This window comes from Malus sylvestris, chromosome 6 (genome assembly GCF_916048215.2).
Source record: "Malus sylvestris chromosome 6, drMalSylv7.2, whole genome shotgun sequence".
Taxonomy (NCBI): Eukaryota; Viridiplantae; Streptophyta; class Magnoliopsida; order Rosales; family Rosaceae; genus Malus; species Malus sylvestris.
The window spans coordinates 25,517,908-25,589,996 of NC_062265.1; the positions used below are offsets into that span (position 1 = coordinate 25,517,908).

Sequence of the window (72,089 nt, forward strand, 5' to 3'; positions counted from 1 at the left end):
ACACACTGCATACACACACACACTGCACACACACTCACACTCACACACACTCACACTCACACTCACACACTGCATACACACACACACTGCACACACACTCACACTCACACACACTCACACTCACACTTACACTCACACTCACACACTGCACACACACACACACACTGCACACACACACACACACACTGTATACACACACACTGCACACTGCATACATACTGCATACATACACACACACACACACACTGCACACACACACACACACTGCATACATACATACACACACACTGCACACACACACACACTGCATACATACATACACACACACTGCACACACACACACTGCATACATACTCATACTCATACACACACTGCACACACTGCATACATACATACTCATACTCATACACACACTGCACACACACACACTGCATACATACACTGCACACACACACACTGCATACATACTCATACACACACTGCATACATACCGCATACATACACACACACACACATTGCATACACACACACACACACACTGCATACATACATACACACACACACACACACTGCATACATACATACACACACACACACACTGCATACATACACACACACACACACATTACTGCAAATTCAAAAGAACCAGAGTAAGAGTGAGAGACAGAGAGAGAGAGGGTTACTTTGACTGGGATCGAACAGGGGAGGAGGAGGGGCGATTTGGTTGGAGTGTTCCTGAGAGGTCGCCTGAGAAGAAGGTGGAGGAGCAGGGCGAGCAGGATCTGCAATTTGACCCTAAAAATCAAAACTCTAATTTGTTCAACTACAGAGGTATATTATTGAAAATTTCTCAAACCCAAAACAATTAAATCAAATAAAGCTTAGTAATATCACGATCTGCAAAACAAATTGAAGAAATAAATCGAAGATTCGAAGTTTACTAGGCAAGAGGAGCAGATAAGGGCGAGCAAGATGCAGATGAAGGCAAGCAAGACGCAGAGATGAGGGTGAAGAGGACGAGGATGAGGGAGCAAGGCAAGCAGGGAGCGATGGCGACAACTCTCTCTCTCGCAGGATGAGCGAGGTTTTCTCTCGCGGAAGGTCTTGCGAGTCCGGCCGAATTTGGGGTTCTTGGCTAAGAACTCCTAGCGAACCCATTAATCCGAGCGAGTCCCATTTAATCCCATTAAACCTAATCCTGGTGCAGAACAAACAAGGGACTACAATCTAGTCCAATCCAGTCCCCCCTAATCCGGTCAAACAAACGGGTCCTAATGATTCTATTCAGCCCAATTTTGATTAAGACAATGATGTAGAGCGTGAAGAAATTGAACCTGAAATTGGTGAAACTTTGGTGATTCATCGAGTGTTTTCCACTCTCAAGTCAGAATCAAATGAAGACTGGCTCTGATCAAGCATTTTCAAGACACGTTGCAAATCTCATGACAAGGTGTGTACTCTTGTAATTGATGGTGGCAGTTGTGAAAATATTGTTTCTCAAGACATGATAGATAAACTAAAGCTCCAAACGGAGCCACGTCCACGACCTTATCGAATCGCGTGGTTCAAGAAAGGAAATGAGGTAAAAGTTTCCAGGAGATGTCTTGTTTCATTTTCAATGGGGAAGAATTACAAGGACCAAGTTTGGTTTGATGTAGTTCCTATGGATATTTGTCACATACTCCTAGGAAGACCATGGCAATTTGATAGACGCACTACCCATGATGGTCACAAAAACAACTATACCTTTAGAATGGGAAAGAGTGAGATTGTTCTCTTACCTAGCAAGGAGGAAGAAGCTATTCCAAAAATCCAGCAAGAGAAAGGTAACCATTGCCTTACTTTATCCAAATTCTTAAAAGAGAGTGAAGACACATGTATTATGTAAATATTGGTTGCTAAGGAAGTAGGGAAATCTACAAATGTCCCTAGAAAAGTAGAGCTTGTCTTGGACGAATTCAAAGATGTTATCCCGGATGAGTTGCCTAGTGGTCTTCCCCCACTTAAAGACATCTAGCACCAAATAGATTTTATTCCTGGTTCAAACCTTCCAAATAAGGCTCACTGCCGCATGAGTCCTAAAGAGCATGAGGAGCTGAAACGACAAGTTTCAGAATTGCTTGAGAAAGGTTATATCAAATAAAGCATGAGTCCGTGTGCGGTACCAACTTTGCATACTCCAAAGACCGATAACACATGGCGTATGTGTACAGACAGCCATGCTATCAATCGAATCACTATCAAATACAGGTTCCCTATTTCGAGGATTGATGATATGTTCGACATGCTTGCTGGTGCCAAAGTATTCTCTAAGATTGATCTTCGAAATAGGTACCACCAAATCCGAATTAAACCTGGTGATGAATGGAAGACTACTTTCAAAACTCCTGAGGGCATCTTCGAGTGGCTTGTTATGCCATTGGGCTATCCAATGCCCCGAGCACCTTTATGAGGGTAATGAATCAAGCACTGCGTTCTTTCATTGGTAAATTTGTCATTGTCTACTTTGACGATATACTCATTTATAACGTTGATGAAAGAAACCATATGGAACATTTGAAGGCTATGTTAACTGTTTTGAGAAAGGAAAAGCTTTATGTGAACCTCAAGAAGTGTTCCTTCATGACCGAAAGCTTAGTTTTCCTAGGCTTTATCCTAACTTCTACAGGCCTGAAAGTGGATGAAGAGAAAATCAGAGCTATCCCATACCAAACAGCTTGCAGGATGTAAAGAGCTTGCATGAGTATTCCACTTATGATCTGGAATTCTATTCCATTGTTCAGTCACTTCGTCATTGGCGACCTTATCTTATTCAAAGGGAGTTTATCTTGAATTCTGATTACGAGGCTCTCAGACACATTAACAACCAAGGAAACTTGAATAGAAAACATGCCAATTGGGTTGCATTTCTACAAGAGTATACTTTTGTAATAAGGCATAAAAGTGGGAGATACAACCAAGTTGCGGATGCTCTTAGCAGACGAGTGTCACTTCTCAATACCTTCCATGTTCAACTGGAAGGTTTTGACAACATTAAAGCCATGTATGCTGGTGATACTGATTTTGGGGAGGTTTGGGAGTTTTGCAAGGACGGACATCATAAGGATTACCTTGTCCAAGATGGTTTTCTTTTTAAGAGAGCATGTAAGTGCATTCCTAAATGCTCACTTCGGGAATATATAATTAAGGAGCTGGATGTGAGAGGTTTAGGTGGGCATTTTGGGAGAGACAAGACAATATGTCTTGTAAAAGATAAGTATTATTGGCCAACAATCAATAGGGATGCGACTCACTACGTGAAAAGGTGCAGAATTTGTCAAACATGCAAAGGTCAATCATAGAATACTAGTGCTACACCCCCTTACCACCTCCCAATGCTCCATGAGAGGATATTAGCATGGATTTTATGGTTGGTTTGCCAAGGACTCAAAGAGGAAATGACTCCATCTTTGTTGTTGTTGATCGCTTCTCCAAGATGGCTCATTTTATTCCATGTAAGAAGACTATGGATGCCTCTTATGTTGCTGATCTATATTTTAAGGAAGTTGTTAAATATCACGGTATTCCAAAATCTATTGTTTCAAATAGGGATACCAAGTTCCTTAGTCATTTTTTGAAACACTTGTGGGGTAGGTTTGGCACTAATTTGTTGTATAGTAGTGCTTATCAACCTCAAACCGATGGCCAGACCGAAGTGGTTAACAGAACATTGGGCAATCTGCTCAGAGCATTGGCAGCCAAGAAACCAAAGCAGTGGGACAGGACTCTTTCTCAAGCTGAGTTTTCCTATAATTACGTTGCAAACCATTACACCGGAAAAAGTCCTTTTGAGATTGTTTATGGGTGGGCTCCAACACATTATCTTGACCTTGCTCCCATTCCAAACTCTTCATTACCAAAACTGAAAAAGGTTAAAGATTTTGCTGTATCCATGGCCAGAATACATGAAGAAGTGTGGAAGAAGCTTGAACACAGCAATATCAAGTACAAAAAAGCCGCAGATAAACATCGCCGCGTGAAGAAATTTGATGGAGATGATCTAGTGTGGGTATATTTGAAGAAAGAGCGTTTTCCTGGTGGCTACTATAATAAGCTCAAAGAAAAGAGGATTGGTCCATGCAAGATCTTGAAGAAAATCCGTGACAATGCTTATAGGGTCGAGCTTCCACCGGACATAAACATTCACCCAACTTTTAATGTTCGAGACTTGTCAGAATATCATGGAGAGTTGGGTTCAAACTCGTGGGTGAGCTCTCACTTGGCAGGGGAGGATGATGCAGTGCCATCAATGTAGTTTGGTGGCTGGTCCAAATTCGATTTAATACTTCCTAGTAACTTGATTTCCTGCAAGTGATGTTTTAATTAGGAATTGTGCTATCATTTAATAATGGTCATTTACCATGCTATAATGGGCTAGGAACTTGTGTTTGTAGTTATTATGGTTGCTGGCTAGGCTCTCTAAGTACTCAGAACATTAGAGACAGCAAGGGGGGATTTGAATTTGGAAGTTTATGTAAGCAAAGAGTATTCTCTAATTGTTCTTTTAAAGTTGTATTCCAGATTTCAGTAAAGTCCTTTCTCCATTACCAACCTTCCTTAATTGGCCATCCTTGATTTGTTTAAAAATTAATCAAGAATTCATAAAGATAATTCTTTAATTAATTTCCGCCAAATATCGAGATATGTCACTCTTGATGATTTGTCTAGTTTTGATGAGTCACACGTTATGTGTACAATTTGTGAGACACACAATGCATGCCACATAAGCCCTAGCACGTTGAGATTTTAATGTGCGGGTGCATATTTACTTCAATCAAAATTTTGATGCTTAGAGTTAGTGAATAGCATAAGGAAATTGTTGTCTTTTCTAGACTTGTTTTCGACAAAAATTGAATGTAAAATCTCTCACTTACAAGTAAAGAAAAATACTTCTAAACCGTAATATTAAGTGATAAAGAAAATCATGATGCACTCTTCTTTTTCTTCTTATTATTTTTTAATTATAGAAGAGTACTTAATAACATTTTAGCCCATGAGCGGTAGGTCTCGGGTTCGAGACTTGGGAGCAGCCTCTCCATAAATAGGGATAAGGCTAGCCGACATTTACCTCTCTCAGACCCTGCGTAAAGCGGGAGCCTTGTGCACCGGGTATGACATTTTTTACTTAATAACATTTTAGCACTGAAAGAAAAGAGGTTTAATGTTGAATCTTGATAAGTATAAAAGCTAAAACACCATAACCAAGTGTTGTCTTTTGCGTACCAAAATAAGTAGCTCTTAAGTTGAAAATGAGACTTTCTCTCCGCTTGGGAGATATTCTCACAGTCCATTTTCGTATTCGCCAACTCTAGCTATGACTGGGGTCGGTGGCAATTTTTTTTTCTTTTTTTGTTTTTTGTCTGCGAAATTTCTATCTCTATGTTGTTTTTTTCCCCTTCCTCTCAATCTCGATCTTTGTTCTTCACAATCCATCGGTGTCCCTCTTCCTGGACCATCTTCACTTCGATATGTAGCCACTACTAATCGTGATTCGTTGCGATTCTTTGATTTGGTGTGTAGAGTTCCAATGTTCTCATTGACTCAGGTGTTCACAACATCACTACCTTTTCTCTATCTGCCCTGGTTGGCAATGTTCCTTGTGGACTTTCACGGGCTTGATGGCTAGTTTTTTTTCCAGTTTGTGGATGCGATCGAAGAGTTGTTCTTGGATGGAGGTGCGATCGGCGAGGAGATGCTAGGTTGGGAGCGTGAGATCTAGCGGGTCAAGATGCGATGACATGGAGACGGTTGCAGCAGTAGCAGCTGTCTCGGGTTTCTTTTCGTTTCTGTCTAGTCTGGGCTCAACTCTTGTTTGGGCTTTTGTCTAGTCTGGGGCTCAAGTCATTTAATATTAAATTTTAATATGGGATGCATTCAACATTTTATGGGGTGTTAATATAAAAAGTCTTATCTTTTCTATTATTTTGAATGATTAAGTTTAGGGTTTGTATGTTTTTTTTTTTTAATATTTGTTTTATATGTTTTCTTTGTAAAGATTTAGACATAAAATGTAAAAAGGTGGTCATGTGCCAAGCACATGACACTTTCTAACAGAAAATTGGATGGAGTTAAAGATACTTAACGGTAGGGGGTTAATTGGCCACTTTAACATAGTTTAGGGGGTCAATTGGCTGAAAAAATAGTTCAGGGGGGAAATTGAAACTCACGTGATAGTTCAGGGGGTTAAATGACAGTTTACTCAATGGGATTCCTACGCGCGAGCAGCGGGCAATCATCCTTCAATCAAATTAAAAGTGCCCAAAATAGGTAACAAATTAAAAGTTATTTCATCGATCCTCATCCTATATTTTCCACAAGGTAATTATTTCATAACCTTCAAAACATCCCATATAAATTACATAACCCCCAAAATATTTATTCCAAAAATGTGTTGATTAACCAATTAATGGATTAATTGCCTAATTAATCCATTAAACCACACACACCCTATCCCTATAAATAGGCTCCCATTTTCAACAAAAGATCATTCCAACACACTTGCAAAATTCACAATACTCTCCAAACACTTTTCTCTCTAAATTCTAACTTTGTCATAGGAGGTTCTTCGGCCAAAGCCCCCAATTCATTGTGGACGCGTGAGGCTCTTGGCCCTGACCCTAAGGTGTTAATTGTTTTGTAGGTGCAATTTTGTCCAAGATCAAAGAGGAAGACATTTGCATCCACATGATACATATCATCTTTATTTGCAATTTGGAAAACTAATGAGGTACATATCATCTTTACCTTTGAATTTCAAAATTCAAAAAATATGTCCCCCAAAAAATTACCGAATAAAAAACCCTCTCCACAAATTAAATTTTGCAAATGATCATAGTTTAGTAGGCAAAGAACGTAGCTTTTCTGTATGAAGTAATAATTTAGAGCAATTATGTATTCACATAAACTACTACAAGACTAAGAAGATGGATCAACGTACCAGCCTCTTGATAAAACCTGAAGCAGTAAAGAATTTTGATGAAACATGCTCAACGTACCATTATTAAATCGCCAAAAATAGAGAGTAATAGCAGAACGTATCAGCATTAAGCAGCTGAAAACAAAGAGTAAATAGCAGATCACATATACGCATAATTATCTCAAATGATAACAAGATAAAATTGTGAAAACAACCATTAATTGAATTGGATAAACCCATTCAAGATTAAAAAATGGGAGATCACAAAATCACATGTAGACGAGAAATCCACGTTCTCATTAAATTCAACAAACCAAAAACTACTTCCTAAAATAAAGGTCACGTACAATGAAATATCAGTCTCAAAGGATATATTTGAAATTCAATAATTAGCATTTTAATTTAAAACATACAATAATGACATGTAATTTAAGTAAATATAAAAACGCTTACGTGGCTATTGTTTAAGGCGGCTTAATCAAATCTTAAAATGGAACCAACGTTTAATTTAAAAAGTATTAAAAAGATGCAGGAGATTCTAAAAGGGGTGCATATCTAAAAGGGTGCTGATTTGTATATGTAAACCTACAAGGATAAATGAGAATATAAGTACAAAATTTCTACACGAAGATCAAAGAAGTACGTCATTTGGATGAACATGTAAAGCAACTACTCCTCTCTCTGTTAATCAAGTATAGAGGCAGAGATAGTAGACTTGTAGTACTGTTTAAGCAAGAGTAAAGCATTTATGAGACATGCAGAGCAAGCAGAAGCATAAGGCTCAATGCAATTAAGCAAGCATAAGTTTATATTACGTACAGTTTAGAAAGGAAACAATATTAATTATGTCTGAATTTCAGTAACATAAATGGTACAGCAAGAAAGCTCGAAAATTGAGAGAAAATAGAAGATTGGAGATAGACTAGAGAGCGAGAAGGAGCCAGAGGCCCAAAAGCAAGGGACGAGAGGGTTGAGAGCCAGAAGCAGAGAGCGAGCGGCAGTGTGAAACGAGAGTCGATATAGAGTTTTTTGTTGTTGTTAAGGTTTTATTGAAATTGCTCAAACATTCTTAACTAACGGGTTGACCTAAAATAACCTGTTATTTAACGAGTTTACCGTTAACAATCCACCATGTTAAACATCCACTCAAATATTAATCTTAAGGGATTGAGTTAATGGTCGGGCCTAAAATGACAAGTCTAGTGTTGCTCCTTAATTCTGCCCGCTTTAGGAGAAATACATGGACACTATTGTATTGATTACATTATTATGCCTTCTTTGGTACTCTACGAAACTAGATTGGACTTAATCCCAATCCTACCCTAACCTCCAAACCAACCAAATTCAAGTCCAAGTCATATGAGATTTTGATTTGAGTGTTTTTTTAATAAGTTTTTTTTTATTGCAAATTCAACCTCTTTTCATAAAATTTTAATGGGTAAATTACATTTTACCACTTTAGGTTTGGGTGCAGTTGCAACCTTATACAACATTTTTAAAATATTTCAATCTCATACTTTTAGTTGTTATTTATTTCAATTTCATACAATCGTTAGTTAATACATTAATTTTTCTGTTAAGTGATGATGTGTCAAGCTTGGAGGCCCCATTTTGTTGATGTGGCTGTCTCAAATATATTACTTAGGAAAAAAAATAAAAATATAATTCTTTTAAAAATATTAATTTAAGAAAAAAAAGGATAAATTACACTGTACCACCTCATGTTTGGGGTCTTCTTCCCCGAGACCCTCCTTCACTGCAACCTAAACCCTCCATCCCACCTCGCCCGCAACCCCCCCCACCCCACCCCCACATGTCACATCCGAGTCTCGACTCCTCCGTAGCACGATATTGTCCACTTTGGGCTTATCATTCCCTCACGGTTTTGTTTTTGGGAACTCAGACGAGAACTTCCCGATGGGTCATCCATCCAAAGATTGCTCTCACCCGAGCTCGCTTAACTTCAGAGTTCCAATGGAATCTGAAGCCAATGAGTTCCCAAAAGGCCTCGTGTTATAGAGAGAGGAGCATGTACATATAAGGCACATCATCCCCTTTTCGTTGGTCGATGTGGGATGTTACAATCCACCCCCCTTAGGGGCCCAACATCTTTGTCAGCACACTCGCATCACATGGCAGAGTGGCTCTGATACCATTCTGTCACATCCTAGTCTCGACTCCGCCATAGCACGATATTGTTCGCTTTAGGCTTACCATTCCCTCAAAGTTTTGTTTCTGGGAACTCAAACGAGAACTTCCCAGTGGGTCACCCATCTTAGGATTGCTCTCGCTCGAACTCGCTTAACTTCGAAGTTCCGATAAAATCTGAAGTCAGTGAGTTCCCAAAAGGCCTCGTGCTATAGGGAGGGGATAATGTACATATAAGGCACATCACCCTTTCTCCGTTGGTCGATGTGGGATGTTACACCACTTCCCCCACAACCCCCTCTCCCCCACCCCACCCCACCCCACCCAAAACCCAAAAAAACCCAACAGTTCAACCCAAAATCAAAATGAGGAATTGATTCCCGAAACAAAATGAGGGGGTGGGGGTTTTGGGAAGGGCAAAGCAAAGGGAATTCTAGAGATGTGAGAAGTGGACTGAGAGAGAGAAGATAAGTGGACTAAGAAGGAGAAAGCAGCTACAAGACCCGACCCATCTTCTTCTCCTTGTCTCTGTGGAGGCACCTCTATGTGTCTTATGCAACTCTCGCTTCCAAAAAACTCAGCTAGGTTTTTTAGGGTTTTCGGTGGGGTGGGTTGCGGTGGAGGTGTGGGTGGGATGGGGTGGGGTGGGGTGGGATAGGGGGTTTAGGTTGCAGGGAAATAGGGGGTCTCAGGGAAGAAGATGGGTTTTGTTTTTTTTTTTAATGAATAAAAAATTATTTTTTTGCCACATGGCACAATTGTAGCAGTCATGTCAGTTTTTAACGGATCAATTGATGGAAAATGTAACGAATGTACTATATTGAAATAAAATAGTAGGTAAGGTATGAAAGTGAAATGTTTCGAAGATGTTGTATGTGATTGTAATAGACCCCAAACCTGAGGTGGTATAGTGTAATTTACCCAAAAAAAAAATTTAAATGCTAATTTTCTTTTTGAAAAACTTAATGGGGCCCATCCTACCACTAACCCATTCCATCGTTACCCTAATTTCCCTTCTGTCATCCCCCTTCACCATGCAGCCACAACCACACAACCATACCCCCTGCCAATCCACCCCAACCACCAACCGCCACCCATCTAGCCTCTACTAAACAGCCACAGCTGCAACGACAAGTCAACCCAGCAACCCAGTCACCGCATCTTCCCCTACCTCAGACGATCAAACCTATCGAACAATCAACCCCTTCCCACAACCTCGATTTGCTCACCTAGCCACACAAGACCAAAGTCTGATGCGGTTTAGGTGATTAATCTTTAGTCTTCAAATAAATAAATAAACAGAAACAAAACAACCCATTCATACCCAATTATCATCTTCGTCGCCCATTTGCCATCTGCAATACCCACATACTCAATAACAATGAGCAGCGCGGAGCTCTCAACGCCAGAGCCCAACAAGACCATGTAGGCTTCCAACCCCAACACCAACCTCAATCGCAGTCTCATCAAAACCTCATCTTCCAAATCGAATCATCAATTTATTCCTCATGCTTTCGAGCAAGCCACAAATCTCGTCTCGAAGATTGACCTCCATAAAGACTCCGAGCCTTTCGATCCTGGAGATGAAGGGCTAGTTGGGGTTGGGAAAGTACGGTAGGCCGAGAAGGAGCTTAGGGGGATATCCAAGGAGGAGGATTGACACCGGCATTGGTGGGTGGAAAGGAAGAAACGCATATCTTCTTTCTTTTTATTGTTTTTGTTTTATTTTTATATAAAATATTAAATAAATTGAAATAATCTTCTAATATTTAGATTATTAATTAATTAATTATCCACGTGTCATAAATTTGCTCTAAGTCAGCAAAATGGGGCCTCCAAGCTTGCCACATCATTACTTATCAAAAAATTTAACAGATTAACTAACGGTTGTATGAAATTGAAATAAATAACAACTAAAAGTATGAAATTGAAATGTTTTAAAGATGTTGTATGAGGTTGCAACTGTACTCAAACCTGAGGTGGTAAAATCTAATTTACCCAACTTTAATGGATTTTATTTTTCTCATTTCTAATAATATATTTAATTGTCCACCATAATTATTGCAATGACTTCCACCAACTACCACCACTTCCACTACCTTGTCTACACCACCACCCACCCACCACCACCATTGTTACCATCGTTGCCATCACCATCATTACCAGAAGCATCATCACCAGATTCACCACCCCACCATCTGGAACGCTACCACGTTGCTTTGACCATCACCATAGCCCCATGGAACCAATCTGACTCTTACTGTTATCGCTACCACCAAAGACACCACATGTACTTCCACCACCTGCCAACAATCATTATGTGACACTTCCACCATCATCGTTATTACTACCACCTTAAAAGACCACTTGTCATGGTCATAACTACCACCATTTCAAATAACAATGTTTATTAATAAATTGATCATTATAAAGTTCATGATAATTCATAAAATTCAATTAAAGTTCATGATAAAAGTCTCACAAACTCAATTAAAATCTATGTAAAACTCAATCAAAGTCCAAATGGATTTATGGAACATTAATCAACTAAACTCCCTTAAGGTTCATGTATTCATAATTCTATAAAAATTCATCAAGCTCTATGCATACAGTATGCTTCCACAATGAATGAATTTTTACTAAAGTTACCCAATGAAAGAAAAAAACTTGTAATCTTGTAAAAAAAATATAGATACCAAGAAAATTACTCCGCACAATCTGAGGCTTGCAGGCAAGAGTTCAAAAAAAAAATAGTCATCCCACAATGAATTATAACCTATTAAATCCCTCTATGTCATCCATGAACTTCCTCCGCCGCAGCTTGTTGTTTTGCTCTTGGCCAGAAACAATAAATCAGATCTACACAAAGGGCAGGTTACCTAGCCCTGATTGACCCAACCATCTAGACACTCATTGGGAAACACATGATAAACTTGATCAAACATTACTACCGGAAGCTGCCTCTGGACATATTCTATTAGAACATAGATTGGCACGTGGATTGCCGACTGGCAGAGACTATCCAGCATAATAAAATGATTGTTAGTTTGTCGACAACAATATTCTTCCAATTCAGTCATCTCTTAGGAAGGTTTGAGAAGTCCCAGATGGCTAAGTGCCACTATCACTAAGATCTTGACGCACTGTACAAGGACTAGCATTGTCTTTACGGTTTTGCATAACCATTGCTTCATCTTAATACCAATCCAGAATGTTAGGATATAAAGGGAGTGAGAGGGACTAAATCTGAATCTAAAGGTGTTGTGTTGCAGAAAGCACATGACAGATGGATGGCCATATAGGTTATAGAATCCAGGACAAATTTATTAATAAAAAAAAAGATTCTGGGACAAACGAATGGATTTGGATTTCATATGGATTCAAATTGTGAGGATTCTAGGGATCCTCATATTTTAGCCATTTATCATGCATCATACGGTTAGAAATTATTTGACTTTTTTTATTTAAAATTAAACACAAATAATATCTGATAAAAATTGGTTGTACGATGTACGATGAACGACTAGGATGTAGGGATCCCCACAAAGTGGATCCGAAGAGAATCTTTTTCCTAAATGAATGACAAACTCAATAATTTTAGGTTTATGTTAAATAAATATTTGAGTCAGACACAGGTGTTGGAGTAAAAGATAACTTCATTACTAACAAACCATAATTACAAAGGAAGAAGCTCAAATACAATAAACACAAAGCCAAAACAAGGACTTCCACAATGCACTAAAACAAGGCCCAAAAAATCAAAATTATGAGCCCAAAACAGAAAACACACCGAAGAAGAAACCCTAGCAGCATCCAACCACCGTCGCTACCTGAACGCCACATCCTAACTGTAAAAAACCAATGTCTCCAGCGTACATCTGAAATCACGTCAAACAAAGCCCCAAAAATTAAGATAGTGATGGCTCCACACTGCACCAAGCACGACAACGATCGCCACCACACCATAAAAGAAGTCAGTAGGAATAATCCCACCAACAACAGAGCCACCAAAGGTAAATCGAATGAAGGAAGTGGTGTGAACACCCGAGCTAGAGCTCTACAAACATTCCGAGATAATCATGAGAAATTGCGATGTAGAAAAGGGGGTGACAATCCAGGTTGCAGGATCAATGAAGAACATAGCCAATTGAGAAGGATATGAAGTAGATTGATGAAAAACAAGAAAGTGGAAGGAAATGGATAACATGAATTAGGGCTGAAAAGATTGAAATCAAATGCAAGGAAAAATGGACAATCAAGCCAAAGGGCAAGGTAAAACAGAGGCTGAGGGATAAGGAAGGAAACATACAAAAGACAAAATAGGAGAAAATGGCTGCTACCAACTCTAGCCATGATTAAAGCAGGTTGCTACGAGAAGTAATCAACGATGGCAAGCACTCACAGACCAGTGAGAAAACCTATCACAGAGAGAAAAACTCTCACCAAACGGGAGAGAACTTCTGGAAACAACTTAAAAAAGAAGATTATGCAATTAGAAAAGATTATACAATCAAATAAAGAAGAGATCACTCAATTAGAGAAGATCACGCATCTTCAATAGAGATGTGATTTGATTTTTGTGGAATTTTAAGTTAAGGTAATGTTAGAGAGACTAAATTTTTAATAGTAATGTTAGGGAGACTAAATTTGTAAATCAAATTATGTGTCACCAATAAGAGGCAAGTACGTTAATCGACACTTAGTTAATAATCTAATCATTTACAACCACATCATTTAGTTTGTAAATTTGGTTTAAAAAATTTGGTCTCCCTAGCATTACTCTTTAAGTTATTGCCTAATGCTAAGTAGACCAAAATTTTAAACCAAATAATGTGTCATTAATAGGAAATAAGTACTTTAATCAACGCTTAAGTAATAATCCAATCATAAACAATCACATCATTTGATTTGCAAATTTGGTTTTAAAAATTTAGTCTCCCTAGTATTATACTTCTCCTTATGTTGGGAGTTATAGTTACACGCAATCTCTCTTTAACTAAGTCCTAACTAATGACCCTTAACTTCTTACAACAATATTCCTTAATTTAAAGAAAGTTACATCAAATTAAATTAGTCACACATTAACCAATAAGAGCCACCTTAGTTTAAGGAATGCAGAAGGTATCGATGCTGATAACTAGAAGCCTCATTGACTATCAATACTCTTCCTCAAGCTGAATCGAGGAGATTAATCGAGCCGAGCTTGCCAAAGAGATGTTGAAACTGAACAAAGGCCAAGCCTTTGATAAACAAAATAGCCAGTTGATTGTGGTTACAAGTGAAGACTGTCTGAATAACCTTGGACTAAACTTGTGCCCTAATGTAATGACAATCCCCTTCAATGTGTTTTGTTCGTTCATGGAACACATGATTACCTGCAATATGCATGGCAGCTTGGTTATCACACACGAGGGACAATGGTTCACTACTAGAAAATCCCAAATTTGTAAGAGACTTTTGGGCTAATTGAGTTCATAAGCAGTAGAAGTCATTGCTTGGTATTCTGCTTCGGCACTTGATCAAGCAATAACCTGTTGTTTTTTACTCTTCTAAGTGACAATATTTCCCCCAACAAAGGTACAATACCCTGTGGTGGATTTCCAATCAAGAGCATTGCGCATGAGGATACGACGATCAATGAAACCCTTGAGATAACGCAAGATCCCTTTAACAACAAGGGGATGTTTTACAATGGGAGCATCCATGAATTAACTAACAAGACTCACTGCCTAAGTGATATTGGGTTGGGTAATAGTAAAGCAAATGAGTTTGCCTACAAGCCTTTGATAATATAACACAACTTAAGTAACTCTCCATCCATGTGAAGTTTTAACTTGTAATCAAGGGGCGTCGTGGCTAGTTTGCAGTCGAGCATGTCAGCCTCTTAGAGTAAATCGACATATATTTTCTTAGGTTCAAGAACAAACCTTTGTGAGACGTTGCCATTTCGATACCAAGAAGGTATTCAACCTTGCCTTATTGGTATGTTGATGCAGGTTACTTATTTGACCCGCACAAGGCATATATTCAAACGGGTTATGTCTTTACTATTAGAAATACATCAATATCTTGGAGGTCAACCAAATAGACCTTAGTTGCGACTTCTTCGAACCATGCTGAAATTCTTGCCCTCATGAAGCTACTCGTGAAATGCTTCTGGTTGAAAGCCATCATAGAGCATATTCAAAGCACTTGCAGACTTTCTTCTATCGTTGATGTTCCTACAATGATTTAAAGATAACGCTGCCTATATCGACTAGATAAAAAGGGATACATCAAATAAGACAACACCAATCATATTGTGCATAAATTCTTCTTTTCAAATCAGCAACAAAAGCATCAGAAAATTAAAGTCAAGCAAATTTGTTCCCAGGGCAACCTAGCCAACTTCTTTACAAAGTCATTGTCGAAGTATACTTTCCAAAAACTTGTTCAAATAATTGATATGCGTAAGTTATCTGATTTGAATTGTTTGTAGTTCTCATTTGGAAGTTTTGTAAAACTTAGGAGGAGTATCCAAAAGTGTACTCACCTAGTCTTAATGTACTATTTTCCCTATGATTAGGAGTATTTTTCCCTTTAGGTTTTTGCTAGCTGACAAGGTTTTAACGAGGCACTCGTTCAAGGCTGGTCATACCTTTGTGTGCATTCTACATGCGTCCTAAAGGTGTTTAGTTTTAACTTCATGCAAATTTTTATTTTTTCTCTTTAGATTATGAGTTTTTATCCTACACTGGTTTCACCATAGCGAGGTTTTGTGAGTTCTACTACTTATACATTCCTGTTTGTGAGTTCTACTACTTATACATTCCTGTTTTGTGAGTTCATCAACTGTTCTAACTTTCATCACTAAAGACCTGGTGAGACATTTTGTTTAAGCATTTACACACTCAGGGGGAGTGGGTTGCTCTCCTAATTTAATTAAAAATGTGATTGTGTAAATCCTTATGGAATTATATAGTATCTTTTAGATAGTGTCCTAACTAAGATGTATTACATAAAAGGTAAGGATTCTCCATTTCTTACTACTATAATTAAAGACACAATGAAGTGAGATGATACACACCTAAAATCTCTCTTCTCTCTCTTCCCATCGCACCCTTTCTGTAGATGCAAATTTCCGCCTTCTTCTTCTTAGACAAAATTGCACCTACAAAACAATCAACACTTTAAGTCAAGGCCAAGAGCCTTATGCGCCCACGATGAATGGGGGGACTTTGGCCGAAGAACCTCCGATGTCAAAGTTAGAATTTAGAGAGAAAAATGTTTGGAGAGTTTTTGGGAGTTTTGCAAGAGTGTGGAACTAGTCTTTCAAAGAAAATGGAGTCCTATTTATAGATCATGGCCGGCCCTCTTTGGAAGAGAGAGTGGCCGGCCCTTGAATGTTTTTTTGGGGTGTAATGGTGATTAATTTGGTGACTAACGGATTAATTTGGAATTAATCCATTAATTAGCCTAATTAATTTAATTTATATGGAAGGTTTTGAAGGTTATGAAATGATTTCCTTGTAGAGGATATGGAGTAAAGATGGATGAGATAAATTTAAACTTGTTACCTATTTTGGGCACTCTTGACTCGATTGATGGATGATTCTCCACTGCTCGCGTGTAGGAAACCCGGTGTGTCTCGAGGGTAATTTTGTCCTCTTCACCTAAAAATCCACGTGTCTCTTCTTGATTATTTTTGGCTCCACACTTTTTTTCTCCCTCCATATTCTTCAGTTAAGTAGGCCTACAACACTACCTTAATGAATTATGTCCCTTTTAAGAGCAATTCATGGACACTCTTGTATTGATTACATTATTGTACCTTGTTTGGCCAACTGGTCAGAACATGACAAATACTATTAACATGGAAACTTGATTCATTAAAATGGACAAGTGGTCAACTTATACGGAATGGGACTTAATTCCAATCTTGTCTTAACCTGCTCACCAAATTGAGATCTTGTTTTTTTTTTTTTTTTTTTGGAAGACTAATTGAGGTCTTGTTTGGTATAAAAAATCATATTGGAACGGAAAAGAATAGTAAAGATGTTATTTTCATTGTATGTTGAAGAAAAAAATAAAAAAATCATGATTAACTTGGAAGGAGGAGGAGATGGATTAGTAAAGAAGCAACTTTTCCATTGCAATTACAGTGGGCTAATTCGACCTCGTGACATAATTCATCCAACTACTTTAATCTTGTTATCACCAAACAATTGATTAGATTAGTGTTGTTCTCTCCAATCTAATGCACTTCACTACAATCCTAGTCACCAGGCATACCCTCTAGCATATCTCCAGGCTTAAACCAGCTTTTAAATGATTTACATCTCGACGATCAGATGGTAATTAATAGTTGAAGTTTCATTTAGGCGCATCATAAGGTGGCCCATTTAACTCAATTTGCTCACCTCATATAGGCTAATTTTGGGCCATGAACAGATTGCAATCGTAAATCCCAGCCCAAAACGTATTTAGCTGTTAAACTGCTACCCGCTAAAACCTGCAAGCAACTACTCTGCTCCCTACGACGTCGTTTGCTCCGCGTTGTAGCGATTGGGGTCGTCTCTTGGAAGATAGGAGGCCACTGGGTTTTATCCAAAACTTTGCCTCCCTTCCTGAGACTCTACTCAGTGAACTCAAACCTCTCCCATGGCGTCCTCCGTGTCTACCTACCACCACGTCCTCTCCTCTCTCTCTTCTCAGAAGACCAATAGCCGCCACAATGTGAAGACTCAGCTATCTTCCTCCCTCTGGGGCTCGCCGATGAGCATAAGCAGCATGTTCTCCTCCAACCCCACCACCTCCCTCCAATTCCAGACCCGGCGGCGCCTCAGCGTTACCGCCATGGCTCCGCCGAAAGCCAAGCCGGGCGGGAAAGCCAAAAAGGGTATTTCAAATTCCCTATTTTGTTTCGTCTCCGACGAATTTGAGTTCGTTTCGTTGATGGGTTTTCGGTTTTGCAGTGATTGGAATGATAAAGCTGGCGTTGGAGGCCGGGAAGGCGACTCCGGCTCCGCCGGTCGGGCCGGCGCTGGGTTCGAAGGGTGTAAATATCATGGCTTTTTGTAAGGATTACAATGCCAGGACGGCGGACAAGCCCGGCTATGTCATTCCAGTTGAAATCACCGTCTATGATGTTAGTCTGTGTTACGAATTTGGTATAATTGTTCAAAATATTTGGTTACTTTTTGCAAGATTACGACTTTGTTATCATATTTTTTTTATGGCAGGATAAGAGTTTTACTTTCATTTTGAAGACCCCACCTGCTTCGGTTTTGCTTCTTAAGGCTGCAGGTATGGTTGTTTTCTGTTCTATCATTGTGCCCTCTATCTGTTTGATGTGTTGCTCATGCATTGGCATTTCGTTGTACCAGAAGATATGTTACCGTGTTTATTTTCTAATTGCTGCTGCTCGGTCAGTGGAGAAATGCAGATGTTCTTGTGATAAGCTTTGTTTGTATTTCGTGCTCTCAAGTTGTTTCGAGAATGTTATATCTTATCAATAAACAAAAACATGAAAAATGAGGGAAAGTAGTAGAATGAAAATTGGTGTTGATGTTTTCATGGCCGGCTGGCCGTATTTATTGCCAAATAGGTATTCATGAATTTGTTTTCATGTGTTAAAAGTTGGAAGCATTTTGAATTACATGAAGAAAATGAAGAAAATTTGATAAATGTGAGGAATGTGGAGTTTGCCCTTATGATTTGGCCATTGAGTTTTCTTCTGCCAATTAGTTCGGAATAGTATCTCATTCGATTGAGCCATAAACTTGAGCAGCTACCATAATTTCCAGAGTGAAGATTAGATGAAGTTAACTTAATTGGTTTTGATTATATCTGTTAGCCACTGTTTTGAGCAATATCACTGTTCTCGACTGGTTGTAATAGTTCGGCTTGTTTATTATAGTACATAAGTTCTCTGTGTAGGACGTTCATTCTTTATTTAAGAACCCACAATATCAACATAGTATCAACAATGTCCCGATATCGTTGTCACCTCATCTATGTTCATAATAGGACCAGTCACATAACAATATTGCCCTCATTAAACGCTCTTCCTTGCCTGACTTTGGTTACCATAATAATGCAATACTTGTTTATCAATGCTGTGGATGATATATAGGAGTGGATAAAGGTTCAAAAGACCCGAAGATGGAGAAAGTGGGAAAGGTCACCATTGATCAGCTGCGAACAATTGCGCAAGAAAAGCTGCCGGACTTGAATTGCACGACAATAGAATCCGCAATGAGAATCATAGCAGGCACTGCAGCTAATATGGGGATCGATGTCGACCCTCCTGTTCTAGAACCCAAAAAGAAGGAAGCTCTGCTGTAATTCTGCTCCCAACATTTTGTATCCTCGATTAGGCTTTGTTTCTTAAATCATATATTGTAAGATTCTACAGGACTGATGGAAGTCAGCATGTAAAAACTCTCACCTCCAGTTTTCGTTATTGGTTATAAAATTCTAATTCTTCTTCCTTTTATTCCATATTGCTCTGGTTTCTTTTCTCGTGACATCTTTTTACCATATTTTTGGGTCCCTCCGGGTCCATTGTTGCGGTTATTGGATGATAAAGCGAAAGCTGACTTCTACTTCAAGCAATCTGTGATCAACTGGGAATGAGGGAATTGAGATCCTTTCTGATCTTTGTTTCCGGGTCCAACGACCAGAAGATCTGGCCCGTTGAAGAGAAAGATTCGGATCCTTGATTTGTGTAAGGTGGGCCATGCGTTAATGTGGGCAAAACTTAAAATGAGTGATCTACATCCCCTGGTCCTTGGGTTGAGTTTTAGAATTCAAGCACTCTGTAACCTAGTTGATGGTAATTATCTGGTCATCCAGAAATTGAACTTGAAATTTCTTTCAACATTGAGAAGAGAAGTGTCAGGAACCACCACGGGATGACGCAATGGTTGGCAAATGAATTTTCAAGTATGTATTCCACACAGTAAGTCCTAAGTTCAATTTTTTGTGCTGGTGAATCGCATAATGATGACAAGACAAGATTAAATTGCCTCTGTGAGTGTTTCCGGTTCCCGTAATAATGAACTACCGCGACGAAATCACCGGCTGGTCCCTGTTTAAGAGAAAAAAAAAGTGTCAATAGACTTTTTTATAATACAAACGACATTTTACACTAAAAAGAGGAAGATTCCGAACCTAAAATGTAATGAGCAGACCTTAACGACCAATCTACCTTTTTTGTTATAATTCAGCTTCAGTATTTGGATTTGGAATCTGGATTTATAAATTGAATAAGACTCGGTGGAATACGGGTGTCATCCACCAGTTTGTTTTCTGCCCTGCTCTGTACTAGTCCATGCCAGGTCTGAAGTCTGATTGCCCCTGTTTTTTTGTGTGCGTTGCGTTTAATAATTGTGCCATTGACCAAATAAGAAAATTGACATTTGAAAAAATGGATTATTCATCCGCATGCTGTGGAAGATAACATTGTTTTTTTTTTTTGTGTAATATCCACACATCCTTTTTTACTTTTGTCATATTTTTATGGTTTTCAACCGTCAGATCGGATGAATTAAAGAAGATTAATAGACAAAAATTAATAAAAAATGTGTGAAAAGTAAAAAAGATGTATAGATAGCATACCTCTTTTTTTTTTGGTAAAGGGAAGATAACATTGTTGATAACCAACTCAAAGTGCTATGTCATCATAAATTCATTTACCTTTTTTTTTTCGGAAACTAAATTCATTAACTTTTTTAGGATTATACTTGAGTGCTGATTGATACACTTTATCCACACTATACTTTTCGTTAGATAGATATTTATTTTATTTTTTTAGGTACTAATTACAGTAGAACTTTGATAATTAGGTAAATTGCATTTTATCCTCTCAAGTTTATGATCGATTTCAATTTATTACAATATCTTTAAAACATTTCACTTTCATACATCAAGTAATATTTTATTTCAATTTCATATATTCGTTACATTTTTCATCTATTAGTCTGTTAAAAGCTAACGTGGCTGTCAAATTTATGACATGTGGTAAAAAAAAATTTATGCATTTAAAATATTATAATAAATTACCCTACTAAAAAAAATAAAAAATAAAAACCTGAAACCATCTTCCCCGACCCTTTCTCCCTCTCCTCTCTTCACCTCCCATCCCATCCAAAAAACCCACCCCTTCCCTGCAACCCAAATCCCCCATTCCATCCCACCCCACCCCGACCTCTCTGCAACCCCCCCCCCCCCCACCCACCCCACCCCACCCCACCCCACCCCACCCCACACCACCCCCCCCCCCCCCCCCCCAAAAAAAAACCCAGATTATTTGTATGAAACCTACAAAAAAAAAAAAAAAAATCCACCGATGCTTGGAGAGAAGGGCCAACATTCCCCAGTTGTCGACGTCGCAGATGGTGATGGTGGTGCGGTCATGATGTCGGCGGCTAGGTGGGCGAGGGGTGAGGTAGTGGTAGAACGTCGAGAACTAGGGATTTTGGATCTGGGAATTTTGGGTTTTGGATATGGGGATTTTGGGGGGTTTAGGGTTCGAGAGAGAGTGAGGAGAGTGGAGGAGGGTTGGCATGTGATGTTGTGCACTTCGGTGAGGGTGGTGAGGAGTGTTAGCGTAAGGGGGATTCTGGGTTGGGGGTGTGCTCGGGTGGGGAAGACGAACTGGGTTTTGGCTTTTTTATTTATTTATTTTAATTAATTATTTTAAAATTTTTATTAAGTATTTAGCCATGTGACACAAATGTGGCAGCTACATTAGCACAAATGGGGACCCCTTATTTGCCACATCATCACTTAACGGTTTACTTAACAAATTTTCTAACGGATGTATAAAATTGAAATAAACTAGTACTTGAGGTGTGAAAGTGAAATGTTTTAAAGATGTTGTAAGGAATTAAAATTGACCCCAAACCTGAGAGGGTAAAATGTAATTTACCCTTGATAATTTAATAACTGATAAATCAATAATGTGAACTCAAAGTTAAGATGTTGAAGATGCTTTTGCATTTTTTTTTAGAATTTTCTGAAAGGAATTATTATTAGCACTCCAAAAGTCTCATTCGACGCTCCTCATAAGTGTACTTTTATTTCTAATTATAGAAAGATTGAAGTGTAAAATGAGATTTTTGGAGTGACAATAATAATTCCCTTTCTAAAAAGCCTATTTTTCATAACAAAGTCGCATAAGAAGGCGTTCTATCAAAACTAAGTTGTGCAACAAGGATGAAGAATTGATGAATTTATCAAATTTTTACTTAATATGACTACAGCGCAATGAAAATGTTGCTTATTTTTTACTGAAAGGTCACAAGTCCAAATCGTAGAAACAACATCTTTGCAAAACAAAAGTAAGCTGTATATGATAAACGTTCCCATTTTCCTTTTCACATAATTCAAATGGTTGTATTCCCACTGGTCCTGCAAAAAACGAAAATCGAACCGTCAATATTATTAGAAGATTCACAGAAAACCTCCACAATCATCTAGTCTGGGACCAAGGTACAATTATCTTCTCTCCTCTTCTATGTTTTGCGGGGGAGACGATGTTGGGTTTCATTCGATTGAATATATGCACAAAAAAAGATACCATACACACGCATGTATGTGTTTCAGAAATTAAGAGAGAAAAAAAAATGCCATTTTAGTTTGTATAAAACTTGTGATACGTTTACGTAAGGGTAATCAGAATAAAAATACGAAACTAAATTTCGATTGGAGTACTCCAGTGTTTACTAAATATTGGGAATTAAAAATTTTGTTCAATCAATAAAACACAAGTAAAAAATAATTAAATTTAAAGTTTTCTCATGAAATTAAAATAAAAGTTTTACCAAAAAAATGAATCAAAATAAAAGAATTAGCATATAAAATAGATTACTAGAATAGGAGCATTTTAGTAAACAAATTGATTCATTCCGATTGACATGAATTACTAAATAACTTTATATAGTTGAATATTGTTTCTAAAAATTTAAATAAACAGTTTTAACAAAAATCTGATTCCAATTCCTCTTTATATACGAATTAATAAATGAGCCAGATTCTTATTGTATTAGTATAAAACTAATCATTAAGGTGACAGCGACTATTAAAATGTTATTAGACCGTTGAAAGGACTAAAATACCGAGAAAACAAAATAATCCAAGGATTGGCGGCCCAAAAGCCGAAAGCCTTTTAAAAGCAAAATAATAAAATCAGTCCTTTATTGTCATTGATTGAGAAGCAAACAAGGAATGCAAATCATCACCAAAAAAGGACAGCCAATATTTACACAACCCTAGACTCTACACTCTAATTTCTACACCCATCTGAAACACGAAGTTGGGATTTTCAGCCCATTATCTTTGAATATATACGTATATACATATATACATATATATATATATACACACACACACACACGCACATTATATATAATATATCCATGAATATCAACTTCCAAGCCTCAATAATATTCTGAGAATCTGAGGACCCCCGCCGTTCTTTTGTAGGTCAAATTGTATAAAACCAAAGATCCGTCTCTATTATCTGCTTCTACTCCCCCTATTGAGCAGTACTGCATTCAGAGGTATCTCTCTCTATCTGGATTCATTATTTCATTGTTCAAGTTTCGATTTTTATGTGTTGAAATCCATAAATCCGATGTCTTTTCGATTACCCGGATCCTGAAATCGAGGGAGAGTTAGTGTTTTCAATGTTATCTCATTTGGGTTCTGTTGGATTGGATTGGATTACATGTTTTGGATTTTCCTCTGTTTTTTTCTGCACTTTTTAGGTGAAGTTGCTTGATGAGTCTCGTGATTTTTGTTGGTTGTGTTAATGCTCACGTTGCCCATGAATATAAAGTTTTCTTGCTTGCAAGTTGGGTTTTTGAAAGATCAGTTTCCATAATTTATATGATTTTTATGTTCTTTGATTAAGGTACGCATTCTCTGTTGATTGCTTTTATCTGCTTGCTTAAGATTGGTGTCCTTTGCTTTGCTTCTCACTGAAAGTTTAGGATTTTGTTCTAATTTTTTTTAGTTTAAGGACTTTGCTGACAGAGGATTGCTCAATCATACCCTCTCCTCTATATTGTTTCATGTTTACCTCATGATTTTTTTTTTCAGTTTAATCTTATGTATAATGTATCTGAATCGAATTTTCGTGTTGAGGCGGTAGCTGTACTGTGTTTTTCTTCAACTAAGTAGGTAGTGGTTATTGTATAAGCATTAATGTTGCAGTGATGTATATTGTTTATGCTTCCACGAATCATACCATATGTTTGTTGTCGAAAGGGTCACGGTGCTTGACGTACATGAAGGAGCACTGCCTAAAATGCTTCTACACAGAAAAATACCAAATACAGTTTTCAGTACTTTTCTCCCTTCAATTGTTTGTGGCTTGATTCTTGTTGCAAATTTTTCGTTGTAAACTCCTTGCACTTTTGGCGTATGGGCTAATTTTCGGATTTGAAGTGCAGTACATGTTGTCTTTCTCCCACTGTTATTGTTCTCAAGCCTTTTTTTTATTATTAATTAGCATGTGATTTGTATGGTTATATCTAACAAAGATTTACAGCATTTGCCTTATAAAATTGACTAAGGCCTCGTCTCTTTACATGTCTTGTTGCCTTTCAGATGGAAGCTCAAAATTCTGGGAATTCGCATATGATTGAAGTATGTGGTGATGTGCAAGATATGGATACGAGCTTGGGTGGGAGAAAAATTTGTGGAGATGGACCGTGCGGATTTTCAGATGCTAAAACCAGTTCCAAAGATGCACAGGAACGGTCAGCGTCCATGCGGAAGCTTTTGATAGCGGTTATCCTGTGTGTCATTTTCATGAGTGTGGAGGTTGTTGGGGGTATCAAAGCCAACAGTCTTGCAATTCTCACTGATGCGGCTCATTTATTGTCAGATGTTGCTGCATTTGCAATTTCTTTATTCTCACTTTGGGCATCAGGATGGGAGGCAACTCCTCGTCAGTCTTACGGTTTCTTCCGGATTGAAATACTTGGTGCTCTTGTTTCCATTCAGATGATTTGGCTGCTTGCTGGGATCCTTGTTTATGAAGCCATTGCAAGACTTATCCATGACACTGGTGAAGTTCAGGGCTTTCTCATGTTTGTTGTTTCTGCGTTTGGTTTAGTGGTGAATATCGCCATGGCACTCTTATTAGGTCATGATCATGGGCATGATCACGGACATGGCCATGGCCATGGTGGGCATGGTCATGGACATGGTGGGCATGGTCATGGACATGAGGATCATGATGAGACACATAACCATGGGATTACTGTGACCACACATCACTCTCATCATCATATTCATCATCCTGTGGTGCACTCGAATCATGATGACAAACACCATCATACCGAGGTAGTTAACATCTCAGAACCTCTGCTCAGTCATAGCTCTGAAGGTGAAAAGAAACAAGAAGGCAAAGGGAAGAAGCAACGAAACGTCAATCTGCAGGGGGCTTATCTTCATGTACTTGGCGATGCCATTCAGAGTATTGGAGTGATGATTGGTGGAGGGATTATCTGGTACAAGCCTGAGTGGAAGATTATTGATCTGATATGTACCCTTGTATTTTCAATAATCGTGCTGGCGACAACAATCCGGATGTTGAGGAACATTTTGGAGGTTTTGATGGAGAGTACTCCTAGAGAGATTGATGCCACAAAGATTGAGAAAGGTCTCTGCGAGATGGACGAGGTAATTGCCATTCACGAGCTGCACATATGGGCAATAACTGTTGGGAAGGTGTTAATGGCTTGTCATGTTATCGTTAAGTCAGATGCTAATGCTGATGTGGTGCTGGAAAAGGTTATAGACTACATCAAGAGAGAATATAATATCAGTCATGTAACGATTCAGATAGAGCGACAGTAATGCTGGAGAGAGACGATTTGTCTATGCCCAACCGTTATAATTAGGTCAGTTTGGTGTTTTTAAGACTTCAATTTTTTCCCCACGGTTGACATATCATAATCTGTTATCTCATTGGTTTGCTCTTAAGTTCCTTGTTTTTAAATCTACTTATCGCGTGAATGCATGAAAGTTTAGTATAATGTCTTTGAAACACAAAAGATTACAATAACGAAACATCTCCAACTGGAGACTACATATTCTTAAAAAGCGGAACAAGCAACTCGAATGTCTGAAAATCCTGCTTCTTTTCCCAAACTTTTGTAATTCTCTCACTGTTCTCCTTCCCCATCGCATTGGTATTCATTAGGTACACATCAAACTGAAACAAAATTCTAGCAATTCTTCAGTATCATCAAGCATCGATCGTCATTTGCATAAGTTGAAAGTTGTCGAAAGTGCAACTAGTCGAATGATATTGGGTTTTTGAACATGAAACTAAAATGTAGGGGGTAAGAGTAGTATAGAAAATTTTGACAAAAAGGATTACTCATCCAAAGTAGATGTTTGCTTTTGAACATGCTCTACAAATAAGGAGTTGAATAATTCTCAGAAACCTCACCTTCATGAAAATGGCATTGCCTTTCGGAATCCTCACAAATACATCTCCTGCAGTGTGCTCTATACCTGAAGCAAAACTCTTCCGTAAGTTAGCAAAGCAAAGCGAACTACGAAGAGCTACACGAGATTGTCCGATGCTAACCAAAAAATTTACCTCATACCGGACGGGAGGGAGATTTTTCGAGTGAGACTGAAAATCTTAGTTGGTGCCCTTGATGGCAGGGTGATTGGAGATTATCGTGTTAAGAATAGTACCATCACCACCACCCACATTTACAAACCCTTATAGATCTCCGGAATTTTCTTCATAAAAAAGGGGTTAAACTCTTTCATTGAGTCAAAACACTCCACCAAATCTTTCATCCCTCCCAATGTACGCCACCACATTCTTTCCATAGCCCTTGCTAAATGGGAGCCCTCCCAACAAAACTGCATCTTTCAAATGGTACCTGCAGAAATGGTGACATGAATATGACCACACTGATGATGCAAAGGAAAAGAACATGTTCAGCTCTTTACCTGCAAATCATAGTCTGATATGTATACCGAAGTAATTCGTTTAAAAACAAAAATGGAAAAAGTTTTGCACACGTGTCAGACCGCAATCCCGATTGTGGAGAGATAGAAGCTGAGAAGCTATTTGGGAAGGCGAAAGCAGGGCTCCGGGGCAATCTCTGTGTATAATGTCGAGCACACCAAACTCTATGGCTGGCTTTAAGCACCATGGACAATACTGATCTGCTTACCAATTGCATTGCATATTGGGAGTGAGCTTCCTCTTCTCCATTAATGGTGGAGATTTTCATCTGTTTTTTTCCTTCTTTTGGAGTTTCCATTTTTTGTTTGGAATGCTGGTTTATATTGCTGTGAAAAATTATATAAACGTGAGAGGTGAAAAGGGTTTTCAACTTCATCAGATTCTGATGTTCTTAGTTGCTAATTGAAGAAATTGTGACATGAGACTAATCTGTGTTACCTTCTGTCTTTGGGGGCTTGACTACACAATTTATTTATTTATTTCAATGTCAGTTTTCTTTTAGAAAACAAAGAAATGGCACGTATTTTCTTTTAATTAAAAGATCATAGATTAGTGATTTTTCTGAACATTTCGTAAGCGTGAGGTCTCAACTTCGACTTTTGTGAAAATTGAGTTTGATACTAAATTATTGTGGGTGACCATTGTGTTTCTACCTCAAGTATTATACTTGGCCCAAGCTCTAGGATTCTCAATCCCCCGTTCGCAGATGTTCTTATCTTATTTTCTTCTATTCCTTTAATGAGTTAAATAACTATTTATTGAGTTTGAACACTTGGATATTAACCAAAAACATAGCATGTGACAATTCGTGACTGAACGGAGTAAGGAGCTCTTCAAGTCATGGCCTTGAGCCATATTCTCAAATAAAACTAATAGTTGTAGGAAATTCGAATCGACATCAATAATACCAACATCATAGTCATATTTTATAGATTGTAATTTGAATTCACACACATATATATATACAGAGAGCTTAAGGGGAGGGATCCCCATTTTTTGAAAAAAATGGGGATTAGGTGTGGGGCCCACTTCACATCAAATTTCAACGATCTGAACCGTCTATTTTGTTAATCTCAATTCATAGATCATCCTTGCAAAAATTCAATTCAATTCGAAACCATTTGCCTATTTAATTATCAAGATCAAATTTCATTTTTTCTTATATAACAAAGTATTCGTTCATTTCCTTGAACCCAATTAGATGTCTTAAACATTTCCAATTTAGCTAATATTTTGCAAGGATGATCTATGAATCAAGATTAACAAAATAGACGGTTCGGATCGTTGAAATTCGATGTGAAGTGGGCCCCACACCTAATCCCCATTTTTTTCAAAAAATGGGGATCCCTCCTCTTAAGCTCTATGTGTATATATATATATATATATATATATATATATATATATATATATATATATATTAATAAACCTTTCTACCAATAAAAAAAAAAAAAATATATATATATATATATTAATAAACCTAAGAAAAATCAAGAGTTGAAATAATTTCAATATCTATTCCAGATAAATAGACCATTTTTTAAGGTAATTTTTGCACTTAATTAAAAAGGAAATTTTAACGAAAAACCTGCGGTACTATTTACTTTAACGAAAAACCACATTTTTACACTAAAAAGTCAAACCTAGTACTATTCACTTTACCCTTTATTTTGTCCTTATCGTTAAAACTCAAAGTTTTCAAGTTCTTTTTATTAGTTTTTCTTAAAAAAAAGACATAACATGTTCACGTGGGTTTGAACAAGTCTAAGCAACACTAAGTTGCAAGTCCTCTATTCCAGAATTTTTTGAAGTATTCGGCATATGTGAAGTTCCTAAACATGGCTGGATAGTCATGGTTGATGAGCTCCTTGGCAGGCCCAATCATTGCATCTAGTGTTGGACATTAGAAAGTTGGGATCGATATCCTCCCCAAATTACAATTTACCACAGCTCTATGCAGCACACTCTTGTACCCAAGGTCTTAAATGCCGATAATATCGGCGATATTTCGCCGATATTATCGGTTTTTCACGGTAACGATATTTTAATAGGTATCCAACGGGTTTTCGTCAAAATATCGCGATATTATCGATAATATCGCGATATTTTCGAAACTATCGCGATATTTTGGAACTGTGCTAATCGGAGAAGAACCGGAGAAGAATGCCGGAGCTTCTACAGCTCCGGCCGACTGTAAAAGAGCACCCTAGACTCCGATCTAGGTATCAAAATGAAATAGAAGACGAGATGAATGTTTTTATAAAGTTCGTTTGCCGTGAAACGGTCGGAGGTGTTTGGAAAGTTCGTTGACACCCACAGCCTTGCCGGAGATGGGTGTGCCTATTCCCGAGCTGATTTCGTCCCAAAAACCTTGCAAAAACACGATTTTGAACTTAAATTTCACATATAAGCTTCAATCTAGAACAGAAAGAGGCAAACCCGAAGCTTACCTAACCGGAGAAATTCAAGAACCTCGCCGGAGTTCCTGCGTTCTCCGAGTTGCAAAGATGAGAATGAGAGGGAGAAAGACAAGGTTGCTGATGATGATGGGTGTCTTCCTGAAGCAGGTGTGATGGTGTGCGTGTGTGTATGTGAGTCTCAGACCCTCGGTGCAGAGAGAAAGGAGATAGACGGCGCCGACGAGGGAGGAGCAGAAGGCGATGTGGGAGAAGGATCGAGAGACCTTGGGTCTCTGTGCATGTGTGTGGGAGATCTGTGTGTGTGTGTTGGAGAATGGAGAAGGGGGAGAAAGGAGATCAGAGAAAAAGAGAGAATAACCGAGAGAGAGAGACTGTGTGCGTGTGTTGTGTTGTGTTGTGTGCGTATGTTGTGTTGTGCGTGTGTGGTGGCGTGCCGGTGTGTGTGTGTGTGTGTCGGTGTGTGTGTGTGGTTGGGTCATCTGACTCACACTCACCTGACAACTTTTACAATCACAGACCATGGACAAAAATAATAGTGCTTTCATAATGAAACCATGTGCCACTGTGAGTCTGTGATATTCTTTCACATTCTCAGAGGTGGAGTATCAGAGTCATTCAGAGCATTTTCGTTTCTTCTTCTTCCCTTACCCCTTTCAAAGCCATTCCAGATTCATTCCAGAGCTTGAACACAAAAGTTCCATATTTAAAGTAAGTTTACAAACTTATATTTATATTATTGTAATTTATACAACAACAAAAAAATTTGTGTGGACTCATATGTTAATTTTTTTAAGTAATTAATACTTGCATGTTAATTTTTGTAAGTAATTAAGTAAAGTTAACAATTACATGTTAATTTTTTTAAGTAATTAAGTAATGTTGTATAATTATTCCCTAGGATAATTTTAATATGTTTAATGTTATTTATTATTTTATTAATATTAGGTTTGATTATCAAATTGGATTATTATTCATTAATATTAGGTTTTTTTTATTATCAAATTGGATTATTATTCATTAAATTGGATTATTCATTAAATTGGATTATTATTAAATTGGATTATTATCAAATTGGATTATTATTCATCACTATGTTTTATATTAGGATTATTTTTTTTATCAAATTGGATTATTATTCATTAATATTAGGTTTTATTATTCCATATTATTTTTATAATTACTTAAATTTTTACAATCATTTTCTTTACTTCGTATTTAATTCTTCTGTAGAATAACTTTATTATTTAGGTTCTCTTATATAACCGTCATCAACTCCGCCTATGTCTTACATGGCCGGTCCCAAGCTCGGATAAAGGAGGAGGGGGAGGGCGTCAGGTAGTCGACAGCCGGCACTCCATGATCACGTCGAATCCTTATGAAAATGAATCCAGAACAAAATAGCGCTAAAGCTAGGGCGTCACCCGTAAGTGGCGCGCTGTGCGGCCCGAGCACAGTGATAAGTGAGCAAGGGTCGCTGTATCTCCATCGGCACCCGGATGCAGTGTTAAATGAGCAAGGGGGCCATAGAAACTTCTTTTCGAACGACTCCACTCAAAGTTGTTTGGGAGCATATGCTCCTATCAACTTTACCCGGGACACACAAAAGAAGTACTTTGATCCTATTAGACGGGGGAGGGTGAAGAAGCTAGGACAGAAGGGTAGAGTTCAAGAGAGCAAAATGCGTTTAGGAACGTGGAATATAGGAACCTTAACGGGAAAATCTATGGAAGTAGTGGAAGTTATGGTGAGGAGAAGGATAAATATTATGTGCCTACAAGAAACTAAGTGGGTTGGTAGTAAGGCAAAGGATCTAGAAAACTCAGGGTTTAAACTTTGGTATTCGGGCACACATAGAACGAGAAACGGTGTTGGCATCATCGTGGACAAGACCTTGGTACAAGATGTTGTAGATGTCAAGAGGGTAGGAGATAGAATCATGGCAATCAAGATTGTAATAGGACAAGAACTTATCAATGTGATTAGTGCGTACGCACCTCAAGTAGGGTTGGATACGAGGTCGAAGGAGAAATTTTGGGAAGATCTTGGAGACTTGGTGCAAGGAATTGCTCAGACGGAGAAGTTATTTATAGGAGGAGATTTAAATGGACACGTGGGCAGGGAGACAGGCAACTATGGAGGTTTTCATGGTGGCCATGGTTTTGGGGAGAGAAACGAGGATGGGGAAGCTATCTTGGATTTTGCAATGGCATTTGATCTCTTCTTAGCCAACACCTTCTTTAAGAAGAGAGAAGAACATGTGATCACCTACAAGAGTGGATCGTCAAAAACACAAATAGATTTTCTTCTAATGAGGAAAGGGGATCGTATAACTTGTAAGGATTGCAAAGTTATACCAGGAGAGAGCGTGGCTAATCAACATCGCTTGTTGGTGATGGATGTACATATCAAAAGAGTGAGACAAAAGAACAAGACTTGGAAGTGCCCAAGGACTAAATGGTGGAATCTAAAAGAAGAAAAACAAGCCATTTTCAAAGAGAAAGTAATCACCCAGTGTGTATGGGATAGAGAGGGGGAAGCTAGCCAAATGTGGGATTCCATGGCTAGTTGTATCCGAAAAGTAGCAAAAGAGGTATTAGGAGAGTCCAAGGGCTTTGCCCCACACCAAAAGGAATCTTGGTGGTGGAATGAGGAGGTACAAACAAAGGTGAAGGCTAAGAAGGAATGTTGTAAAGCCTTATACAAGGATAGGACTGATGAAAATGGTGAAAGGTATAGAAAAGCGAAGCAAGAGGCGAAGAAAGCTGTGAGAGAAGCTAAGTTAGCGGCTTACGACGATATGTATAAACGACTAGATACCAAAGAAGGAGAGTTGGATATCTATAAACTAGCTAGAGCAAGGGAAAAGAAGACAAGGGACCTAAACCAAGTGAGGTGCATCAAGGATGAGGATGGAAAAGTTCTTGCTACAGAGAATGCGGTTAAAGACAGATGGAGAGGTTATTTTCATAATCTTTTCAATGAAGGACATGAAAGGAGTGCTTCTTTAGGGGAGTTGAGTAACTCAGAAGAGTGTAGAAACTACTCTTTTTATCGTCGAATCCGGAAGGAAGAAGTGGTTGTAGCTTTGAAGAAGATGAAGCAAAGAAAAGCAATAGGCCCAGACGAGATACCAATCGAAGTGTGGAAAGTTTTGGGAGAGACAGGTATAACATGGCTCACTGACCTTTTCAATAGGATTTTGAAAACGAAGAAGATGCCAAATGAGTGGCGAACAAGCACTTTAGTGCCTATCTACAAGAATAAGGGCGACGTACAAAATTGCATGAACTATAGGGGTATTAAGCTAATGAGTCATACAATGAAGCTTTGGGAGAGAGTCATTGAGCATAGATTGAGGCAAGAGACACGGGTTTCGGACAACCAATTCGGGTTCATGCCAGGGCGCTCAACCATGGAGGCAATCTATCTCTTACGAAGATTGATGGAAAGATATAGAGATGGGAAAAAGGATTTACACATGGTCTTTATAGATTTGGAGAAAGCGTACGATAGGGTCCCAAGAGACATTCTTTGGAGGATTTTAGAGAAGAAAGGAGTACGAGTAGCATATATCCAAGCTATAAAGGATATGTATGAAGGAGCAAAGACTGCCGTAAGAACTCATGAAGGACAAACTGAAAGCTTTCCCATAACTGTAGGATTACATCAAGGCTCATCCTTAAGTCCTTACCTTTTTGCGTTGGTAATGGATGAGTTAACAGGACATATTCAAGATGATATTCCTTGGTGTATGCTTTTCGCAGACGATATAGTGTTGATAGATGAAACTCAGGAAGGGGTAAATGCAAAGCTTAACCTTTGGAAAGAAGTGTTGGAATCTAAAGGTCTTCGCCTAAGCCGATCAAAGACAGAATATATGGAGTGCAAGTTCAGTGCAAATGGAGGCCAAAACGAGTTAGGGGTGAGGATCGGTGATCAAGAAATACCAAAGAGCGATCGTTTTCGTTACCTAGGATCTATCTTGCAAAAGAACGGAGAATTAGATGGAGATCTCAACCATAGAATACAAGCTGGATGGATGAAGTGGAAGAGTGCATCCGGCGTGTTGTGTGACCGCCGTATGCCACTGAAGCTCAAGGGAAAATTTTATAGGACGGCAATAAGGCCGGCGATGCTGTATGGCACAGAATGTTGGGCGGTGAAGCATCAACACGTACACAAAATGGGTGTAGCGGAGATGAGGATGCTTCGTTGGATGTGTGGGCACACGAGAAAGGATAAGATTAGGAATGAGGATATCCGGGGTAAAGTAGGAGTAGCCGAAATTGAAGGAAAGATGAGAGAAAATCGGTTACGGTGGTTTGGACATGTGCAAAGAAGGCCTACTGACGCTCCGATTAGAAGATGCGACTATGGGACAGAGGTTCAGGGCCGAAGGGGTAGAGGAAGACCTAAGAAAACTTTGGAAGAGACTCTAAGAAAAGACTTAGAGTACTTGGATCTAACGAAGGACATGACACAGGACCGAGCACAATGGCGTTCTAAGATTCATGTAGCCGATCCCACTCAGTGACTTGGATTTTCCAAGTCTCCAACCGAGAAGTTTTCCTCACTCAGGAAATTAAGGGAACACTACCTCAACCTACATGCTCCACTCACAAAGCTCCAACAAAAGAAAATTCAAAGAACTTAGAGAAGAAGGCTTTGGTGTATTTAACACAATACGTTGAAATGAAGGAAAGCTTATTTATTGATATCCCCGATAAGCTACAAATATGTACATATACATGAGTCAAAATAAACAAACAAGAGAGAGCCTTCACAAAGGTTGCTTAGGAGAAGTCGCAGCAGTCGATAGAGCCCCAGAAAGAGAAGGCACCGGAGGGGGATCATTCGGAGCCTCAGTACTGGACAGAACCCTAGAAGGAGGAGGCATCAGAGGTTGATCATTTGGAGCTTCATTACGCGGTACAGCCCCAGAAGACGAAGGCAATAAATGCCTTTGGAACAAACCCACAAATCTCTGATGATCAAGTAAAACCTGACCATCAGATTCCTTCATCTGGTCCAGCTTCCTCTTCATGTTTGTAGCATAGTCATGTGCGAGACGGTGCAACTGTTTATTCTCATGCTTGAGCCCTCTAATCTCCTGTTTGAGACTCATCACTTCAACCGCCAATGATTCAACTTGGCGGGTTCGAGCAAATAGGCGTTGGGCCATATTAGACACAGAACCTGCACACTGAACACTGAGAGCCAGAGAATCCTTAACAGCTAACTCATCAGATCGTTTGGAAAGTAGTCTGTTATCTTTGGGAGTGAGAAGGTTCCTGGCCACCACCGCAGCGGTCATATCATTCTTCATAACGGAATCCCCAACGGTAAGATGACCAGTAGGGGAGACGAAGGATGGGCGCCATATGTTGTCTGGAGAAGGCGGGGCTGCCTCTTCAACAAGGTTCAAGTCAAAACGACGGTCGGAGGGGCCAGACATTTTCAAAGGTGTTGAAGAGAGAAGAGGTCGAACAAATCAAGATCTTAGAAGTGTAAGAATGAAGCTTCTACTGGTGGAGATTCAAGTGTGCTTTGGAACTTAATGCCAGCCCTATAAAAATCTGCACTCGACGGAGCTTCAGAAATCGAAGAGGCGCCTGCTCAGAAATCGAAGAGGCGTTTGCTTTCTCAAAAGCTGGGCTGCTCAGAGACCACGAGGGTCGATCTCAGAAATCGAAGAGGCGTCTGCTTTCTCAAAAGTTGGGCTGCTCAAAGACCACGAAGGCCGATCTCAGAAATCGAAGAGGCGCTTGCTTTCTCAAAAGTTGGGCTGCTCAGAGACCACGAGGGCCGATCTCAGAAATCGAAGAGGCACCTACTTTTCCAGCCTTGGCAGCACCTGTCACACGCACACTCAGCTTTGCGGAAATTATGGGCATTCTGTCGAAGACTTCTGGTGAAGTAGAAAGCACATGAGTCTTACTGTTCAATCACCCACTTCCCACACGCAATAGTAGCTCATGTGTATCACATATAACTTTGCCAAAGTTCTCTGCCAAAGTTGAGCACGTGAAGCTTGCAGCTTCCACTACATCGCTCTGACCAAGACGGGTAAAAGAATAGCAAAGAAACAGCACTAACAAAGTTTAGACACATAAATTTTGAAGGTCTAGCTACCCCATATTATTACCCACAAGGGTAAAGGAACAGTATCACTGCTGGATAATTGGAAAGTCCCTGTGTGTCAACCTCTGTGCTTCGTGGCAAGGTAGACTAGCAAACATGCCCAACCTTTACTCACATTCGAGAAAACACTCCCAACAAGATTGCTTGCTCCAAAATCGAAGAGGCACCGTCCTCCGAATCTCGAGAGCCAGACTCCCAACATGACTACTTTCTCAAAAATCGAAGAGAGGGTAAAGGAACAGTACCATTGCTGGATAATTGGAAAGTCCCTGTGTGTCAACCTCTGTGCTTCGTGGCAAGGTAGACTAGCAAACATGCCCAACCTTTACTCACATTCGAGAAAACACTCCCAACAAGATTGCTTGCTCCAAAATCGAAGAGGCACCGCCCCCCGAATCTCGAGAGCCAGACTCCCAACATGATTACCTTCTCAAAAATCGAAGAGACACCGCTCTCCGAATCTCGAGAGCCAGACCCCCAGCAGGATTGCTTTCTCAAAAATCGAAGAGACATCGTTCTCCGAATCTCGAGAGCCAGATCCCTGATAGGATTGCTTGTTCGAAAACCGAAGAGGCAACACTTTCCCAACTACAAGAGCCGGATCTCCTTGGATAAAGCTGTCTGTAATCTTCACACGCAACATCAGCTTTCCACATACCACAGACCACTTTTTCAAAGTGCTCTGACAGGGTAAAGGAATAGCATTACTACTTGTTGTTAAGGAGACTCCTATATATGTCAACCTCCATCCCCAACGGACAGACAGACCTGCAAAAATGCTCAACCCTTCCTCATATATGAGAGGGCACTCTCAACGAAGCCTTTCGAAATATTCAGCTTTCTTTCCCCCTGATAATACCTCTGCAAACAAGTTATACTAGAGCAAGAATATCTCATATCATCAGGGTTAAAAGCAAGAGTATCCCATATCATGCTTTTTCCCTGTCTTTTCCTTTGGCCTTGTTCTTACCTGCAAGACAAGGAGAAAGAGAGCAATCAGTCAGCACTTGGAATCAAGCTTCCAGCCAGGAACTGACTGCCTGGAACTTACTTACCTGGCATTGCTCTCGAGTACTCATCTTCAACATCTTATGCTTCCAGGGAAGATACCGCATCTGCCTGAGGAACAGATAGGGCAAGTGAGAAGGATACAAGGAAGCATGTGGAGACAAGCGTAACAGCACACGTGCCGATACATCCATTACTCTGTCAAAGCAAAAGTATCCCATATCAGTAGGGTCGAACGTACTCTAGATTTGATGGACTTGTTTTGACCCTCAAATTCTTCAGTCGGCCTTATACTCTGGAGGAAACCAGAAAACCCTCCAGCTCAGTTCAAGAATAAGCCTGTGGAAAGTTACTTCTTCAAAAGCAAAAGTATCCCATATCATCTCTTCTCATTTTTCTTCTCTTTATCCTTCATGCTGCCTGCAAGATAGGGAGAATGTGAACAATCAGCCGGAGCTCTGATTGCTTACCTTGTCTGTCACCTTTTTCAGCAAATCCCCTAGCTCGGCAACTTGAGGGACTCCTACTACATGGTTTGTATCGCGCTTGACCAAGCCTGAAACTACAAGTAAGCTTCAAGTGAAATTGATACATTACCTTGTGCATCTCCACCAGTTACAGATACCACCCCTGGATGGAGGAAGAGTACTTCCAGAGAAGATGCCACATCTACCTGTGAGACAGATAAGGCAAGTCAAGACGATACCACATTCCGATACTTAGAAGTTTCGTGATTACGAGATCATTCTCCCACAATATTTCCTAATGTCATTTGTACTAAATCATTCACCTGTACTCACTAAAGGAAAGCTTGAACCTATGTACTTGTGTAAACCCTTCACAATTAATGAGAACTCCTCTATTCCGTGGACGTAGCCAATCTGGGTGAACCACGTACATCTTGTGTTTGCTTTCCTATCTATATCCATTTATATACTTATCCACACTAATGATCGGAGCAATCTAGCGAAGATCACAAAAAGCGACCGTTTTCGCTACCTAGGATATATCGTGCAAGAGAACGGAGAATTAGAGAGATCTCAACCATAGAATAGAAGTTGGATAGATGAAGTGTAAGAGTGCATCCGGCGGGTTGTGTAACCGTCGTAGGCCACTGAAGCTCAAGGGAAAATTTTATAGGACGGCAATAAGGCCAGCGATGTTGTATGGCACAGAATGTTGGGCGGTGAAGCATCAACACGTACACAAAATGGGTGTGGCGGAGACGAGGATGCTTCGTGGGATGTGTGGGCACACAAGAAATGATAAGATTGGAAATGAGGATATTCGAGGTAAAGTAGGAGTGGCCGAAATTGAAGGACAGATGAGAGAAAATCGGTTCCGGTGATTTGGACATGTGCAAAGAAGGCCTACTGACGCTCCGGTTCGAAGATGTGACTACGGGACAGAGGTTCAGGGCCAAAGGGGTAGAGGAAGACCTAGGAAAACTTTGGAAGAGACTCTAAGAAAAGACTTAGAGTACTTGGTTCTAACGGAGGACATGACACAAAACCGAGCGCAATGGCGTTCTAGGATTCATATAGCCGACCCCACTTAGTGGGAAAAGGCTTTGTTGTTGTTGTTGTTGTTGTTATATAACCGTCATCAATACTATATTTTTTGGCCAAAAAATAATTGTCTAATTTTCATGAAAAATAAATATAGGTACGTTTAAGATGTCCAGTGGAGTTACTAAACGTGATCCAGCTTGGGAACATGGAGACCCAATAGACGGAAACAAACATGGCACAATTTGCAAATATTGTGGTCGGGTAATGAAGAGTGGTGGAGTGACATGACTTAAGTACCATCTTAGTGGATTAGATCCAGCAAAAAATGTCCAACAATGCGATACTGTCCCCCCATAAGTGAAGGCATTCATCAGCACATTATTAAAAAATAAAAAACAGCAGAAGGAAAAGATAACACATGGAATGGAAAATATTCGAGCTGGGCTACGAGGAGAAGTCTATAGCCAAGCGGTTGACAGTGATGATGATGACGATGAGGACGAATGCGATGATGACATGGGACCTGAAGAACGACGCAGTTTGAAACAAGCATTACGTGCCTCCAAACAGTCAGCATGGGAAAGAGAACACCTTCATAAAATTCCTAATAGAGCACAAGGTTCCGGGACAAGTGGTGGTGCACAAATGAGACGGGGAGGCAGTCTTAGAGAATCACAACCAACACCACCAACAGCCCCAAGTTTATATAAGTCATCCAAAGCACGTCAAAAGAGTATTTGGAGTTATTTCACTGGAGGTAATGTGAAGGAGGGAATGGGGCGTCTAATTAGCAAGTTCTTTATCTATGAAAATGTCCCTGCTGAGAAAGCATCATCACATCATTTCAAAAATATGGTAGTGGGATGTTAACAGGCCGGTGTTAGAGTACAACCTCCCACTCCCTATGAGATAAGAAACAAATATTTGGATATGGAGTATAAAGACATTGGCAAGTATGTTAACAAGTTGAGGTCAAAGTGGGAAACTAATGGTTACACAACATGTGTGACGGATGGACTGGCCCGACCAGATTGTCTATCATAAACTTCATGGTATACTCCAAGGGAAAGACAATTTTTTTGAAGTCTGTTGATGCTTCAGACCATATAAAGAACTACAAGTATATTTACAAATTATTGAGGGATGTAATCATGGAGGTGGGAGAGCATAATGTTGTCCAAGTCGTGACCAACAACGGTTCTGCATTTGTCAAAGCTGGAAAAAAGTTAATGAAGCATCATAATGTGTTTTGGACATCATGTGCAGCACATTGTATTGATCTCATGTTTGAGGCAATGGGGAAGATAGAGAATGTTGCTACTGTGGTAAAAAGAGCTAAAACGATCACAAATTATATTTACAATCACGGTTGGTTGTTTGCAAAGATGCGTGAATTTTGCAAATGAGACATTATTCGTCCAGCTGCCACTCGATTCGCCACCAACTATATTGCATTAGACAGCCTACTTAAAAAGAAAGCAGGGTTGAAGCAACTATTCATAAGTGACGATTGGGCCAACCACAATTTGAGCCGCTCATATGCAGGTCGTATGGTGGAAAGTATAGTGCTTGATCATGCTTTTTGGACACAATCAGAACATGTGTGCCAAGTGTTTGAACCTCTTTACAAAGTTTTACGGATCGTTGACACAGAAGTGTATCCTACTATGAGGGCAATATATGAGTTGATGCGTGTAGTGAAAGATGAATTGGAAAGAAAACATGGTGCAAGGTGGGTCATAAAGATAATTGAAGACCGATGGTATAAAACATTATACCACGATTTGCATGCAGCAGGTATAAATTATGTCATAATTTTCAATTCATTTCTTTAGTTGCATAAGTATTATTTCTCTTATTAGAGTATGTGTTTCTTTGAACAGCATATTATTTGAATCCTCGATACCAATACAGACCCGGTGTTGGAGATGATGGTACCCTTATACATGCTGTACATAATGTATACTCTAAATTAGACCCTGCATCACTAGCAGTTGGCCAATTTGGAAATGAGGTACACAATTACTTAAATTATAATAATTACTTTGTTGGATTAAACTAATACGATTTATTGAATTCAGCTAACATGGTTTAAAGATGCAAGAAGAACTTTCGGAGAACCAATATCAGTTGTTGCTCAAACAAAAATGTCTCCTAGTGAGTGTAAACATATTTCACGATAAGTTTATAATAGAATTTGTTGGAGTTATTAGGCTTATCAACATTGTTTTTCATTGTAGCTGAATGGTGGATCATGTATAGGACCGATGCACCAACTGTGAGAAAGTTAGCAATCAAAGTATTATCACAAACAGCTTCCTCATCTGCTTGTGAAAGAAATTGGAGCATATTTGCATTCATACACACAAAGCAAAGAAATAGGTTGGCTCATAGTCGGTTGGAAAAATTAGTTTATTGCTACTACAACATGAAGCTTCAAATTCAAGATAAGGAAGCAGAAATATATCATGTCGACTGTGGTGACCCACTAGATGTGTTTGATATTGTTGCTGAAAATGATGATACAGAGGGTAACTAACTTTATCAATAGATTAGACCTCTTCATTTAGATGATGATGAAGGCAACCTAGCTCTTAGAGTTGCTGAAGAAGCACGTAATGAAGGGATAAATGTAGAAAGAGTATTAGCGGAGGAGGTGGGATCTAGCAGCGCTGACTCTTTGGAAGAACTTTTGCACCCAAGACCAAGAAACACTGGAATTCCACCTTCTTCCAATCCTACACAACCACAACATCGTGCTGATACTAATGATAACTCTAGCACAAGATCAGGATGAGACTCACCTACCACCGGAGGTGGGAATGATGAAGGATATAGTGGAGCTGGAGGTAGTGGTGGTGGATATGGAAACTATGTTGGACCACCTCCCGGATTTATGAGCCCCTTCACTGGTGAGGCAAACTTCATGCATGCAACACAGGATGAGGACCATGGCAGTAGGTAGGCAGGACCAGGAATTGGTGCCATAGGGAAGGACTATACTCGTAGAGAAAGAGACAAGGGGATTTTGTCAAGTCAAGAAGATGACTCGTTATCTATAACTTCGGACTCTGTTGGAGTGGGAAGTAGTAACTATGGTTATACTCATAACCAATCATTTCCCTACCCTTCATATCCCATTCCTGTTGGGATGGAATCGAGCGACTCATGGAAACAATCCGAGACTCAATCTTCAAATGATTTTGCTTATGGACAAGGTCAACCAATCTCTGATCCATATGGGTGGCATGTTAACAATTACATGCAAAACTATTTTGGGGATTTATCATTTGATAACTACTATTCACAATACACTCACTCTACACATAGAGATGATGAAGATAGTGAAAAATTTGAACCTCATAGGAACTCTATGTGGTACTAAGTCACTCATGTATCTTATCATGCAATGTATAAAGTGTAAAATATTGTACTAATTCATTATATATAAATGATTATGGTGTGTTTAAACTTCTTTCATTAATTACTACATATTTTCTACACTCACAATGTTTGCCAGCTCGCTATATAATCAACTTGATAATGTTAAATCCATCATGCAATGCATTTCCTTCCAATTTTTTATGATAAACTAATAGATAATTGACTAAATAAACATCCTGCAAAGTTTCAATAAAAATTTCCAAGTTTTTCTTACAATTTCCGTGGTTTCCATATTATTTTTATCGATATCGATATTATCCTGATATTTCCATTGATATTTCCGTGTTTTCAGACTACCGATATTTCCGATATCTTCGATATTTAATACCTTGCTTGTACCTACTGTTGCTAATTACCTAATACCAAATAAAATGGTAAACAAAAGTAAAATTCTATTGATGCACAAAATCAATGAAGACTTTGGTACAACAAAAAATATTAAGTTGTGACCTTCGCTAGATTGCTCCGGTCACTAGTGTGGATAAGTATGTAAATGGATAGAGACAGTGAAGCAAACACAAGATGTACGTGGTTCACCCAGATTGGCTACGTTCACGGAGTAGAGGAGTTCTCATTAATTGTAAAGGGTTTACACAAGTACATAGGTTCAAGCTCTTCTTTTGTGAGTACTAGTGAATGATTTAGTACAAATGATATTAGGAAATATTGTGGGAGAATGATCTCCTTTTATAAAAGAGAGTTTCTAGCTTTGTTCTTACATTGACACGTGTCTTGTTGTGATTGGCTTCTGATGTTGACACGTGTCGCGCTATGATTAGCTTCTGATGTCGACACGTGTCGTGTTGTGATTGGCCTCCTGGTTGGAGGGAAACTCTTCTGGGTCCTTGACGGTATAACGTTGACCGGTGCTAGGTAGTTTTGGGATTGGTCAAGTATGGTACAAACAGTGCTTCCCTAAGTTCCCGAGTAAGGGAAGCTCCTCAGTTAGGGACTTGCAAGATCCAAGCCGCTGAGTAATCACGAAACTTCTAAGTACCAAAGTGTGGTATCGTCTTCACTTACCTTATCTGTCTCATAGGTAGATGTGGCATCTTCTCTGGAAGTACTCTTCCTCCATCCAATGGTGGTATCTTTAACCGGTGGAGATGCACAAGGTAATGTATCAATTTCACTTGAAGGTTACTTGTAGTTTCAAGCTTGGTCAAGCGCGATACAAACCATGTAGTAGGAGTCCCCTAAGTCGCCGAGCTAGAAGATCTGCCGAAAGAGGTGACATACAAGGTAAGCAATCAGAGCTCCAAGCAATCAGTCCCAGATCAGAAGTTTGATTTCAAGTTCCGGCTGATTGTTCTCATTCTTCCTATCTTGCAGGCAGCATCAAGGATAAAGAGAAGAAAAAGGAGAAGAGATGATATAAGATACTTTTGCTTTTGAAGAAGTAACTTTCCATAGGTTTATTCTTGAACTGGGCTGAAGGGTTTTCTAGTTTCCTCTAGAGTATAAGGCCAACTCAAGAATTTGAGGGTCAAAACAAGTACATTAAATCAAGAGTTCGTTCGACCTTGATGATATGAGATACTTTTGCTGTTGACAAAGTAGTGGATATGGTATGACGAGGCTTTGCTCTTTGGCAACGTTGCTAGCGAAAGGTTGTTGAAGTTTCTTGAGCTCTTCGGATAGGGCAGCGTTACCGAGCTTGTATTTGACTTAGACTCCTCCGTCTAGATTATGCGGTTCTGCAGGGAGGGCGTCATGCTATAATGATCTGTTCTAGCTCATCGTTGAACCTTCTGCTTCAATCTTTTGCATCACAGAAGTGGTGCGCAACCTTTGCATTTGAATGGTCATTCAGAGCACTACTTCTCAGCGACTCATCCATGCTTGGCAGCTTTAGTGTAAAGAGACAATATCGTATCAACTGTTCTGAAGTATTTACCGAAAGGATTCGTGACCTTGACAACAGTTGAGGATGAGTACTCGAGAGCAATGCTAAGTGAGTAACCAGGCAAAGGTTCCGGCAATCAGTTCCAGATTGGAAGTTTGATTTCAGGTTCCGAATGATTGCTTTCTTTCTCCTTGTTATGTAGGTAAGAGCAAGGGCAAAGGAAAAGAAAGGAAAAAAACATGATATGGGATACTCCTACTTTTAACCCTGATGATATGAGATACTCTTGCTCTGGTTGCAGATGTATTATCGGGGGAAACGAAGTTGAGTATTTCGAAAGGCTTCGTTGGGAGTGCCCTCTCAGATATGAGAAATGGTTGAGCATTTTTGAAGGTCTGCCTGTCCGTGGAGGGTGGAGGTAGACATATATAGGAGTTTCCCCAACATGTAGTAATGTTATTCCTTTACTCTTATTGGTCATAGCAATGTAGTGGGAGCTGCAAGCTTCACGTGGTTTAACTTTGTATGTGAAGATTGCAGACAAATTTTATCTGAGGAAATCTGGCTCTCAAAGTTCTGAGAGTGGTGCCTCTTCGGTTTTTAAACAAGCAATCCTATTAGGGATATAGCTCTCGAGATTCGGAGAGTAATACCTCTATGATTTTTGAACAAGCAATCCTACTGGGGATATGGCTTTTGAGATTTAGAGGCGGCGCCTTTTCGATTTTTGAGAAAGTGATCCTGGTAAGAGTCTGGCTCTTGAGATTCGGATAACGGTGTCTCTTCAATTTTTGAGAAAGTAATCTTAGTGGGAGTCTGTCTCTCGAGATTCGGGGAGCGGTGCCTCTTTGATTTTTTAGAAAGTAATCAAGTTGGGAGTGTTTTCTCGATGTGAGTAAAGGTTGGACATTTTTGCCAGTCTGCTTTGCCACGGAGCACGGAGGTTGACACACATAGGGACTTTCCAGTTATCAAGCAGTGGTGCTGTTCCTTTACCCTTGTAGGTAATGGTAGAGTAGCTGGACCTTCAAATTTTATGTATCTAAAGTTTGTCAGAGATGTTTGGCAAAGTTATCTATGGTACCCGATGAGCTGATGTTGCGTGTGGAGATTGTCGACATATTTTACTCAGGAAAATTCGTTTCTCAAAATCCGGAGAGTGGTGCCTCTTCGATTTTTGAACAACGACCCTGTTACCCTTTCTTTTATAGGGGCACCAATTGTGTGCAAGAAGTACGTTCAGAAAGGTATTACTTGTAGGAATTTTCCCCTTATTTTCGTACTTCAGAGATTTATTGGACCTTATTTCTCCTTCATCATTTCTGACAATGTCTGGCCCATTCGACCGTCGTTTTAACGTGAACTTTGGTGAAGAGGCAGCCATGCCTCCTTAAAACAACATATGGCGCCCATCCTTCTTATTGCCTATTAGTTTTCTTACCGTTGGGGACTCTGTGATGAAGAATGATATGACCGCTGCGGTGGTGGCCAGGAACATTCTCACTTCTAAAGATAACAGACTACTTTCTAAACAGTCTGATGAGTTGGCTGTTAAGGATTCTCTGGCTCTCAGTGTTCAGTGTGCAGGTTCTGTGTCTAATATGGCCCAACGCCTATTTGCTCGAACCTGCCAAGTTGAATCATTGGCGGTTGAAGTGATAAGTCTCAAACAGGAGATTAGAGGGCTCAAGCATGAGAATAAACAGTTGCACAGGCTTCACATGACTATGTTACAAACATGAAGAAGAAGCTTGACTAGATGCAGGAATCTGATGATCAGATTTTACTTGATCATCAAAGGTTTGTGGGTTTGTTCCAAAGGCATTTATTGCCTTCGTCTTCTGGGGCTGTATCGCGTAATGAAGCTCCAAATGATCAACCTCTGATACCTCCTCCTTCTAGGGTTCTGTCCAGTATTAAGGCTTCGAATGATCACCCTCCGGTGCCTTCTCTTTTTGGGGCTCTGCCGACTACTAAGACTTCTCATGAGTAACCTTTGTGAAGGCTCCATCTTGTTTGTTTATTTTGACTCATGTATATGTACATATTTGTAACTTATCGAAGATATCAATAAATAAGCTTTGCTTCATTTCAACGTATTGTGTTAAATACACCAAAGCCTTCTTCACTAAGTTCTTTGAATTTTTTCTTTTGTTGAAGCTTGTATGTTGAAGCTTTGTGAGTGAAGCATGTATGTTGAGGTAGTGCTCCCTTAATTTCCCGAGTGAGGAAAACTTCTCGGTTGGAGACTTGAAAAATCCAAGTTAGTGACTAGTCGTGAGTCTTCCGAGTATTAAGGTGCAGTAGCATATTGTAGGAGTCCCCGAAGTCTCCGGTCGAGAGAGTTGACAAAGGTGGTATTTCCTTTCTAAGTGGTAGCCCAAAACTCATCCTTTATATATATTTGTTATGAAAGTTGTTAGGCCCAAAGAAGATGAGGCATAGGCAATTTTTTTTTTCGATTTTTTTTTTAATTTTTGAATTTTCGAATTTTTGAATTTCCGAAAAAAAAAAAAAATATATATATATATATATATATATTTAAGCTTTGTAGGTGAAACTTTGGTGTTGAAGCTTTGTATGTGAAGCTTTGAGCTTAAAGCTTTGTTGGGTGCCATGAATTGATTTTGCTTCACACTATCTTGATCAAGAGAGTGTGAAGCTTTTGTAGGTGAAGCTTTTGTGTTGAAGCTTTGTAGGTGAAGCTTTTGGAGGTGAAGCTTTTGTGGGTGAAGCTTTTGTAGGTGAAGCTTTTGTGGGTGAAGCTTTTGTGGATGAAACTTTTGTGTTGAAGCTTTGTAGGTGAAGCTTTTGGAGGTGAAGCTTTTGTGGGTGAAGCTTTTGTAGGTGAAGCTTTTGTGGGTGAAGATTTTGTGGATGAAGCTTTTGTAGGTGAAGCTTTGGAGTTGAAACTTTGTAGGTGAAGCTTTGGAGTTGAAGCTTTTGTAGGTGAAGCTTTGGAGTTGAAGCTTTTGTTGGATACCATGAATTGATTTTGCTTCACACTATCTTGATCAAGATAGTGTGAAGCTTTTAAGAATTTATAGTTGCCCTCCATTTGTTGAAGCTTTTGCTTTTGTGGTGAAGCTTTGTAGGTGAAGCTTTGTTGGGTATCATGAATTGATTTTGCTTTACACTATTTTGATCAAGATAGTGTGAAGCTTTGTTGAATTTTTCTTTTTTTTCTTTTTTTGGAAAATTAGAAATTTGTTGAATTTCCCAATTTCGCTTTTTTTTTTTGGAAACTAGAAATTTGAAAATGTGGGAGAGACAACATATACAAATTTTGCTTCTACACTGTTGAGTAAGAGATTGTGATGCAAGCCACATCTTGTGGTAGTCGAAGGTTTGGATGAACCAATAAATTGAATTTGCTTCGAACAGTCTTGATCAAGAGTGTGGGAAGCTTTCTATGAGTTGTAGTTGCCCTTAATTGATGAAGCTTTTGTTGACACCATAAATTGGTTTTGCTTCACACTGTTTTGATCAAGAGTGTGTGAAGCTTTTGAGAATTGTGGTTGAACTCCTTTGATGAAACTCTTGTTGGCACCATAAATTGGTTTTGCTTCACACTGTCTTGATCAAGAATGTATGAAGCTTTTGAGAATTGTGGTTGTCCTCCATTGATGAAGCTCATGTTGGCACCATAAATTGGTTTTCCTTCACACTGTCTTGATCAAGAGTATGTGAAGCTTTTAAGAATTGTGGTTGCCTTCCATTGATGAAGCTTTTGTTGGCACCATAAATTAGTTTTGCTTTACACTGTCTTGATCAAGAGTGTGTGAAGCTTTTGACGAGTTGTAGTGTTTGCATTGTTACAGAGGAGAAATGTCTGAAGCAGATGCAAGACGGCTGAATAGCTTGATCTTTGTATGCCATGCACTGAAGTTGTTGTTGGCTTGCAATAAGACTTTGTTGGTGACTATAACTCTTGTTGGGCATAAGTGCTCCCCTGTTGAGTTGTCAAGCTTGAGCGTTTTTTATTATTTGTGAATGCTAAGAGTTCACATATACAAGTTGTACCACTCGTCTTCTGGTAGGTGGAATGAATGGTGAGTTGCTTTCATCACTTGATTGGTGGTACAAAAGTGAGTTCCTTCATCATCTTTCATCACATTTCATCACCTGGTTGGTGGCACGAAGATGAGTTCCTTCTTCACCTGGTTGGTGGCATGAATAGCAAGTTGCCAAATGATATTAGAGTATGGGTTGTACATTTCATCACCTGGTTGGTGGCATGAAGGAGAGTATGGGTTGTACATTTCATCACCTGGTTGATGGCATGAGTGGCAAGTTGCCAAATGATATTAGAGTACGAGTTGTACATTTCATCACCTGGTTTGTGGCATGAAGAAGAGTACGGGTTGTACATTTCATCACCTGGTTGGTGAGAATAAGGGCAAGGAGTCGAGGCATATTGTAACAAGTGTCGAATGACACAAAGTATGTTGAACCCTTTCGAAGCACGGTTGACTTATGTATGAATGTGTTGGAATGTATGATTGAACAAATATACTGTGAAGCTGTTCGTTTATTTGTATAGTCTTAGTGACATATACTTAGACTTTGTTTTATGTTGAAAACATTCATGTTGAAGCTTTGAACCCGAGTGTTTCATTGCTAGGAATGTAAGAGGATTAGGACCGAGTTGTCTAAATCACCTCTTTATTGAATTCATGCCATGGATGGGTATCAGGTGTGCTATGCTGGGGTAAATGGTCACGCATGTGTAATTCGGGTGCCTCGGCTTTGGCTTCGGTATCAGGTGTGCTATGCTGGTGTAAATGGCCACGCATGTGGCATTTAAAGGTGTGTACGCCTCATATTTCGGGGTAGGGCCTGTCCTGACACGTGCTTGACCCACTGTGTTGACTGCTTGGGGTCGGGGATTATCATGGCGATACCCTTGGTTATCGCGGTAGTGTTCCTTACTCCTTTTACTAAAATGAGACTGCTGAGGATGGAAATCTTTCCTTTTGCCCTGAGATTGATATGTCTGTTGACTTGGCAAAGTATTAAGTAAGGCAGGGGGATGCACCGCTGCCGTTTGGAAGGTTGAGGTCTTCTCATTTAGGTGGGTCTGGCTTACACTCCCCATTTGCTGATAGAGGATAGTTGTTAAGGGTTTCTCTTGGTATGTCCTTGCCTCGGTGGAGGCATGGGTATAAGCCTGCGCCATCACCTTAGAGTAAGTCTTCTAAGTGTTGGCATTGATCATGTACTTAAAGAAACAGTCACGTAAGCCTGCCGTGAAAGCTTTGAGGGTAGTCTTGTCGTCTGCCTCGGCACAACGGGAATACTCATGGTTGAAGCGGCCAGCATACATACGTAATGACTTGTCTGGCTTCTGGCAAATAATGTACAAGTCATCTGCAGAGTGTAAGCGATCAGTCTGGAAAATGTGTTGAGAAACAAACAGTTTCCTCAATTCCTCAAATGAGTCTACTGTTTCAGGTGGAAGACGACAATATCAGTTTAAAGCTCCGCCAGAGAGGGTAGAGGGGAAGAAAAGACATCTCTCTTTGTCGGTGTGCATCCGGTATGCCATGGTGGACTCAAAGAGGTTAAGGTGTTCAATTAGGTCCTCATTTCCAATATAGAGTTGCAAGTTAAGCTTCTGCTTTGTCTTTGCTTGAAGGGGGTGTCGAGGATCCTCATTATAAGAGGGCCAGGCTTAGGTTGGTTCCAATCAGGTATCTCAGCTTGTCGTTCAGCCTTTAACTTGTTTACTTCCTTAAGAAGTTGTATGACAAGAAGGTCCTAAGTGGAGTCATGTACTACTGGAGATTTCTTTCGTAAATCTCTATCTTTTATTGAAAATAGGAAGGTTTGATCAAGAGCATGTGACTTTTCCTTGGACTCGCCGTGCTGACTTCCAAGGTATGTCTGTCGGAACATCTATGAGTCCCCTATACCTTCATGTTTCTCTAGGACTTGTTGCCCCTTCCCTAAATTGGTAACCGGCCTAGGACATGGAAGGGGACCAAGTCTTTCAGAGATCCTTGGGTCATTGATCTTCGAGCTTACATGGATGGGATTGTCTCGACGTTGCTTTAGGAAGTCTCGACAGTCGTAAAAGACGACTTTTGATCCTTCCACTTCTTCTGTAAGAAGGTGCCTTCCTCCACTCCTCCTGCTTCGGGTCGAAGCAATTGGGTTGAGAAAAGTCTCATGTTGGTCGCCATTTCGATGAGTAACTCGCTCCTCAACAGGAATACCCATGTCGAGGGCAAATGACCCTCTGTGTTGGGGGGCACCCAGCTGATGGTTGACTTCCATAGGGGTGAGGAGCTCATGTGTTTGGTATATCTAGCCTCGTGGAGCATCTCAAAGACCTTCTCATTATTGCTCTTAGAAGATCTTATTCTTCATCGCTATCTTGTTGTTCTAAGCCTCCAACTTATCGACTTTAGCCTGAAGAGAAAACTTCTTTTGTTCCTTCTTTCGTTGCTTCGCACCAGGTGCAAGAGAGGTGTCTGGTCAAAAGAGAGTGTACGAATGGTGGAAACCAGCATAACAAAGTTGAAGAGAGTGGGAATAAGTGTCGTTCCCACAGACAGCACTAAATGTCGATGCACAAAATCAATGAAGACTTTGGTAGAACAGAAAATGTTAAGTTTGTGACCTTCACTAGATTGCTCCGGTCACTAGTGTGGATAAGTATGTAAATGGATAGAGACAGGGAAGCAAACACAAGATGTTCGTGGTTCACCCAGATTGGCTACGTCCACGGAGTAGATGAGTTCTCATTAATTGTGAAGGGTTTAGACAAGTACATAGGTTCAAACTCTCATTTTGTGAGTACTAGTGAATGATTTATTACAAATGACATTAGAAAATATTGTGGAAGAATGATCTCCTTTTATAGAAGAGAGTTTCTAGCTTTGTTCTGACATTGACACGTGTTGTGTTATGATTGGCTTCTGATGTTAACACGTGTCGGGGTATGATTGGCTTCTGATGTCGACACATGTCGTGCTGTGATTGGCCTCCTGATTGGAGGGAAATTCTTTTGGGTCCTTGACAGTATAACGTTGATCGGTGCTCGGTAGTTTCGGGATTGGTCAAGTATGGTACAAACAAATTCAATTAACAGTTTACACATGTAAATGTCACAAAAACTTGTTCCTCTACTTGGACAAGTTTCCCTTGCTAGGGATAAATGAGTTTAACCATCCCAAGCGTGATGCAACCATCTATTATTTCTGTCATCATGTAACCAATTAAGTGAGAACAAAGATCAAAAAAATTTAAGATTTCACGCTCTGTGACAGGGATAAATTAGCTAATGGAAAATATTTTGGGAGATTTTTTAATATGCTCTTAGAAATTCTATGCACTAGATGATTACAAAATGGCACCCCTATTTAACTAAATATTTAACTAAGTTAATGAATTCAATTTGGATAATATGCTCTTGTTAGACTAAGTATATCTATCTAGGTTCTGAAAAATATAAGTCTGATAAGATAACGTTAGTCAGTTTGAATATTTGAGTACTAACAGAAGATGATGAAAAAGAAGCACCACCTATTTACCTGAACAACAGGGGATTGTTAAGCCATTCTTGGACAAAGTCTTGAATTGGAAGCAATGCAATCTAAGGAAGTCCCTCTAGTTGGATAGTTTTTCAATCTTGACATTGAAACTAGTGGAGAGCCTGGTGGTCTTAGAAGGGTTATCTAAGTACATCTTCAACCTCTCACTTTCTGGTAATTTGAAAAACTCTCTTGCTATACTCAACATGTTTTTTATCATTGTCTCTGGAACTCCATGATTTTTCACCTGGTAATATAAAAGTTGGTGCATAATTTAGTTATTTTATTTAATAAGACTAATAGTACTCATATACGTACTTAGGTATAAAATAACTAAATTATGCACCAACCTTTTTATTACCAGGTGAAAAATCATGGAGTTCCAGAGACAATAATAAAAAAATATGTTGAGTATAGCAAGAGAGTTTGTCAAATTACCACTAAGTACATCTTCAACCTTTCACTTTCTGGTAATTTGAAAAACTCTCTTACTATACTCAACATGTTTTTTTATCATTGTCTTTGGAACTCCATGATTTTTCACTTGATAATAAAAAGGTTGGTGCATAATTTAGTTATTTTATATCTAAGTACGTATATGAGTACTATTAGTCTTATTATATAAAATAACTAAATTATGCACCAACCTTTTTATTACTAGTTAAAAAATCATGGAGTTCCAAAGACAATGATAAAAAACATGTTGAGTATAGCAAGAGAGTTTTTCAAATTACCAGAAAGTGAGAGGTTGAAGATGTACTCAGTGGTAATTTGAAAAACTCTCTTGCTATACTCAACATGTTTTTTTATCATTGTCTCTAGAACTCCATGATTTTTCACCTGGTAATAAAAAGGTTGGTGCATAATTTAGTTATTTTATATCTGAGTACGTATATGAGTACTATTAGTCTTATTATATAAAATAACTAAATTATGACCAACCTTTTTATTACTAGGTGAAAATCATGAAGTTCCAGAGACAATGATAAAAAACATGTTGAGTATAGCAAGAGAGTTTTTCAAATTACCACTGAGTACATCTTCAACCTCTCACTTTCTGGTAATTTGAAAAACTCTCTTGCTATACTCAACATGTTTTTTATCATTGTCTCTGGAATTCCATGATTTTTCACCTGGTAATAAAAAGGTTGGTGCATAATTTAGTTATTTTATATAATAAGCCTAATAGTACTCATATACGTAGTCAAATATAAAATAACTAAATTATGCACCAACCTTTTTATTACCAGGTGAAAAATCATGGAGTTCCAGAGACAATGATAAAAAAACATGTTGAATATAGCAAGAGAGTTTTTCAAATTACCAGAAAGTGAGAGGTTGAAGATGTACTCAGTGGTAATTTGAAAAACTCTCTTGCTATACTTAACATGTTTTTTATCATTGTCTCTGGAATTCCATGATTTTTCACCTGGTAATAAAAAGGTTGGTGCATAATTTAGTTATTTTATATCTGACTACGTATATGAGTACTATTAGTCTTATTATATAAAATAACTAAATTATGCACCAACCTTTTTATTACCAGGTGAAAAATCATGGAGTTGCAGAGATAATGATAAAAAACATGTTGAGTATAGCAAGAGAGTTTTTCAAATTACCAATGAGTACATCTTCAACCTCTCACTTTCTGGTAATTTGAAAAACTCTCTTGCTATACTCATTATGTTTTTTATCATTGTCTTTGGAGCTCCATGATTTTTCACCTGGTAATAAAAAGGTTGATGCATAATTTAGTTATTTTATATAATAAGACTAATAGTACTCATATACGTACTCAGACTAAACATGTAATTAAGTATAAGGTGGTGGGATATATATACAAGGAAAAACAAAGGCATTAAGCAACAGTTATGCAAAAGAATAAAAATAATACTGTGTCGAAATCATTTCCCCAAGCATATACATATATGTGTGTGTGTGTGTTAATTTTTACTTGGAAGAAACCATCAGTTTGGCATGCTAGACCAATCTGTTTGATAATATCAGAGTACTAGGGGCCATGGAGGTCCTTGAGATCAATGAGAGTAATGGAGGAGGCATCTGATGTCTGAACATCAGTGAGATTTGGACGGTCGGAGAAGGGTCTGATGTAGTTTGAAGGGACATGGTTCACACCAGACATGAGGTCTGTGAGCAGTAGCTTTGTTGTGGAAGCCACTTTGCTTACGACTGAAGAGAAAAGTTGCAAAACTAAGGAAACTTGCAGGTTTAGTGAACGGGGCTTTGGATCCCTATCCGTTTTTATAGAATATGAGGAAGCACTATTATATAGAAAATGTTTTTTATCCCCAGAATTGTCACATTAGTTTAAGAACTATATATATGCCTTGAAGGGTAATTGCTAGAGAGGTCAAATTTCTAAGTTAAATTTTGTAATGCCTTGAATTATTATTTTAGTCTTGATTAACGTACTTATTTTTTATTTATGATACATCATTTGTTTTATAAATTTAATTTTAAATTTTGGTTTTCCTAATATTACCCGTGCTTTGATTAGTGAAAAGTTTAGAAGAAAAAAAATTAAAATACACATAAAATTATAGAAGTAAAAGTCAAATTATTACTTGTATAATTATAAAGCTCCGCTGAGCAATTGTTTAGCTTGTGAAACATGATTTAGCTCATCAGCTCTTTAATCTTTATCGTGCTGGAACAAAAAATAAAACAAAAAATTTCGCATCAATCTTGCCTTTTCATGTGAGCTCACTTTCTGCTGCTGGTATAGTACACGCGATAGTTTAAAACGTGCCTCTCACGTTCAACACTACAAAATTCCATACAGAATTTAAATTTATTGTGTGTTGTACATTTGAGTGTAACTTTTTCTTGTATCTCTCCTTCACGTATTTTGCATATATTAAATTGGCGAAAATAAATTATTTTTTTATTTAGTTGAAGTATAGTTTATTTTCTCTCTTATTATGTAATATATCTTTATATCTAAGCTATCATAAATGTGTTCTTTCACCATAGAGTACATTTGTTTCTTATATCTCTCTCTTCACATAACGTAACAAATGTGTCTACCTTGTCTATTCTAACCATTTGCCCTTTCTCTATAAAGATATGGCAATGCAAAGGAAACCATTAGTTATACAGATGTAAACTGTACGTGTCTCTCCGTTCCGTGAGTTGAGTTTTAGATGTTCAGCCCCAAAAAATGAGTTGGGTTTGGTTGTTCTAGTTGTCAGGTCGGCATGCACCAACTGTTGCTGACGCATGTGATGGAGATCGACCACCTTCTCACTATGGAGTACAGACAGATTTATGTGAGGTAAGCAAATAACATCTTTCTGCTATGTCATTCACTAATGCAATTTGTTTGCTTAAAGGAATATTCAATTTAAGATTTTTTAATTAAAATGGTTCTTGAGATTTGTATAACACATAACTTTGGTCACTGAGATTTAAAATCAATAGAAGTGATCCATGAGATTGTCCACCATCCATTATTTTGGTAATTTCATTAAAAAAACTCCATCAAGTTAAGGGTATAACACATAACTTTAGTCCCGAAAATTTACATAACATATAATATTGGTCCCTGAGATTTGCATAACACATAACTTTGGTCCCTAAGATTATCCACCATCCAACATTTTGGTCATTCCATTAAAAAGCTCAGGGACAACTTAACAAAGTTTTTTAATAGAATGACCAAAATAATGGATGGTAGACAATCTCAATGACCACTTTTATTGATTTTATATCTTAGAAATCAAAGTTATATGTTATGAAAATCTCAAAGATCAATTTGGCTAAAAAGCCTCAATTTAATAGAAGAGAAATGTGAAGGAGATTTTTATAAATTCTCTGTACCTCACAGTTTAACGTCATTTCTCGTGTTAATATTGTAAATATTGTGTCAGAAACATAAAGCATCGAAAAATTCATAAATAAACTCACTTTAAGAGAGTCTTCTTAGCATTTCTCATAAATAAAAAAAATTACTTTCGAAACAGTAAGGAAATAGAAGGATGAAATACATTTTTAATTGAAATAGTACTAACCTTTTAATTTTTAAAAGGTTAGTACTATTATGATTATATATATATATATATACACACACACACACGCGCGCCTTTTATGTAAATGAATTTTCATTTTTTTTTAAAAAATGATGTTTAGATGTAGGGTTCACACCACATCAAACTTTAACGATCTAAAATTTTTATTTTATAAGTCTCAATTCATAGATTATCCATACAAATTGCCTATTTAATTATCAAAATAAAATTTCATTGTTTCTAATATAACAAAGTATTCATTAATTTATTTGAACTCAATTAGATGTCTTAAACATTTCCGATTTGGCTATAATATTTTGCAATGATGATCTATGAGGTGCAACTTAAAAAATAGACGGTTCCAATCGTTAAAATTCGACGTGATGTGGACCCTACAACTAATCCTCATTTTTATAAAAAAAAATGAGAATCCTTTCCTTTAAATGTTTCATATATATATATATATATATATATATATATATATATAACAACATAATTTCTTTTGAATCAGATGTCATATTTGACAGTTTTGTTTTGATATGAGGAAACATACGGATGAAAATATTGAATTCAATTTACATAGTTTTGTTTTTTTATTTTGAAAGCTTAAGAAAAAGTTGAATAAAAATAGTTTATGTTGTTGCAATCCTATTAGATTAGGAATGTGATTTTCTAAATTCTAGTAGATATGAGAATGTATCTTATATTCCTATTAGGAGTAGATTACCTATTAAATGTTGTAATCCTAAAGGAAAAAGTTTTTATCTATCATACTACTATAAATAAAGGCACAATAGGGTGTAATAGAACACACCCACAATTACACATCTCTCTTCTTCGCTATCTATGCCGCACCCCTCTCTCTTTGGCCTCCTTAATTATTCAGTAAATTATGCCTACAACACGTTATCAGCACGCTATTGACGTTGTGCTACCAAGAGAATTTATTCTTCAATCTGAGGAGTATTACGTTTTAATCATTCTTTTTATAATTAATTTATTATTTTATTGAATTGATCTACATGATATTGATTCAATTTAATTTTTTTTTGTGTTGAACGTGATACAACGCATTGGAAATGCTATTTCGGCTTTCGAGAAGGATCTTCTACAAATTCAAAGGCTTTTATTGTTTTCAGCCCATCAGGTACGCTTAAAATAAAGTAAGATATTTGAATCGACCATGAAGCATGAAAACATTCCCCATGATGCATGAACCCCCTATGTTTATATTTTCCTTCCGATATATATATATATTGTATATGTTCATATATTTGTCAATATATATATTTGTTTCTTGCACTACGCAATTGTATTTGCTATGTGGAATTTGTGAGTCAAATTATATAAAATAAATTAGAAGAAATTTAGGGTTTTCAAACCCTAATTCTGTTGAAAAAATACATGGGCACTTGCAACACCACCACCGCAGACACCTTGGACCCCTCACAGTAGCAGCCCTAGGGCTTTGCTGCGCTAATCTAGACCATTAGACCTTTCGGCCTATCTCTGTTTATAGGACATGCAGTCCCTAAGCCCAAAACCAGCAGATTATGGCCCATTATCTTGTGTCCCTTGGCCCGTGAACTCACTAGGCTTTGCCCCAATCTCGACCTACTTGCCAGCAACTTTGGCTGCTGGGCTTAAGTTGCCTCAGACCTAACCCTCAGGCCAGCATTTTGTTGGGCCTAATCCGTGCCCCTCCTTTAGCCCAAAGAGCCAGCAATTACTGCTGTTGGGCTCTATGTTCTAGGCCCATGGCCTGAAGACCATTTTGTGGGCTGCTTTTATAGCCATACCCAACCCGAGCCCCTCATTTGGCTCACGGCACCGAGCCCTATCTTTTGGGCTATGGTATTTTCAACCCAACGCTATTATTTAGCATTTTAAATCATTTTAACCCAAATGTTATTATTAGTTTTGCTTCTACGATCGACCCCGAATGGTCCCGATCTATTGAATTAATTAAAAGTGACCTGCAGTCCATTAATCTGATAATGAATCCAAAATTATTGACCTGAAGATCATTTTTGGACATTAACAATTCAATAATATATTTTTATACTTTGAACCGTTGACATACTTTCGTATTCCCGAAGCACTCACACTTAAGTTCCTGAAGCAACCCAAATCCACTACACTTAGTTGTATATTGCATTATGTGTTCTTGCAGGAACCTCTCTTTTATGAACTAAACGTTCATAAACTAAATTGAACCTGTAGTGTCAAATTTAGTGTCTTTGAAACCCAAAGATTTCATAACACAATATACTCATGAAAACTCGACGTTTTTCATGAAAATCATGTCTTATAACTCGAATGTTCTAACTTTGATGCTTATGGATGATTCATTCGCATAACACCAATCACAATCTTGTTCCCTCCAAATTTAATGGATTGTCAAACCGTCACAAGTTCGATTTCCCTAATTTGGATGTTTCTAATAGAAACTACTTTATGTGGGGTACAAGACATGAATCTCCACTTGATTATCAAGAAGCTGAGAAGCCATTGAAGTCAACAATAGCATGGAAGAGCTAAATAAGCCTCCACCATGATCTTCATTCGAAGACTTATGCTCAAAGCATTACAAATGGAAATACCTCTTGATCGAGGATTCCATGGCTCTTTGGCTCGCTTCTACGGACTGTCTAATCATGAAAGACATTGCCTAAAGCATACCATGATTAGGTCCATGAATGAGTACAATTCTAAAGTTTATAAATCCTATCGAATTTTGACTGGAGAATACTTTTCTCGTTTTTCCTTGTTTCTAACTCGCCCCTAAAGTAGCAGTGTAGATAGCGGAAGTTTACCAAATTCTCAAATCTGATTACTACCATAAACGTGAAAGAAAGGTATGGACCCAGTTCGGCTGGAGTTTACCGAATAGCTCGACCCAGTTCGGTCAAAGCCTACCAAATGGTGATGCACTGCTTCGGCAGGGATACACCGAATGGAATATTCTCTCACAATCCAATTTTGAGTTTGTTTTTACAACATATGGTAGAATCAGGGCCTGCCAAGGTGTGCATCATGCCCGAAGCATGATCCTTGGTACCTAAGACCTAAAACTTCAAGAATAAGGGATAGTATTCCCAAAGCCTTAACCCTGTAGAATCTATTTCCGTCTCGATGAAATAGATCATTGGTTATGTACCTGTTTGTGCCCCTACCAATGTTGTTGAGGAGTACCATTTTAGTAGTCAATATGTGAGACTAACTTTGCTCCACCAAACACCATTGGAAGAACAAAATTTTGACATGGATGGCCTTGTTGGCCGAATCCCTTTAGTAAACCATTTACTTTGTGAACATTTTTCCATGTTCTTGGATTCATGTTTGGTGTATGTTTTACTTATGGATAATCTTATTGATATTGTCCTCGAATATGAGTTAATTGAATCATGTTTCGTAATACATGTGACCGATTCAATTAAACACGTGATTAGGTAGGAATGTGGGAAAGTTAGTTGTCTAGATGAATGCGTACTACGCACACTAACTTTACACCTAAATCACATCTCTAATAACGACTTCAAGTCTATCTAACCTGATTAAGAGCATTCGGCATGCTCCTTGTTGTATGAATGGTACTGAACCTTAAATTATCCCCGACGTTGAGTTTTTAAAGATATTCAAGATGACAATGGTCATAAATGAAACCACTGAAGAAAATAGAGTGAAATATTTTTGCACCACCTCCAAAAATGAGCCTGAAGCTTTGATTTGGGGCTAATGGGTTGTTTCCCAACTGGGGCACACGACACATATGGCCGGCCTGTAGCCGGGTGATTGAGTAGTTTACTTGCTTTGGCATGACCTTTTTGAACACTTAGGTCGAACAATGATGCTACAACGCATCTCCTTACCTGAAGTAAGGATCTTGTGCCTACAAGCACACTTTGCAAAGCCTTACTCATTAGGGAAATTGATTTTCTATATCATTCCTTGCAAAGATACTAAATCACCCTTTTTCATAAGTGGATTCAAGGGAATATATGTGGACTAATCCAACCAAAATGCGGACCATATAAATACTTATGGTTTTGGTTGATGAATCGACAAACTAGTCACATGTTTGTCCACAAACATTACTGCTAAACCTCATGGCCGATTAAGGGTTCACCACCCTACTTATCCCTTAAGGTTCAGGAGATTGGATAATGCCGAAGAGTTTATGTCGACGGTTTTTGATAAAGTATTTCATGCATTTTGGGTTTATAATTGAACATCGAATTCCCATGTTCACCCCAAATAGCCTCGCATAGCGATCATAAAGCGCAATTTAAATGATTGGCCGAATTTTGGTAAACGTACCAAGTTTTCGGTTTCTGCCTAGGGCTATGCAATCCTTGTACGCAGTTATGTTGGTCCACTTGAGGCCCATTGCCACCCAAGCTATATGACGTTACAGTTGGTTACTAGGTACGAACCTGACGATTTTTGTATTTACGCATTTGGGTGTGCATTCCATGTGCCAAGTTGCGCCGCTACAACGTACCACCATAAGTCCTCAAAGAAGGATGTGTATCTTTTGTCGATCATGATTCTCCTTCACATTAGCACTCATCGAGCCCTTGCATGTGATCTCTTTACCGCTCATTTGCGGGTTGTCACTTTAATGAGACAATCTTCCCGCCGTTAGGGGGAGATAAGAACGTCAACGTTCATATAGAATGGCATAAATTTGCATGGACGTTGCCCACTATATCTCTTCTCGATCCCCATACTGCATAAATGTGATAAGCAAGTGTGATGAATTCTAGTTTTCAGAATGTTGCTCCAAACGCATTATTCTAATCTAGCTAAAGTGACGAGATCATATACCAGCTGCAAACATGCTTGCAAGGATAGATGTACTTAACGGACGTCGAGTCAACATCCCTGGAGGGTGTGCCGCCCTTGTTGGACGGTTCGGACGCCCATGTTGGACGGTCCGGTACATCGGTGGATGGCCAATCAATCTGTCTTGGCCTGGAGCACGACAGATCACTCGGTTCGAAAGTTTCTCTCAAACGTCCTGTGATTGATAACAGCATTATGAAATGTGGTTAGTGTTTTCTCCATAGGGATATAGATACAGAGATTTACATGTAAGTTCTCGAAGAATTACATGGACTGGTTCAAATAGTTCCAAAACCACAGAACACCCTCTTAACTTGTTTGAGGCGTTCACTTACAATCTAACGGATGTGGTATACCCGTTTAAGTGATTATTTGATCAGTCAGGGATGAATTATGCCCTTGCGTGTTAAACTATGAAGTCTTATTCTGAATTGCTAGAGTTACAGTTTATGTTGTTGACACGAATCTCACTAAGACTCCGGAAGAGCTTAAGAAAACTGCCTTGCACCTAAAGATGGACTTTGAGATGAAGGATCTTAGAAAAACTCGCTTATGCCTTGACCTGAACTTGAAGCATTGTTCTGATGGTATTTTGGTCTACCAGTCGAACTACACACTCAATGTGTCACCTTTGAGTATACCTTTGATCGTCCATACGTTATATGCAAATGAGACCTCTTGAAGAGGTTATGGAATCCGAAATTCCATATCTAAGTTCAACTTTACACTTCGTTGTACTTAGCTCATTGTATTTAGACAGGACATCTCCTTCACTGTTGATCTTGGTAAAGATGCAGCATCGCGCCTACATGTATCCACTGAATTGGTATTAAAGACTACCCTGAAAGGTACTACATGGGCAAATCCCAACGCATCTCAGCAGATTTAACCCCCTTAATCCTCAGAATGATGCTCACCTTATTGTTATGCTGACGTAGGTTACTTATCAAACCCGCGCAACTCAAAATCCCCAAATGGTTATGTCTCTACCGTTAAGGATATCCTAATATCTTTGAGGTACATGATATGACCTTAGTTGCGAAATCTTCGAATTGAAGGAAAAATTTTGTCCTAGCTAAGAACAAGTATGAACATTTGAATACACATGCAAGCTATCAACACTTTAAAGTAGGCCTGCATCCAAAAACAATTCATAAAACCCATGACTTTCAAAGCCTAGTATATGGTGAACCAAAATAAACTCTTTAACAACATTAAAGAGAAGTAAAGATTTAGTGATTCTTTACCCTTGAAGCTCATCCTTGATTACACAAGGGATTCACCCAAGTGGAGGGCCTTCAAGTCACCTCCAAGCTCCTTGAATCCTCCTTGTGTTTTCCTCCCTTTATTGCTCCTTTGATGATTTGAGGAAAAATGATTTGTTCTCCAAAACACCAAAAGCTTGATGTCTCTAAGTCTCTTCACCAAGGATGTATCTTGTGAAGATGATATGGATGACTAAGGAAAGAAGAGATTGCTAGATGTCCCTCCCCTTAGTGGCCGGCCTCCTTAGAAGAAAATGGAGAAAATGTTTCACCCAATTTCAAGAAGAAGAACCCTAATTAGAAAATAGCTATAAAGTTGTTTTTATTACCTTTTCTTTGGTGAGTGGCAAACTTGTAATTAAGCAAACTTTGCCCATCCACCCTAATGGCCGGCCATCCTTTGTTATTGGGCTAATTTGCCCATTTTGTTTTAGTTGTCATACAACTTAAACATAATGGGCCTTGTGGACCAAAACGCTTTTGGGCCCCGAAACCCAAAACCAACATATAAGCCCAATACGAACCTTTCGTATAATTAATTAACTAATTAATTAATCTTGACCATTCTTCAATTAAACCATTTAATTGCTCATCCATCTCATTTAATTTCTTCACATACATCCTTACTCGGTGTACGATCCATTAGGTTCTATTTAGCGAGGCAGTGGGCGATGTTACTCTTAACGATCGATTGTGAATTGAAACCACATTTCAATTCTCCCTTTTTGTTGATTAGTGTTTGCCAACCATTAGGGCTTCCACAAACCATGAGTGACGCCTAGCAGCATATCATGATTACCCAAGCTAAGTAGAATTGGTTGGAGAACCTATCCAGTTACAACTACAATGCAATACGATCCTTCTCTAATACAATACTCTTAATCACATTGTTTAAGTGATAGTTTGTTTCATGTCTACTATCCAATGTGATACTTTCCTATATGATTCCCTTGAATATGATTTGGAACAAACTTCCTAAGTCATATTCATTTGCTTTGGCCAAAGACTTTAGAATCATATCTTAGAGTATTCTCCCTCCACCATGGAAGGTTAGAGATCCCTTGTTGTGCATTCATATGCCTACATGACTAGATAGCTTGACCCCAACAATGCCGTGGACACTCCAAAGGAATGCCGTTGACAGGATCAAAGATCAAGGACCTAATCATTAGACATCGATGATGCCTCAGGTCAAAGGACTACTTTGCATATTGCAACCTTAGAGTTCATACATGACATGTATGTTCGAACTCTCTTTTGATCGTCGTTCAGTGAACTCGAGTACTCTTTCGAGCACCTATGTGTTTGTCTTAGTGTCCAACACCAAATGACTTGAGACTAGTTATACTCACGATTGAGTCAACATAACACATACTAGCCTTAGCGGATTGTCAATGCCCAATTAGCAATCCTATGGCTAGGAACGTTTTAGGAATGAACATAAGAGAAAGGTCTCGATAATCTAACTCATTAGATCACTTATCTCTTAGAACAAATACATTCCTTGGATTCCCTTATTGCTTAAACACATGATACAATAAATAGTGATTAACAATAAGATTTGCCCTTCATTAAACATATAAAAGTTTAATACAATAAGTATTCCAAAAAGCTATTACATCAAATGAGTGGCTTTGTGGGCATACTTACAACACGAATCGTTCCAAGACTCACCTCACTTCACTACGCCACAAGTGAGACATGGTTAGGAGTTCTTGTTGAGCATATTTCGAAGTACTTGCTATGTTTTCATCCATTGTTGAGTACCAAATGACGATCCATGAAGATTATGCAGTATGTATCAACTCGACCAAGCCATGATACATCAACGAAGTCAACACCAAGACATATTGCGTCTATATCTACATCAGCAAAGCATCAAGAGATTGAAGTCATGCAAGACGATCCCAGATAACCTTGCCGACCTCTACACGACGTCACTGCCGAAGTTAACTTTCCAAAAGCTTGTCCGAAGAATTGGTATGCCTAACTATTCATATGCAAATGCTTGTAGTTCTCATTTGGAAGTTTTGTCAAACTCAAGGGGAGTATCCAGAAGTATACTCACTTGATCTTAATGTACTCTTTTTCCCTACGATTAGGAGCATTTTTTCCATTGGGTTTTTGCTACCTAACTAGGTTTTAACGAGACACCCATCATTGGCTGATCATACCCTTGTGAGCTCTTCTACTTGCGTCCAAAAGACATATAGTTTTGACTTAATGCAACTTCTCACTTTTCTCCTTAGTCTATGGGTTTTCTCCCACCTTGAGTTTTACCATAGCGAGGCTTTATGCGTTTTACTTTTTATGCATTCTTTCGTTGATTTGATACTCGCATTTGCTTATTGTGCCGATGACTTTATCAACTATACTTACTTCATCGCTGAAAACCTGATGCGCCATTTACTTGAGTATTTACACACTCAAATGGGAGTGTTGCAGTCCTATTAGATTAGGAATGTGATTGTGTAAATCCTAGTAGATATGGGAATGTATCTTATATTCCTATAGGAGTATATAACCTATTAAATGTTGTAATCCTAAAAGGAAAGGTTTTTACCTATCCTACTACTATAAATAAAGGCACAATCGGGTGTAATAGAACACACCCATAATTACACATCTCTCTCTTCTTTGCTATCATGCCGCACCCCTCTCTCTCTGGCCTCCTTAATTGTTCAGTAAATTATGCCTACAACATGTGCATGATTTTAGAGAAGTGTCTTTTTTTCCGTCTCAATTTTTTTTCACACAAATTGTAGCATGCGTAGTAATATGTGGAATTGTAATTAGTTAACAATTTAATTACGTAATTATTGTATTTTGCAGGTGAAGAAATTTGAATTTAAAACATCTTATATAATGAATCAATAATCAATCAATTAAAGTTTCCAAAAAAAAAAAAATCAATCAATTAATTAAACGAATGAATGTCCCAAAATCAATAATATTGGGCTGGCAGTGGAGAGTTGGCAGAAGAAATGGACAACAAAAAGTAGAAAAATGGTTGGTAGAATAAACATGTATCAATGCGTTGGCACCGCCATCGCCATCGGAGACGGATGATAGTGAAGTGTGGTGGGATTTGAATTCTATCCGAATCTAAATTGTGAGGATTATATGATCTTCACATCCTAACTATTCTTCATACATTGTGCGGTCAGAAATCATTTGAATTTTTTTGTTTAAAATTAAACTAAAATAGTACCTAATAAAAAAAATCAATCAATTAATTAAACGAATGAATGTCCCAAAATCAATAATATTGGGCCAACAATAGAGTTGGCCGAAGAAATGGACAACAAAAAGTAGAAAAATGAGTTGGAAGAATAAACACGTATCAATGCGTTGGCATCGCCATCGGTGACGGATGACAATGAAGTGTCTAGTGGGATTTGAATTCTATCCGAATATAAATTGTGAGGATTATAGGATATTCACATTCTAATCATTCATCGTACATTGTACGGTCAGAAATCATTTGGATTTTTTTATTTAAAATTAAACTAAAATAGTACCTAATAAAAATTAAACGCACGATATACGATAAACGGTTAAGATGTGAGAGTTCCCAGGATCCTCACAAAGAGGATCATGAGAGGATCCTCATCCCTAGTGCATCACGAGGAAGAAACAAAATGGAAACATAATGACGTGGACATTGACGATTAAATTATTATTTAAATATTAATTAACGTGTTTATTTTTTTTTTTATAAAAAACACATCATTTAATTTAAAATTTTACTCTCTAAAACCTTATCAACAAGAAAATAATTAGGCTTTCCTATTCAAATGAAAAAACGAAAATAATTGGGGTGGCCCACACTTTATCGTAATCAGAATCTAATTACTATTACAAGCTAATCAGATCTGTCAGCGGGATACTATGAATGAGGTAATCAAAGTGACATCACAATTTCAAACGTCATTTCCTACCATCTCCACGATGTAGGCCAAAATAAAAGAAAAACAGAGACAGAGAAATGAGACCAACAAAAATAGAGGATGTGATCCTTTTGGTTTAAACCATTGGTCGAAGAGGAACGATATGAATAACAAAATTCGATTTCGCGTTTTGTGAATCTTATAGATATGTAGAGTAAAATTTACAGGTATTTTTTATTTTATTAATGAATGATATCACTGTAACAGTATACATTAGAAAGTCGACTAGCACGTTGCTACGGGATTAGAAATTGTATAGATAAATATGTTTGAAAAAACTGTAAACTCGAATTTAGTGTAATGAACAGATGTCTAACCAACACTGCACCGTGGCAATACAGGCCAGCAACAGTTGTTCAATTAAATTGTCCTGATCCAAACAGAAACACGAATCACCTAAAATTGTTAAAATACAAAATAACACTTGAATCAAATGTATAGAGACAAAAGCAAATGTTAAAAACAATATATATATTAAAAAAGAATATTACATTAAATAAGATCTATACAATGAAATAAACACATTACTCTGATAAGTTTAATAATCGGTAAATATTAGTTTACTAACCGTGATTTTCAACATTTAGTACATGAAGTTTTTTTCGTCCCAAAATCATACTTAAAGTGTTAATTTTGAAACAGTCTCATACATCCGTTAGTCTAGCTATTAAGTCTCCTGTTAACTAATGATGTGGTGTCCATATGGACAATGGCTACACACCATGTGTTATTAAGGGATTCACGTGGAAATTAAAAATTCAAAAAAAAATTTCCCGCCCAAATTAAAAATATTAATATATAAAAAAAAAAAAAAAAAAACCAAACCAAACCCAGAACCTCCATCCCCTCCACTCTCGGATTTGCTCGAGCTCTCTTCCCCTCAGCTCCCTCTCATTTCTCGGCTCTCTCTCACCTCTAACTCTCTCTTACTCTGACTCTCTCCCTTTCTGCTTCACTACACCCCGCCCCTGGTAGGAGCCCGTGGACCGGAGCGCATTGGCCCGACCCGACTCCCTCATCAAGGCCTACTCCCGGATCTGCAAGAATTTCACCTACTTTCGCGTCAACTACGTGTCCCTAATCACCCTTGTACTCGCCCTATCTCTCCTCACCCATCCTTTCTCTCTCATTGTCCTGCTCTCCCTCCTCGGTGCGTGGGCTTTCCTCTACCTGTTTCGAGCGTCCGATCTGCCCCTGGTCATCCTCCACCGCACTTTCTCCGACGCCGAAACACTAATTGGACTCGTCGTGTTGACTGTGGTCGTCGTCTTCATGTCCAGAGAGGGAAAAGAAACCTCGACCTGGGTTCGAGCTTGGGTTTTATTTGGGTTTTCATAATTCGGGGTGGCCTGGGTTGTTCGCCATGAAAATTGGCGGAAGGGGATGGTGGTGCTCACGGTGTAGTGAAGCAGAGGGAGAGAGTTAGAGTAAGAGAGAGTTAGAGGTGAGAGAGAGACGAGAGATGAGAGGGAGCTAAGGGGAAGCGAGCTCGAGCGAATCCGAGAGTTGAGGGGATGGAGGTTCCGGGTTTGGTTTTTTTTTTTAATATTTTAAATTTGGGCGGGAATTTTTTTTTTGAATTTTTAATTTTCATGTAGATCCTTAATGACACGTGACGTTCAATTATTGTTCACATAGATGCCACATCATTAGTTGGAAAACTTAACAGCTAGACTAATGGATGTATAAGACTGTTTCAAAATTAACACTTTAGGTATGACTATATAACGAAAAAAACTTCATGTACTTAATATTGAAAATCACGAAACTTGAGAATAATAAACTGATATTATATACGATTCTAATCTTGATGACGCTCGCCGGACCTCGCATATGAGCTTTATCGTCTCTGGTTCTTGGTTTTTTGTGGGTAAGTGGCGCACGAGTAGTCATGGCTATTTACCACGAGTATCCATGGCTATTTACCACGACGCACCAGTCGGTGAAGAGAGGATTAGAGAGAAGAAGGTTGTCCCTTGATCGACTTGGGCATGGATATGTGGCTTTTTTTTTTCTTCATCTTCAGTTCCAAAAGAAATAAATTATTCATTAAACAATCCTAAAAGAATCCCATGTCCGTATGGTGCTTTACAATTGGTTTAAGCAATAAACTAAGGTGCTTTTATTCCAACCCGGTGTTCTATATTTTCACCTATTTTCTAATAAAACTTTTAACTACAAGTTTGTTCATTTATAAAAATAAAAATAAAAAAATAAAAAAATAAACTCTTAAAAAATAATATACAAGCGTTTTAAGGGGAGGAATTCCATGTTGTGGTTTGTGATTTGATTTAATTCTGAGTTGCGATGGAGGGGTCACTATTCCAAGGCTCTAGCTTGAGAAATGTGACAATCAATTCATTGAATAAGAAAAGAAAATCAAAGAACGCAAGTTGAGTGAGTAGCCTAGAGCTGTTGTCCATAAATTGAGAAAATAAATTTCCAAATTAATTGAGCCAATTCTCCAAAACGGGAATTAAAAATATTCAGAAAATTGATCTTGGCAATTTGAATCAAGGAGGAGGGACACCCAAATCGATTCTCCAAAAAAACAAAGTAGTACTTGAACCTGTATCTGAATTTGAAAGACAACTTGAGTGCAAAAATCTCCGATTTGTCTTCAATTCAAGATCGGCGTTCAAGTTTTTTAAGAGACAAGTTTATAATTGTAGATATTTAAGAGAGATTATCTTAGGAATAATAGCAGATGGGGAAATACCATTTTTACTTTTTAACTTTTGCCCCTGCTAGTTTGTGTTATTACTTCTGTTGATGCACAAAACCAGCGAGGACTTTGGTACAACAGAAAGTGTTAAGTTTGTGACCTTCGCTAGATTGCTCCGGTCACTAGTGTTGGTAAGTATGTAAATAGATAGGGACAGGGAAGCAAACACAAGATGTACGTGGTTCACCCAGATTGGCTACGTCCACGGAGTAGAGGAGTTCTCATTAATTGTGAAGGGTTTACACAAGTACATAGGTTCAAGCTCTCCTTTTGTGAGTACTAGTGAATGATTTAGTACAAATGACATTAGGAAATATTGTGAGAGAATGATCTCTGTTTATAGAAGAGAGTTTCTAGTTTCATTCTGACATTGACACGTGTCGTGTTGTGATTGGCTTCTGATGTTGACACATGTCGCGCTATGATTGGCTTCTAATGTCGACATGTGTCGTGCTGTGATTGGCCTCCTGGTTGTAGGGAAACTAACTCTTCTGGGTCCTTGATGGTATAACGTTGATCGGTGCTCAGTAGTTTCCGGATTGGTCAAGTATAGTACAAACAGTGCCCCCCTAAGTTCCTGAGTGAGGGAAGCTCCTCGGTTGGGGACTTGCAAGATCCAAGCCATTAAGTAATCACGAAACTTCTAAGTACCAAAGTGTGGTATCATTTTCACTTGCCTTATCTGTCTTATACGTAGATGTGACATCTTCTCTGGAAGTACTTTTCCTCCATCCAGGGGTGGTATCTTTAACCGATGAAGATGCACAAGGTAATGTGTCAATTACACTTGAAGCTTACTTGTAGTTTCGGGCTTAGTCAAGTGCGATACAAAACCTTATAGTAAGAGTCCCCCAAGTCGCCGAGCTAGGAGATTTGCCGAAAGATGTAACAGACAAGGTAAGCAATCAGACTTCCAAGCAAGCAACCTGGATCGGAGGTTCAACTTCGGCTTCCGGTTGATTGTTCTCCTTCTCCTTGTGTCGTAAACAGCAACAAGGATAAGGAGAAGCAAATGGAGAAGAAATGATATGAGATACTTTTTCTTTTGAAAAAGTAACTTTCCACAAGTTTATTCTTGAACTAGGCTAGAGGGTTTTCTGGTTTCCTCTAGAGTATAAAGGCGACTCAAGAATTTGAGGGTCAAAACAAGTCCATCAAATCAAGAGTGCGTTCGACCTTGATGATATGGGATACTTTTGCTGTTGACGAAGTAATAGATGAATCGGCATGTGTTCTGTTACGCTTGTCCCCACATGCTTCCTTATATCCTTCTTACTTGCCCTATCTGTTCCTCAGGCAGATGTGGTATCTTTTCTGGAAGCATAAGATGTTGAAGATGAGTACTCGAAAGCAATGCCAGGTAAGTAATAAGGCAAGGGGTTCCAGGCAATCAGTTCCTGACTGGAAGCTTGATTCCAAGTGCTGACTGATTGGTTTCTTTCTCCTTGTCTTGCAGGTAAGAACAAGGGCAAAGGAAAAGACAGGGAAAAATCATGATATAGGATACTCTTGCTTTTGACCCTGATGATATGAGATAATCTTACTCTGGTGTGGCTAGTTTGCATAGATATTATTGCGGGGGGAAGAAAGCTGAGTATTTCAAGAGGCTTCGTTGGGAATGCCCTCTCATATATGAGGAAGGGTTGAGCATTTTTGCAGGTCTGCCTGTCTGTGGAGGATGGAGGTCGACATATATAGGAGTCTCCCTAATAACAAGTAGTAATGCTATTCCTTTACCCTTCTTGGTCATAGCAATGTAGTGGGAGCTGCAAGCTTCACGTGTTTTAACTTTGTCAGAGCACTTTGAAAAAGTGGTATGTGGTATCTGGAAAGCTGATGTTGCGTGTGAAGATTGCAGACAAGCTTTATCCAAGGAAATCTGGCTCTCGAAGTTTGGATAGCGATGCCTCTTCGGTTTTCGAACAAGTAATCCTGTCGAGGATCTGGCTCTCGAGATTCAGAGAGTGGTGTCTCTTCAATTTTTGAGAAAGCAATCCTATTGGGAGTCTGGCTCTTAAGATTCGGATAGCGGTGCCTCTTCGATTTTTGAGAAAGTAATCATGTTGGGAGTCTGGCTTTCGAGATTCGGAGGACGGTGCCTCTTCGATTTTTGAGCAAGTAATAATGTTATTCCTTTACCCCTTCTTGGTCATAGCAATGTAGTGGGAGTTGCAAGCTTCACATGTTTTAACTTTGTTAGAGCGCTTTGAAAAAGTGGTATGTGGTATGTGGAAAGCTGATGTTGCGTGTGAAGATTGCAGACAAGCTTTATCCAAGGAAATCTGGCTCTCGAAGTTTGGAGAGCGGTGCCTCTTCGGTTTTCGAACAAGCAATCCTGTCGGGGATCTGGCTCTCGAGATTCAGAGAACGATGCCTCTTAGATTTTTGAGAAGGCAATCCTGTTGGGAGTCTAACTCATAAGATTCAGATAGCAATGTCTCTTTGATTTTTGAGAAAGTAATCTTGTTGGGAGTGTTTTCTTGAATGTGAGTAAAAGTTGGGCATTTTTGCCAGTCTGCCTTGCCACGGAGCACGGAGGTTGACACTCATTGGGACTTTCTAGTTATCAAGCAGTGATGCTGTTCCTTTACCCTTGTGGGTAATAGTATGGTAGCTGGACCTTCAAAATTTATGTGTCTAAACTTTGTCAGAGATCTTTAGCACAGTTATCTGTGGTACCCGAGGAGCTGATGTTGCGTGTGGAAAGTGGTGCCTCCTCAAAATCCGGAGAGTGGTGCCTTTTCGATTTTTGAACCAACGGCTCTGTTGCCCTTTCTTTTACAAGGGCACCAATTGTGTGCAAAGAGTACATTCAGAGAGTCATTGTTTGTAGGAATTTTCCCTTACTTCAGAGATTTATTGCACCTCATTTCTCCTTCATCATTTCTGAGAATGCCTGGCCCATCCGACCGTCGTTTTGACTTGAACTTTGGTGAAGAGGCAGCCATGCCTTCTCAAGACAACATATGGCGCCCAACCTTCTTATCCCCTACTGGTCCTCTTACCATTGAGGACTCTGTGATGAAGAATGATATGACTGCTGTGGTGGTGGCCAAGAACATTCTCACTCCCAAAGATAATAGACTACTTTCCAAACGGTCTGATGAGTTGGCTGTTAAGGATTCTCTAGCTCTCAGTGTTCAGTGCGCAGGTTCTGTGTCTAATATGACCCAACTCCTATTTGCTCGAACCCGCCAAGTTGAATCATTGGCGGCTGAAGTGATAAGTCTCAAATAGAAGATCAGAGGGCTCAAGCATGAGAATAAACAATTGCACAGGCTCGCACATGACTATGCTACAAACATGAAGAGGAAGCTCAACCAACTGCAAGAATCTGATGGTCAGATTTTACTTGATCATCAGAGGTTTATGGGTTTGTTCCAAAGGCATGTATTGCCTTCGTTTTCTACGGCTGTACCGCGCAATGAAGCTCCAAATTATCGACCTTCAGTGCCTCTTCCTTCTGGGGTTCTGCCTAGTACTGAGGCTTCGAATAATCACCCTCTAGTGCCTCCTCTTTCTGGGGCTCTGCCGACTGCTGAGACTTCTCTTGAGCAACCTTTGTGAATGCTCCCTCTTGTTTGTTTATTTTGATTCATGTATATGTACATATTTGTAACTTATCGGAGATATCAATAAACAAGCTTTGCTTCATTTCAACGTATTGTGTTAAATACACCAAGGCCTTCTTCACTAAGTTCTTTGAATTTTTCCTTATGTTGAAGCTTATATGTTGAAGCTTTGTGAATGAAGCATGTAGGTTGAGGTATTGCTCCCTTAATTTCCTGAGTGAGGAAAACTTCTCGTTTGGAGACTTGAAAAATCCAAGTCACTAAGTGATCGTGAGACTTCTGAGTATCAAGGTGCAGTAGCATATGGTAGGAGTCTCCCAAGTCTTCGGTCGAGGGAGTTGACGAATGAGGCATTTCCTTTCTAAGTGGTAGCCCAAAACTCCTTCTTCATATATATTTGTTATGAAAGTTGTTAGGCCCAAAGAAGGAAGGCCTAGGCAATTTTTTTTTTTCAAAATTTTTTTTTTCGATTTTTTTTTTCGAATTATCGAATTTTTTAATTTCCGAATTTTTGAAATTTCGAAATTTCGAATTTTCGAATTTTCGAATTTTTGAATTTTCGAATTTCAAAAAAAAAAAAATTAAATATATATGTATATATATATTTTAAAGCTTTGTAGGTGAAGCTTTGGTGTTGAATCTTTGTAGGTGAAGCTTTGAGGTTGAAGCTTTGTTGGGCGCCATGAATTGATTTTGCTTCACAC

The 72,089-nt window shown here is 38.7% G+C and overlaps 3 protein-coding genes and 1 long non-coding RNA gene across 4 annotated transcripts; all 4 read left to right on the top strand.

The window, feature by feature from the left end:
* The first annotated feature begins 5,231 nt into the window (after nucleotides 1–5,231).
* LOC126626518 (uncharacterized) lies at nucleotides 5,232–5,715 on the top strand. The gene is made up of 2 exons (XR_007624712.1): nucleotides 5,232–5,584; nucleotides 5,678–5,715. It is a non-coding gene; the product is annotated as an uncharacterized LOC126626518 (long non-coding RNA).
* Nucleotides 5,716–17,608: 11,893 nt separating this feature from the next.
* On the top strand, nucleotides 17,609–19,580 carry LOC126627468 (50S ribosomal protein L11, chloroplastic-like). Its single transcript, XM_050297033.1, has 4 exons — nucleotides 17,609–17,981; nucleotides 18,058–18,230; nucleotides 18,325–18,388; nucleotides 19,218–19,580. The coding sequence occupies exons 1-4, from the start codon at nucleotides 17,744–17,746 to the stop codon at nucleotides 19,427–19,429; spliced, it is 687 nt and encodes a 228-aa protein (XP_050152990.1). The 5' UTR covers nucleotides 17,609–17,743; the 3' UTR covers nucleotides 19,430–19,580.
* Nucleotides 19,581–23,326: 3,746 nt separating this feature from the next.
* Nucleotides 23,327–26,136, top strand: LOC126624994 (metal tolerance protein 1-like). Its single transcript, XM_050294064.1, has 2 exons — nucleotides 23,327–23,649; nucleotides 24,701–26,136. The coding sequence occupies exon 2, from the start codon at nucleotides 24,701–24,703 to the stop codon at nucleotides 25,955–25,957; it is 1,257 nt and encodes a 418-aa protein (XP_050150021.1). The 5' UTR covers nucleotides 23,327–23,649; the 3' UTR covers nucleotides 25,958–26,136.
* A 13,578-nt stretch (nucleotides 26,137–39,714) lies between these two features.
* On the top strand, nucleotides 39,715–40,708 carry LOC126625558 (uncharacterized). Its single transcript, XM_050294619.1, has 4 exons — nucleotides 39,715–39,966; nucleotides 40,053–40,183; nucleotides 40,251–40,326; nucleotides 40,698–40,708. Exons 1-4 carry the CDS (start codon nucleotides 39,720–39,722, stop codon nucleotides 40,706–40,708), a joined length of 465 nt encoding a protein of 154 aa, XP_050150576.1. The 5' UTR covers nucleotides 39,715–39,719.
* The last annotated feature ends 31,381 nt before the right edge of the window (nucleotides 40,709–72,089 follow it).

What these genes read in the sequence shown, in the direction of transcription:
- LOC126627468 (XM_050297033.1), top strand. Translation starts at nt 17,744, where the DNA reads ATGGCGTCCTCCGTGTCTACCTACCACCACGTCCTCTCCTCTCTCTCT. An exon ending in GGGCGGGAAAGCCAAAAAGG is followed by an intron (nt 17,982 to 18,057) that starts GTATTTCAAATT and finishes TCGGTTTTGCAG; the next exon opens with TGATTGGAATGATAAAGCTG. An exon ending in TTGAAATCACCGTCTATGAT is followed by an intron (nt 18,231 to 18,324) that starts GTTAGTCTGTGT and finishes TTTTTATGGCAG; the next exon opens with GATAAGAGTTTTACTTTCAT.
- LOC126624994 (XM_050294064.1), top strand. Translation starts at nt 24,701, where the DNA reads ATGGAAGCTCAAAATTCTGGGAATTCGCATATGATTGAAGTATGTGGT.
- LOC126625558 (XM_050294619.1), top strand. Translation starts at nt 39,720, where the DNA reads ATGGTGGAAAGTATAGTGCTTGATCATGCTTTTTGGACACAATCAGAA. An exon ending in CCACGATTTGCATGCAGCAG is followed by an intron (nt 39,967 to 40,052) that starts GTATAAATTATG and finishes TTCTTTGAACAG; the next exon opens with CATATTATTTGAATCCTCGA. An exon ending in TTGGCCAATTTGGAAATGAG is followed by an intron (nt 40,184 to 40,250) that starts GTACACAATTAC and finishes TATTGAATTCAG; the next exon opens with CTAACATGGTTTAAAGATGC.